This window comes from Xiphophorus couchianus, chromosome 21 (assembly GCF_001444195.1).
Source record: "Xiphophorus couchianus chromosome 21, X_couchianus-1.0, whole genome shotgun sequence".
Lineage (NCBI taxonomy): Eukaryota > Metazoa > Chordata > Actinopteri > Cyprinodontiformes > Poeciliidae > Xiphophorus > Xiphophorus couchianus.
Window position 1 is genome coordinate 3,259,171 of NC_040248.1, and position 72,089 is coordinate 3,331,259.

Below are 72,089 nucleotides of genomic sequence, written 5' to 3' on the forward strand. Positions count from 1 at the left end.
GTTTGGAGGCGTTAATAAAATGTCTGCTGCTCCCACCATTTCCTGTTACCATTCTGTCTCTCCCATTTCAGCCTCTCTGTCTCCATTGCACGATAACAAGGCTCGGTCTGCCGCAATTCCTCCTGAGAGTCCACCACTGCCATCCTATTCAAATGGACAAAGGTGCGTTGATGAGAAGAAGAAGAAGAAGAAGAAGAAGAAGAAGAAGAAGAAGGAAAAGAAGGAGAAGAGAGCTGCCTTTGTCTCCAGGGGAAACTGGGATGCCAACAGTTAGGCGCCCTGCAGACAGAGGAATTAGATCAGTAAGAAACCCAACCCAGCCCCCTGCACGCCGATTGTTCCCCTCCTCCTCTTCGCTTTGTGCCCTTATCGTCGGAGAGAGGCTCTGAGACAGGCTGACACCACCTCCGAACGTTTTAAAAGGTAATTGAGCCTCGCAGCCCACGCCGCTAATTTGTGTGAGACTGCCCGGTATAGCCGGCAGAGTGACAAAAACAGAGAGAAGGACTGTTGGGGAGAATGAGTTCCTCAGACACAATATGTTAATTGGCTCTCTACAAGTGACAGCCGTAGTATTAAAAAAACGAGAAAAGGGGGAAAAGCAGAGGGTGTTCGAAGGATCTCGCCGGAAAGGGCACTGTCAGAAAATATGAAAAGGGTTCGTCTCTGCCAGACAGAAAATAGCGCCGATTTCAAAGATCAGCACAAGTTGCTTCACAAAGAAGTAAAAAAAAAAATCAGGGATTTAATAGTGGAATGAAAGGCTAAGGGATAAGAGATAGTGTTTATGGTTTTGGAGGGAAACTTTAACCTGGAAGATGGCCGCCAGACTCAAGGAAGGACCTTTAAGAGGAAAGGATCTTGCTCTGACCCTGCTTTAAAGTCAAGAACTTTATTCCTTCAAATGCCAGCGCTGCTGGGACTGAACTGTTTGTCTAGAGCCTGAGTTATGAGGAAGACGCCCCCATGAATCAACCCCGGTACCTTTGTGGCCTTCGGCCCGGTAATATCCATATCTCCTCACTTCCCTGTGATCAATAATGAGATAACGCTCTTGGAATATTTGTTGAGGTCACGCCAAAGAGAAGCTGAACACATAACTACACGTAGATTTATTTATTTCTTGAAAACAGTAAAGAAACATCTGATTAAAAGGTTTTGATGATAGTAAATAGATGGTCAATTTTGTCACGTTTATCAATCAACTGGTTGATTTTTCTGTCTGTGGAACCATTTCTGATCTTATTGAAATATATTTTGGGTCATAAAGGGGAAATATAATGTAAAATCAAATTTTTTTAGCTTTACATCATGTTATAACATTACTCTGTGTTGCTTTGACTCTTTCATGCATGTTTTAGAAAGCCTTTAATCTCCATGGCAACCATTCAGTTGTGCAAAACGCCAGGGTGGGCCTAGCCCCGCCTTCGAGGATAAAGCTCCTCCTCACAGCTGCATTTTCCAACCTTCTACCTCGAAGAGCATCCCTGCCCCACGCAGCTCCTTCAGACTAGCCGTCAGCAATTAGCAAACTCCTGTTGAGCTCATAATAGGAGCTACTTTGAAATGCTGGCAGAAATGTTGTGAAAGGTTGTGATGACTTCCTGAAGGCGGAGCTTCAGAAAGGGCAGCAGAGACCCAATTTCACAACGTTAAATGAGGTCAATTTTCTTTTAAATCATATTTGATATTTATAGCATTTTTATAACAAATGAAGTCAATTTAATCGTTTCAGCCCTACATAACATGAGTTAGAACGCTCTTCTCTGGATATTCATTCTTAGCTTTTCCTTTCTGGACTTTGTGTTGATAAAAAGCTCAATCTTAGCTTCATCTGACCAAAACATTTAAGTGTCAGTAGAGATTAGCAAACGCCACATGTTTCAGACAGAAAATGTTTTCCAGGTAACGAACTGGTACATGGATAGTATCTTAGTGTGTTTTCACACCTGGTAGTCTGGTAGACTTGCACCATGTTGCAACATTTGTTACATTTTCAGCTGCTGTAGTTTGCTTTCACACTGGAGTCAATGATACAAAAACCACCAAAGACAATGAGTGCAACTTCCTCCTTCACAAAATGTAAACAAAAATGGAGTAGCGTTAGGCTTTAGCGGTTGGAGGATTCCTCTTTTCTTTTTTGTACAAAGCACAAGTCATTTCTCCAGCTAGCGCTAGCCTGGCGCTTTTATTTTGGTTGTATTTACCCAGAATGCCCTGTGCTGTAGTCCACTTCCTGCCTTTGGAGCAGTTTCCGGTCCACTTGGCGTTCACATATGCATTCAAACCGCACCAGAGTTCACTTCAACCTAACAGAAACCAAGATTTGTAGGTGGACCAGAGTTTGATTTGGCTCTCTTCCTTTCACAACTTTGCTATATTGAGTCAAATTTAATAAATTATATAAAAGTTGATTTGGATGCAGCAAAATAAAAGTCTGTGACAGACATAGTTCTACTTATTATAAAAGCTTGGATATAAAAAGATTAATATTTTGTGTCGGAAGTAGCATTTTCCATTGTAAGTAAATTATGTAGAAAAATAAGAAGCTCGAGAAATGAATTTGTGTCCATAGCATGACGTTGCCACCACCATGCTTCACTATGAGTAAATATAATAAGATGCTTTCACTCTATTTCAAGTCTTTCCCATAATCATGGCTTTTGTTTTGTGAAAAGAAATTATGTCACTACAGTTAATGGCAGCAGAACCATTTTAAAAAAAAAAAGCATATTTATGCTCCTTTGTGTCGTTTATCATCAGCTTCTGTCACGCAGCGAGACAAAAGACACAACACGCATCCGGGGCTGAGCTTCCTGCGTCTCTGCCTTGCTGCCATCGATGATTCACGCCCCACCAGGGGGAAAACAGAGGGTTACTAACTAGGTCCTCCAAAGGCACCAGATGTCAGTGATTAATCTTGATGAAGTTGGGACTTCGCGTCTCCCAAGCTGTCTCCAAACCTGCTGCTTAATGACCCCTTGCCTCTGTTTTATCAGCCCATTTTTTAAGCCTTTATATCATCCTCAGCACGGATGGTTTCGTATGCAGATGTGTGGCGGCTGGAGAGGAGGCAATTGGAAAGCAACTCATTGTCTGCAGCATCACACACACACACACACACACACACACACACACACACACACACACACACATGCACGCACGCACACACGCCGTGCAGAAAAGTTTGCCACTGGAAGAGAGATCTGAGGAACAAAAGAAAAGCTTTTTTTCTCTTTCTGGGATGCATTTATATTTAGTTAGTTTTTTTTTGCCCCTTGCAGGAGGTGCAGATTTTCATTTTTGTGAAAGCTTTATGTGGCGAAAGAAAGAAAGAATAGCAGTCATTTGTTATAAAAAAAATCCAGAAAAAAACCTACCAACAGTAAATACAAGTCATCATTCATTCCTGAAAGCCTGACTGATATAATAGAAGACAATGTAATTTAGAAATATGAAAGAAACATCAGCCTAATCATGAAATACTAACTCGGGAGTTGGGATGATTGATGTTTAGGTGAGTGGCGGAGTTCACTCTGAACAAAGGGTCAGAAGAACCCAAGATAAAACTGTTTCAAGTATTTTTTGGTGTCGGACGTAAAATAAATCTAATATCAACCAGTAAAACAATTGTGTTTCTGTAAGAAAGTCATTTATAACCATAGAAAAACTAAATAAAATAGTGTAGTTGTTATAGAAAATGTTGATATTTTCAGTATGCGTTAATGGATGTGATCAATCTAAAAAGTTTATTGAGTTAATATTACATAATGAAGACATAAACTGGAAACTATGTCAGGAGTATTGCCTTACTATGCAAAATAAGATGTTTATTCAATTTTTATGCATTATATGCTTTAAACAATGCACTTATTCTACATTACTTGTCATCCTGGGTAAACAACTGTAGAATCAACATTTAAGTAGAAAAAACAACTACACCGATACTTTAATTAGACAAAGGGGAGGATTAAAATTAGCTGAATTAGTTAATTTTGAGCAAAATTCAGAGCAAAAAAATAATATTCTCCAATAATATCCGGGAATTCTCTTAAAAAATGGGAAGTTAAGAAAAACTTTAGCTTAAAACAACCAAGTACAGACATTACATTAAACTGCCGTGGAATAAAACATAACACACTTTGAAAGGGAATTAAAACAAAGTGTGATTAAAATCTATAAAACGATTTGAATATTTTAAATCTGAAACCTTCATGACTGTTAAATTTACTCCTCCCGTTCCAGTAGGGGGCTTCACAGGTTACTTCACACGGAGTTAAAGTGACTTGCCGGCGGAACAGGAAGTGACTACACGACGAACCGGAAGTGGTTTTGTATCTACAGTCTGCTCTTTAGCAAGCTAAATTACCTTTAAAAATAATTCTTCTTTACGATTTTTGGAAACGGACCAACGCGGTGAGTTGATGTTTGAATGTTTAAACTTTTGAGAAATATATTTTTTGTTCTGCATGTGGATTTTGGCAAATTAGCTTTAAGCTAATGGTTATAGAAGCTAATTAGCTCAATGCTAGCTCTTGTTTATTGTGGTGTTTAATGCTGTAGTGTTTTCATGGAGTAAACTATATGCTAAATGACTCGGTTAAATCAGGCATAATTGGTGATGATATGCTAATATGGTTTACTATAAAGGTTTAAATATGTTTTAAATGTTGTGTTTATTTGAATATTATACAAAAGTAAACATTGAAATTTTGTTTTTACTTTATTTACGATAAGAACGACTAACTTATGTTCTTTGTCACAATTATGGAGATTTACTTGATTTTAGAAAACCTTTTATGCCATTTTGTTTGGATTTATTTGTTGATTCTCAGCATTCTGTTAATATTTGTTGTTTTAAAGAGTATAAATGGTTTAATTGTAATGAAGTTGTAAGAGTAGACACTTACACTTGATCTAAGTAACATTTATGAGTTTTATTTGAGTCTACTTGAATGCAAACAGATTGTTGTTTGTAACATTTTAGATCGAGTGGACTTTGGCACTCTGACAACAACTCTGATAGCTACACTGCTGGACAGGATACAGAAAAAGAAAGAAAGAATACAATACAATAGAAAAGAGCAGGAGTATTTGACAAGTAGTTTTGCTGAAAGTGCACTTTTTTCATCTGCAGTCAGAGGACAGGAAACATCTGGCTCTAGAGAAGTCAAATAACATAAAACCTTTCACTAAAATGGAAAAATAAAGTTACCAGTGCTAGAAATCTAAAATAGTTTGTTATTTTTTTGGTGTTATATCCTTACTTTTTTCAAAGTCTGATCTTAAAATATTTAAAAAGAGAACATTTTCACCTTCATCTTTTGCTCATTCCGGTTTGATTCCTCGCAGCCAAAACGTGACAGATCGAGTTCTGCAAAGATTACTGCAACAGGGCTATCAGAGAGCCCATTTTCTGCCGGGTTTCATGCACTGATGGATAAGTTGTTATGTGATCTCTGAATTACTCACTCAGAAGATCATGTAACAACCTCCTTGACAATATGAGATATTTTCCTGACTGCAGTGGAGGGTGAAAAACATCTTGTAGTTACACAGCCAACTAACCTGTAATGCTGTTAAGAAAACAGAGCTGCAGAACAAATCTTTGCATATGTAAACCTACCACCACTCCTGGCTGAATAAACTGACATTTATAATTCATGACGACAATGTGCTGAGAATCATGTTTCAGATTTTAAGGGTTTTTTTCATGCGTTCACTCATGACAACACCTTTTCTCTGTTGTTGTATTATGTATTGCTTATATTTGGGTTTATTTTCTAGCTTTACCATGTTTGCCCCAGTCTTTGTCTCCATAACAATCCCATGATTACATTTTAAAAAAAGAAAGAAAGCAAAAGTCAAAGCCTGGATCTTAATAACATCCTTCAAAAATCAATTTCAATTTCTCATTTTCGTCAGCATGACGGCCGAACATGAATCGATCATGTTGAACTGACATTTTTCCCTAAAATACCAGCCGATACCAAATGAGAACGACACAGAACCTTCTTAAATGAACTGCATCTTGATACTACTGGCAGTAAGGGAGGAAAATAATAAAACTGGAGGTTTTCTCTTCTTTGTTCCCCAGCTTTCCCAAATTAACTTTGACTTAAAGGTGACCTTGAACAGGTTAGGATAGGTCTATGAACTGTACAAAACATGTTTATTATAAGTTTTGCTCAATTTTATTATTAGATAATCAGATTTTAGTCTAATCAGTACAAATGGCTGACAAAAGATGCAAAATTATTCAACCGTACGTCTTTGAAAAGCGGAAGTAGAGCCTCCTGCACAACCAACAAGAATTCAGCATGTGGTATCTGGAGGGTAAGTCAACAACAAAATACTCACCTTTTCCAGCAACCATCGTAAAACCCAAACATACTGGAACTTTTCTTGGGTTGCTAGGTAACGGGCGGAAATGTGCTTGGGTTGCTAGGTAAATGTGCAGTGCGCTCTGAATGTGACTCAGCAACTGTGATCTTTTTGAAACGGCTCATTATCAAGCCACCAAAAAAATATCAATTTATTTCCAAAAAAACCAGCTGGCTGTTTTTAGAAGCAGTTGGGACCCAAATGGTAGTACACAAATGTGCAAAATGTGAATTTTACATAATAGTTCTCCTTTAAATTACATAAACTATCATGTCGGACAAAAAATAAACATACTTTAAGAGATTTGCCCCCTAAAATAAGTCTTGCAAGCAAGATGTGGTTGCCCTGCAGATCCTGTTACACCCCTGCTGACTATTCTGTACCTATATCAGTAAATTAGCTTCTAAATGCTAATTTGCTTGAGAATTGGATAATTGTTCTAAAACAGAGAGAAATTGGATGCATTTTTAACCTTACAACAGAAGCAACACCGTCTCTTTCCACGTAGCTTTTTAGAAACCTTGTTAATGAATACAACCACCAACCTGCTGACTGCATTTCATGTTTTTCCTCTGTGATAAAAATCAAGCCTGGGATAATCACAGCATGAAATTCAACATGTTTAAACAGTAACATTGCATGGTCTTGATGAGGTTGTGAATACTGGTTCCTGTTGTCAAAGCTTTGCTCTCTGTGGGATTAATTTAAAACTAAAAAGGGAGGAAAACTTATTTTTAGACAAGAGAATTTTTCATGTTCAGATGAAGCAATATAACCTAAAAAACACTTCTTAGTTTGCTGAAGCTTTGCTAAATAACCTTTCTTTTATAGTTTAAATTCTTTTTATTATTATCTTTAAAAACATGGTTAAAAAAATTAAGACAACAGATACAAACCAGCATCATTTAGATCAAAATATAACACATGGCTGCTGCAGATGTGACCTGCATACAATACAGAACATCTTACAAAAATAATTATAGTTTAAAATGCTACAGGGTAGAAAATTGCAAACCAAAGATGCTGCAGAAATTATAAGAAAGAATTTAGACAAACAAGATTTGGACAGGGTTGCACAGATTGTAGATACCTTACAGTGAGAAAGTTTGATTCCAGACATTTGGTGTTATAAATTGCCTAGGATTATTTATTGTTTTTGTTCATTGTTGAACTTTTACATCAGGCACCTTGTTGGGCAACTGAGGGGTCCTTAGGAATATACAGTATGTATTGATAAGTGTCTGTGTTAGTGACAAAAGGGATTTATAACGATGCGTTAACGCTAATTATCACTTCAATATGCAAATGAGAGGCTGTATTTTGGCGCTAATGTTAGCTAATGCTATGTTGTGTCTTGTTTAATGTTTCTAATTTGAGATCTAACGTGACCAAGTATTTGATGTTAATGGGCTAGCCTTCCAACTGTCGTTTTTAATTTGAAGCCAAGTTTAAATTAGCATTAGCTTATAAATGTAGTGCTATATTATTGGTTTATTTCTGCTACTAGTATGTTTACCTGAGAGCTACAAATGAGCTAACTTGTTTCTCGTTTTAACAAATGGCAAAAGTGTAATTTATTATCTTTTTCACTGTTAAAGGTAGAAAATGGAGATTAGTCCGTTTTAATCAAATTCTAGTTAGCTTGTCTAGAAAGTCCAGTTCATTTGGGGAGGTGTGAACGCGCAATCAAACTCTGATAAGAACCAAACAAAAACAAAAAAAACTGCACTTTTTTGTGACAGTGAAGACTGAATTGAAAGTTCTCCAAGTCTGCTATTGTGGGCCAGACTAATTTGAAATCTTCAAAAATTACATAATATATATATATCTTTATGTTTTGTATTATTTTTTTAATATTAATTAAACATGTTTCTTTATTTCAATGGAGACAAAACTATGAGGACTTATCAGGGATTGACTAAGAGAATCTTGTTCTTTGAAATTACGAGAGTAACGTTGAAAAATGACCAGAATAAAGTAGAAATTTTATGACAAGTCCTGCAGGAAAAAGCCTTAGTCTTACTACTGCATTAAAATGAGGAATGTTGAGCATCTTGTGAAGTTATACTTTGGTATCTGTTTTAAAAATAAGAAAATACTTAACCTTTTAATAGCATCAGATTATTATCAGTAGCAGGACTTTGTGCTATTTCGAAGACTCTATCAAAGCTTTTTTCTCTTTAAAATGACTTTTTTCTCATAATATTCCATGTTTTTTCTGCTAATATGATTATATTCTTATAATGTTAAGACTTTATTTTCACTATTAAAATATAATTCTCTTAATCTGGTTCTAGTACTCAGTTGCACAAACCAATGGTTTGAAAAGCTGCTTTCATATATATATATATATATATATGTATATATAAAAAAGCCTTACACTTATAAGATCTGTTCTCAATACTTTGGACACCCATTGATTTTATTCTTCACTTTTCTGCTTGAACACGTCAACTTCACACACAGCTGAGTGGTTTCTTTCAAATTCAGCTGTATGAAATTCAGGAATATAGTTATCTTACAGTCTTGGACCGATTCTGAAACGCTTTCTCAAAGATCTTTTTACCTCCGTCTATAATCAACTATTGATTACCGGGTTTAAAAAAAACCCACACCCCTCTGCCATACCACCCTTTCCATCACTGCTCTCCACTTCACCCTTGTTTCTCAGTGAAAACCATCACATTTTCACAATGGGAGACGTGTAATCTGCAGCATGAGACATGGTGGCACAGAAGTTTGTAGAGCCAAGACAGCTGCTCGCTTCTCACAGCTGTAATTGGTAGACCAATGCTGCACCGTTTGACAGATTGTGGAAGATAGTTTCCCCAGACATTCTGTAGAGATGTACAACTAGGGCCTGGCTGGATGTGACGTGAACACATTTTACATCACCAAATATAACATCTCAAGAAAGTCTACAGGTGGCAGCTCCTTCCAACTGAGAGCTTCAATTCTTTATAACGAATCAGTGCTGTGGGCCACTCGCAGCAAAGACAAAGCAAATTTTTAGACTTTATAGCTATCTTCCGGAGCCACTTGGGGGGCCACAAGCTAAGGTAAAGTATAGCTGACATGAAACACAAGTCTTGTCTATGTATTAGCAGAACAACTTTGTACGATTTTGAGAACATTTCTTTTGCACATTTTTGTTCTTAAATTCGGGTCTCAACTGCTTCTAAAAAAGCACAAGCTCTTAAAAAAGAAACTTCTACAGGTTTTTTGGCAATAAGTTGGTGTTTTTTGATTAAATTGCATTCCACAGGCACTGCACCGTTACCTAGCAACCCAAGCAAAGCCCAGCCCGGTTACCTAGTAACCCAAGCAGAGCTCCAACACTTTTGGTCAACTGGTTTTACCACTGTATGCACCGTACAAGTGTTTTGTTGTTGACTTACCATGCAAAAACCACTTTCGACATCCTATTTGGTTGTGCGGGAGGCTCCACTTCTGCTTTTCACAGATGTACAGTTGTATAATTGCGCATCTTTTTGCAGCCATTTTCAAGTACGAATGTAAACGTTGAGTTGGGGTTACGTGGCAAGTGACAAAAAGCCCTAAAACAGTTCAAAACTAATATCGTAATGCGCCTGTCTTGTATAGACCATAAATGTAACCTATTTAAGGAAGCATAATAGATCAACCTTTAAAGAAAGTATATTACAGAATGTACCCACAAGCTGACTTTATTTAACTAAACTTACACAGAGAAAAACAGCATTTTATAAAACTAATATCTGGAACTTTAGCACTATGTCACAATTTAAGTTGTTTACAGTGTTAGACTTTCCGCCATTTTGAAAAGACTGCAAATCAATACCTTGAGGTCCAAAACGTTTGATTGATTCTGACGGAAGAGCACAAGCAGCATCAACCTGCAAAGAACAAAAATACAGAGATATTTTGGAGAAATTAGTAATTGATTAGTAATTTCCATTTTGATTTTAAACCTAACCATGTTTTTTTGTTTCTAATTGAATATTATGTACAGCTTTCAGTTGGCCTGAAGCTCGTGGCTTTAATGTGAGCAAATGCGAAGTATATCAGGGTGCATGATTAATTTTGAAAGTAAAACAACCAGGATCCACTTAGTTTTCTCTAAGGATTACATTACTTTTAATGTGGCTGAGTAAAAGCCAAGTTGAAGGCTGACAAATGATATTAGCTCAGTGTATGAATACTTTATAGTACTCAGATTAGATCTCAACCAGACAGTTGCATGACTAAAAGAGCAGAAATGTCACATTTTTCATTTTAAAAAGAATAAAGGTAGTTGATCTTTCAGAATGTGGACATAATATTTCATTTTCTTCATTTTTACAGCTGATTCCAGGTTTAAAATTTAAGGCAGCAGGGTAAAGTCAAAAGGTTTTTAGGGAGAAATTTGACAGGGGGATAGACAGGCACTGAAGTATACACAAAAAGGAAACTAGCCTGCATCAGTTATCTTATACATTACACTAATTATATTTGTCTAACTGTAGCGCTAACATGTAGCACTAATCTGACGCCACTCCATTTTTGTTTCCATTTCAGAGATTTTTGTGTCATTTTCTCCAGTGGTTCTTGGTGCAGCGCCACTACAGGTGAGGAGGGGAACAGGTTTTAGTTTGAAACCGTACCAGCTGAACATTTGTTTGAAAATGTAACAAATGTTGCACTTCTAGTCCCTAATCTAACAGTCTGCCAGACTCTCAGTTTACACCGCTGTTTGAGTAGCTGTAAGCTTCTCTAGCTGTTAGCCTGAGCTGCTGTAAACTTTCTGTCAGCTGCTACCACAAGTAGCTATTAGCTATGTTAGTTGTAAGCTTTATTTATTTTTGCTTGTAGCTTTAATAGTTGTTAGCATAAGTAGCTATTGGGTTGCATAGCTGTTAGCTCAAGGAGCTGTCGGCTTCAGTAAGCAAACAGAAGCTCAATTGAATAGCTTTTACCTTGAAAATTTTAGCTTGAGTCATTGTTAGCATAACTAACTCTATTTTAGTAGTTAAGTTATTTATCCACTAATTTGAGTAACTGTTAACAGTATCCAGCAGCTACTTGTGCTAATAATTATTCAAGCTAACAGATTAAATGTTAGCTTTTTAAAAGCTCCTGGACTGATTAGGAGCTATTCAAAAGCTGACATTTCATCTGTTAGCCTGAACAGTTGTTAGCACAAGTAGCCGTTGACTTCAATACCTTTAAGTAAGCATAGATGCTCAATTGAGTGGCTGTTAGTAAACTTTAGTTTGATTAGCTGTTAGCACGAATATCTGTTTTTAGTGGTTAATTAATTTATCTTAGTTTGTTTAAAGTAGAATAACATTTAGTCCTATTAGATGAAACCTTTCATACTTGTTAGCTTGAGTAGTTGTTATCACAATTAGCTACTTGCTAGCATTAAGCAATTATAGCATTAATGTAGCATTAAGCATATATAGATGTTCAATTGAGTGGCTGTTAGCTTGAAAAAGTTTAGCTTGAGCAGCTAAAATTTTTCTAAATCGCTTTAGTGGGTAATTAAGTTGTCTGCTAGTTTGAGTAACTGCTAATAATAGTAGCTTTTAAATAGCTCTTAGTCTGATTATTTTTTTTTCTTTTTGTATTTTATTGTAATCTTAAAAATAGTGGGAGATTTAAACAGTATAACAAAAAAAATACAGATTAAAAATACAGTTAAACCGCATTCTGCTAGACTGCTATTTCCAGAAAAAGGCTTTTGAATAGTTTTTGGCTTGTGTAGCTTTCAGTATGAGTAACTTAACCTAACCTTGGTGTAGTGGTTTCAGTTTGGAGACGACAGTAAAGTGGACAGCATTGAGTGCTAAGCAAGTATAAACCCTAAACACTACGTTAGCAAGCCTACAATCACATAAGGTTCCTGACATGTTTATATTTTAAAACTTTTACCGTTGTACCTCAGAGGTTTTTCAGAAATCTCCAAAACGGAGTTCCTTTAAGTGCTTTTTAAAACTCTCAGAACTTCGACGGTAAAAACTGTAATTTAGCTTTGCAGAACTTATGCTACTCACTCAACGTTGACACCTTGGAAGAAAGACGTACTAAAGTCTGGAATATACATCATAACAGAAGAATTGCAGGCATACGGAGAGATGCATCTGCAGTGTTTTGGGAGGCAAAATAACTGGGTTTGTCAGTGCAGTCTGGTGGCTTGGAAGTGTGTCTACATGGATGTAAAAGCCTGAGCTAAAAGCAGGGAAAAAACCACTATGTAGTCAAAGTGTTAGATTTGGTCAGAAGTTTACATATGTGTTGGTTTTAGGCTTTAAATGTGTCATTTGAATATTGATTAATGGTGCTTAGAATCAAGAATTTGGTCAAGTATTTTCCATTTATTTAGGATTTCCATACATTTTCTTAGGAAACTGCATGATTGTGACTTTGTGTCACAGCAATTACAGCCCCCCAAACACAAATAATGCTGCTGGAAAACACTGCCATTTGTAATTTGCTTCTTTTAGACACCAGTCGAATAAATAAATATGATTTGTATCACTAAACTGTAGATGGTAACTGTATTTTTAAATTTATTGGTATTCATTGATGCTTTGATTGAACAAACAGTGCAGAAAATAGTAAAACTTTATTAATTGGAATTTATCGTGAACACTATAAATCAAAAGCACAAATATAAACATACAGAACTTAAGTGAAATTAGGTGAAAGGTCACTGAGCTTTAAACTTCACCACCAGTTACTTCCTGACAGATTATTTCACTTATTACAAGACATTTTTTCCCATAAGTCAAATAATCTGCCAGTGGAAATAGAACTTTTTATCAATATTTAGGAATTATTGGCTTAAAACAAACTCTTATTTCTTGCTGAAAAGTTACTTGTAAGTTAGTTTTGTCTTATTTCAGTCTACTAAGATATTTGTAGTAGAAACCAAACAAATCTCCTTCAGACTAGCAACAGCAGCAATTAGCAAACTGTGAGTCCATTGTGTTTATATTAATTACTTCTTATTCCAATGCTATAAAGAACGTTGTTGTGATGAAGTCATGAAGGCAGAGTTTCGGAAGGAACAGGAGCTTCTTAAAGGGACAGACTCCCAATTTCAAGGTGTTAAGTTGCAAAGTCAAATTTCCTTTGATATACTTTCAAAGTGTTAATATTGATGAAGAGTCAGAAATTACAATATTACAAAAATAAGATTTACACATTGACATTAAGTGAGTAGCAAAAGGTACAAACTCAGATAATTATGCAGTGAATTTATGGAAGTTTCAGCATCTCAGTTAAAAATCAGCTCAAACTTACATTTCTAAATTGTTTTTGATTCATCAGATTTAAATGAATTCAGCCATGCTATTTCCTACTATACAACTCAAAAAATATCCCGTTTTATCACTGTTTCCTGTTTCAGCAGGCTTCAAAATAAAAGATTCTTGCCTAAACATGTTTTTTGCAACTCCTAATTGTAAAAACTTCCTGTAAAGGTAACAACACTGGGTTTTTTAACGTATAAAACATACTCAGGGCAGAACGTACCTAATTTTTATAACAACTGAAGGGCACATAGTTATTTTATTGTGCTATAAAATGTCTGTATGTGCCTGGAAAATATATAATACTGCCCATTAAAGTTTGTTTCAAGAGTCTATTGAACTCCAACAAACTTCGTCTGAAGAAAATAAGGAGAGTGAAGAGACTTACCTGTACAGACAATGAGATTATCCAAACACAATTAAACTCCGGGGCCTCGTCTTGCAAGGTGTGAACCCATTTCCTTTTCATCCGTAACTTCCATCCTTTACCTCCGCGCCTCATTGTTTTGTGATTAACTCCTGAGCACCAACCGGGGAGTCTATAGTCTCATTACCCGGATCTCTGGTCGGGACAAAACATTTGCTAATCGCCAATCACAAGCAGGAGCATGCCTCTCGAATCTCTGCCAGCTCTATAATGTGAGAGTTGGCGCCGCCACCTCCTTGAGAGAGAGCCGCTGTCTTTCTGCAACACTTCATTCGCTCAAATGCATTTAGCTTCTGCCGCCACGGTGTTTCACCACGCAAAGCCTCCAACGTGGAAAGTTCACTTCATCCCCAGAATGGGATTTACTTTGGGAGCTAGACGGATGTCAGCGACACAAGCAGCATGCTGTAATTTAATTTCAGCAGCTGCATACTGGCAGCGGCGACAAAGGAGTTTTAGGGACCTTGTAGGTAGAAAAACGAAGAAAATTTGAGACATTTGCCTCCAGAAAGTTTTTTCTAGAAAACTTTGGAGTTTTGGAGCTCAGAGATTTTCAGGTATGTTTTTTTTTAGATAATTTTAGGGTAAATTTTAGACTTTTGAAGCTCCAGAAAAAAAAAAATTAAATTTTTTTCTAGAAATATTACTTTCTGACTTTCAAGGTTTCCAAGTCTGACAATATCATCTGAGTTCTTTTTCTACCAAATGTTCGACTTTTCAAACCTGAAAATTTCTAAGTTTTTTCTCAAAGATTTCTGAGATTTTTCTAACAAATTTTGGACTCTTGGAGTTTTGTAATTTCCAAGTTTTTTTTCTAGATCATTTTAGGGTTTTTTGTCTTGCACATTTTTCACTTTTGAAGCTCCATAAAAAACAGATTTCAGAAGTTTAAATTTTTTTTCTAGATTAATTATATTAATCTTAAAAGTTAAAAGTTTTTCCTAGCAAATTTTTAAGTTTTCAAACTCAGAAATTTCCAATTTTTTTTGTAGAAAATATCTAAGATAAATTTAACCATTTTTGAATTTTGGAGCTCAAGAATTTCCATGTTTACTTTTCTAGATAATTTGAGTTTTTTCATGCCCTGTTTTGACTTTTGGAGCTCCATGTTTTTCCTAGAAATATCAGTTTCTGAGTTTCAAAAGTCCACATTTTTGGAAATTCATGAGTTTTTTTTTAGTGAATGTTCAAATTTCAAACTTGGAAATTTCCAAGTTTTTTCTCAAAGATTTCTAGAAAGATTTCTAGAGTTTTTTGTAAAACATTTTTGACTTGTGGAGCTCATTTTCAAATTTTCAGATTTTTTCTACATAATTTTTATCTTGCAAATTTTTGACTTTTGAAACTCCTTAAAAAAATTCTAGAAATATCCATATCTGAGTTTCAAAATTCCCTTTTTTTAAATTTCCAACTTTTTCCAGACAGTTCTTTTTAGATTAGTCTAAAAATGTTTTTGTTTTTTGGCAGAAATGTACTCCTTTATTCTTCAGTGGCCCTAATACAGTGTCGTATCTGGCTGTATTTGAACAGATAGCTGTACTGTGTCGTTTTGGTTTTAGGACAGCTATCTTCCCTCACTATTTGGGTATTAAAATTTTACATGTGCAGAGACTGCGGTTGGCATGAAGGCATCAAAGCAAGAGAAAGTGCTTTAGGCTTTCAGGTGGGTTTTGAATGGTTTCTCCTAACTGTGAGTATGATATTAGCTGCAAAGTTCCTCTGAATTCCAACTGAAACCTGAGACCCAGGGATGTTCTTTTTTTTGTTTTGTGTCTAAACTGAACTAAACTCCAGCCACAGCAGTGTCGGTGTCTGCTCAGCTAGCTCCTGCTGATAATGAACTACTGTTACTGCAGGCGCAGAGCGGGAAGACAGCTGAACTGCGCCAGGCTCGGTGAGAGCTGAAAGGCCTGCTGAGAACAATGGCTGACATCAGGAGAAACATGCAGGATCACCACCTGAACTTCTGAAGGAAGGTAAACAAGTTCAGGTTTATTCACAGCTTTCTTTACCTGCTAGCTAAGGACCCTGGATAATCTTACCAAGTAATCTTGGTCTCAAGGGCGTAAATCCCATCTCATTATTGAAGGGGACCATAAGCAGGAAAATTTCTGAAGACCAATTTTGGGGGAGGGTCGGCAAAGTTACAGTGAAATGTAACGTAAAATGTGGTTTAAAACGTTTTTTAACCACATTCAAGCTGCAGGACCAAAAATATCTAGTAATGCACATCAAATGTGTTTTTCTAAGTAAGCAACCTGTTGAGAAGTAAAACTAAAATTCAAATGTTGCTTAGATATGAGTTTTGTTCAGTCTCACTGCTCTAATCTCTGCTGCACCTTTACAAAAATGTAAGGTTCTAAATAAAAAAGCTTTCATGAGTAACTGCTCTTAATAAAATTCCTCTTAAGCAATGATTTATTGAAATGGCTCCCAATACAACTTATGGGCTGTATAAATTATTACTTAAGTTGCTTTATTTTTAAGCCTTTTTTTAGTTTTTTCATGTCCTGTATGACTGAGAACCAACAAGTAAATGGAAATAAATATCTGGGAAGTATCATAACTTAAATGTAACAGTTAAAGCACCAGGGTTTAGATAGAAAAATATTCAGATTTTATTTTGTGGTTTTAGAGGCTCTATGTTGAAGACAGTGAGAAATAAAGGCATAACTTTTAGTTTTATCTATCTGTTCTCGGCTCCCACACACAGAGCTGGTCCACTTGCTCAGCCTCTCTCTCCTTTTTCAAACTCTTCTAATTTCACTAAAAGTTAAAGAGTTAAATATGTATGAGATGTTTGCTACCTTTGACAAAAAAGCTTATGTCTATGAAAGCAGTGTAGCAGTTTTGCTAATGAGTCAGCTTATCGGGATTCAGCCAAAGTAATAAAATAACAAACTGCAGTCAGATTTTTATTCTTCTTATTGAGCAATGAAAGTAAATAAAAGGTGTTACATGTCTTTTGTTTTAAGTATTTACTTACTGGAGGGTTTTATGTTTGTGCTTCAGAGCCACAGCTAACAGCTAACAGCTAGCTCTTCACTTCAGCGCTGCTGAATGGTAATTAAAGGGCAATTCTAGACTTTTCCAAGATTCGGGGAGGCTCGGACCCCCGGAGCCCCCCGGGATTTACGCCTATGCTTGGTCTAGTTACTGGTACAAATATCTTGGTATGCTTGAAATAAGACAAAACTAACTTAAAAGTAACTTTTCAGCAAGAAATAGGAGCTTGATTTAAGTCAACAATTCCTTAATATTGGTGGAAAAAGTAGCAGATTATTTTGTTTATAAGAAGACGGTTCCAAAGTGCCAGTGGAACTAGAACCTTTTCACCAATTTTAAGGAATTACTGACTCAAAAGAAGCCCCTATATTTTGCTGAGAAGTTCGTTTTTTCTTATTTTCATTCTACTCAGATATGTTTCTCGAGAAACTAGAAAAATACTTAGTAAGACTTTGTAATAAAGCACTATTTAAAGGGAAATAAACAAACTTTCCAACAATAAAAAAATTGTTCAGGACAAGAAAAATTAATTGATGATACACAAATAACTTTTAAGTTATTACTTAAAAATTTTATGCCAAAATAAAGTAAATTCAGTTTATTTTAGATGTACTTTTTAACTTTTTCATTACCAATATTCAGAATAACTTCATATCGTAGAAGATTGGACTGAAGTCATGAATGTCTTTGTACCTAAACAAGTGAATTAGTTATTTTGGTAACTTTCTCTACCATCACTGCATATTAAAGAAATGGATCGTCCCATTGAGTGATTAATAATTTTCAGTGTCTTAGATGATCCCGGTCTGCTCAGCGTGTGTTGCAACACATTCCCGAATGTATTTGTTAATCCAAAATAGCAGCATAACGAGTCTTTTAAACGACATCAATTCAGCCTGAGCATTTTTAATTATGATACGTAATAAAAATCATAATTGATGAATTGACTCGTGGCTGGGTAATGAATTGCTTTCCATGCACGTTTTATGCCAATTCTGCCCTGACTTTGAATAAACCCTAATTATCAACATTAGTGAATGTCAATGCCTTAATATTTAATAAATCCTGGATAATCCCATAGCAATCAATTTAGATCAAAATCACTCTCCACCAAAAGGTAGAAAGGCTCTGCAACTCATCCACTGTTCGCCATAATGATGCCTATTTATATGCAGGAGCTTTTTCAAACTGCACGATGGATAATTACTTTATTTACTTCTAATCATGTCAATGAACCATTGTGCAAGGGTTAGATTGCCAGAGCTCGTTATAATTAATATTTTTTTCTTTTCAGTATTATGTTAGGGGATTTGGAGGAGCAAAAGGCCTGGTTTGAATGGGATTTGGTCAGTATATGCCACAGCATGAGATGGAAATAATAATAGTTTCATATAGCTCAGTGTGACATAATCATGAAAACTGCTATTCATCTGTTTGTCCCCCATTTATGGCTGTAGGTGGCTTTAAATAGATTTGTTGAGCCCCTCTGCATTCTGCTGAAACGGGAAAAACCGAACAAATCTTGTTGTGTTCAACAGCCTGAATACTAATCTGGAACTAATGTATGAGAACAATGCAATATTTACATTAATTTCATGCAAAGTCAATATTTATGCAGCTAGTGTTTAGTTCAGTAATTACGGACCTTAATTTAATTTATTCCCAGTAATTCGGTCTGCTTTTATCATTTGTTTGTGCCGAGATTACACCCCGGACCATTCGACTTTTCACTGCTTCAAAGGGGAACAGAAGTAGGTTCATGGTTTTGAGCAAAACTAAAAGAAACTATAATACTAATAGTTTTTTTCAGTGAAACTATTAGGATTCCCTTTAATCTAATAGGTATAGAGGGTACCTATTATTCTAAATTCACATTTTGCACATTTTTGTACTTCCATTAAGGTTTCTACTGCTTCTAAAAACAGCCCAAGCACTTAGAAAAAATCACCAGCTGTTGTTTATCAATAAGTTAATGTGTTATGGTGTCTGGAAAATGTAACCTCACAAGCCAGCAGGCACTGTGCCGTTACCTAGCAACCACAGCAGAGTTCCACCCGTTACCTAGCAACCCAATATGAGTTCCAGCACGCCTGGTCAACTGGTTTTAATCTAAATGTAGAAAAAGTAACAGATGAATTGAGAAGATGCAAAGCTGGAAGAAAACCAAATCTAGAAAGTCTCTGTGAGGTTTTCAGGGTTCCTTATTCTTCCAGACTCACTTATATGACATTTGTTTTAGGTTTTATTACATTCTGGTCATTTTTGTTTAAATCAAAATTCATTTTTTACACATTTTCATACTTCTATTTGGGTCTCAACTGCTTCTATAAACAGCCAAAGTCCTTAAAGAAACACCTGCCCTTTTTTGGCAATAAGTTAATTTATTTTGGTGTCTTGGAAAACCTCTGGATTAAATCTTAATTAATAGACACTGTGATGTAACCTAGCAACCCAAGCTGAGCTCCCGCAAGTTTGGTCAGCTGGTTTTACCGCTGTATGCGCTGCACTGCTGGAAAACACAAGTGTTTTTTGTTGGATGACTTTAGACCAATCAGAAACCCTTGCTGCATTCTTGTTGGTTGTGCAGGAGGCTCCACTTCTGCTTCTCAAACATGTACAGGTGTATAATTGTGCATCTGTTTGCAGCCATTTTTACGTGCGAGTGTAAATGTTGAGTTGGGGGGGATACGGACAGAAGCAACTTATTTGAATTTAAAGAGACAACAGCTAATTCAGAAAGGGGGTTATAATACTCAAAATCTCATTATCTTAGACTGAATTTGTGCAGAAAATGTAAAGAACATTCATAATATGTACGGTCTCATTGAAATCAAATCATTCAATACATTTTTTTGGTATGTTCAGGGTGTTTTGCATGTTTGCTACATGGTTTGTAGAGCTTTTTATGTCTTTATCACATAAAATACATATAATTTTGAGGCTATAATGAGAAAAAAGTTAAAAAGCTCCATGGCACTGTACTTCTGTGGGCGGCCCACTGTCTTATTAGTGAAAAGAAAGCTCGTCTGCTTTTGAGGAAACTGTCTTCCACTCCCTGAGCTCCACAAAGCAACCAAAGGAGCAACGGAAAGAGGTGAAATATAAGCAATATATGCACGGTTCAGGAAAATATATGCATCCTCTAAAACCATAAGGCAGCAGATTTATTCCGGATTTTGCAAAAACAGAAACGCAAGCAGATTCACGTCTAACTTCTGCACTGGTACTCTAATAAATGGAATACTAACCCAAAACCAATTAAGCTTTTCACCATGACCGTCTCCTCTCTCTGGGGGATTTTGTGCAGCAATAAGTTTTTAATTGCTGTGGCCCCAGTCTTTTTTATCTCTCTTTTCATCTCTGTATTGCAACGTTAACGTTAATTTGCTAGACTCGCAGTCGAAGAATCAGCGACTTTAATGAGGGGTTAAAATAATCAGATGCTCACCTTGGTCACCACTGAGAATACGGAACATTTGAAAAGTATCCCATTAAATACAAGTTTTGTTTTTTTTTAGAAATAAAGACAAAGTTGTGTTTCTTTTGATGGGGGCTTAATGAAAATGTTTCCTTCTAAACGGACTGTGAAATCAGAGTTTAAAAGGCTCAGAATGATGTAAAGCAGCTGATATTAAAACCCAGCGGAGCCATTATTTGAGGGTACCTAGATAAGAAATGTCTCTGATTCCAGAGCAAGTGGGATCCTCGGCTATCAGATACAATAAAAGAAGACAGTAGGAAGAGCCGGTTAAGCTCCGTGTCACAATCCTTCCCATCTCCAAACCCAAAGTGAGGTTTCTCCGCACTCTCCCTGAATTTTTCCCTTCAGAAATTACCATTTACCAATTACACTGTGTCAGGAGTGATTCATATCTCTTTAATGAGAAATGACAGTAGATAGAAGAGAGCCACCTCTGGTTTGATTTCACTCCCAGTGGGACGGGATGAGCTGTTGACAGAAGCGGACGGTAGACGGAAAGGGTGGGAGAAGAAGCCGTCAGTTGGGTCGTCGATCCGATGGGGGAACCGCAGGAAGGAGGAGAAAACCTCTCAATCACAGACCCGCTGTCCCAAAATGAACTTGGGCTCAGTGGTTATTATATACTTGAAGGGATTCATTTTGAGATGTTGCTGGTTTCTTTTGCACATCTTAGATTCTCTGATTTCAGTTTTATAGGCTTTAGAAATGTCTGTTGTTCATTTAAGTGTTAAAGGTGACCAATTATGCTTCACTGAATAGGTTAGGATGTATCTGTATATTACTTTTTTTTTTGCGCAAAATTATTCTGAGCTGAGATTTTAGTCAGAATGAGCTGTTTTAGGACGTCTTGTCACTTTAAATCCAAATAAGCTGCTGGCCATACCCCCCAACTCAACGTTTACACTTGCACAGAAAAATGTCTGCAAACAGATGTGTAATTATATAACCGTAGGTGTTTGAAAAGCAAAAGAGGAGGCTCCTGCACAATCTACAAGAATGCAGCAAATGGTTTCTGGATGGTAAGTCAACAACAAAAGCAGTTGTAGGATTTCTCTTTTGTCTTTGGTGAAAGATCACGAGCCATTTCTCCTCCTAGCACTGGACTCTTGTATTAGTTTTGGTTGTATTTACCCAGGATGCCCTGCGCTGTAGTCCACTTCCTGCTTTTGGAGCGGTCCGCAGTCCGTTTGGTGTTCACATATACATTCAAACCGCACCAGAGTTCACTTCAACCAAACCAGAGTTAACTTTTTTGATTCACGCCTCCCCAAACGAACTGGATTAAAGTGGACTATACAGGGCCGGTGAGATTAAACCCTTATGATGCTTTAAGCTTTGTTTCTTTACCATTAGACTGGCAGTTTCTACAGAGAGATGTCAAACAGTTAAGAAACGTCTCTAAAGCCTGTCATTTACCTTCTTCTTGATGTTTCAGCGGCTCAGGATTGCCACATTCACCTTTAGAAACAGACCTGTGAGTAATGTTGCGATCAAATTAGGTAATAAGTAGTTGACCACCTGCCGTGACTGCTGGAGGAAAAAAGTCCTGTGGATGGAGAAAATAATTTTACACCTAATCAGCACGTTAGCAATCACACCTAAAGCCCCAGATCTTTAGGTCTGGTGCAAAGCACCGTTGAGTGTTGTGATGTGCTGGGTAGCAGAAAAGGTTTCTCTCTGATTTTTTACGTGGTTGATTTGTTCATAAACTGACCATCAACCTGTTCTGGTTTTCTGGCACAGTCAGAGGTGAGGGCACGAGAGAGGGTAGAGGTTTATAAACAGAGGCATTCATGTCATAAAAGGACTTTCTGCAGCAGCGTTGGCCTCTGCACACCTCTGCATGAACTCCTCAGCTACCCTATACTTGCATGCTTGTGTGAGTCCGTGTGTAAATTTAAACCAATTGTCCAAAGGCCGACTCCTGCCGCGTGGTCTTGCCTTGACTCTTGATTGCTACAATCAGTTTTTTCTTCTTCTTCTGAGGTTAGACGGACACACAGCTTGTGCTCTTACATGAAATACACTCTCCTTCAGTGCCGTTATGTGAAGAATGCGTTAGGAAACCAAGAGATATTTGAAGACCACAGTTGATTATCATCTTGGAACATAATCACAAACGTCTGAGCCAGAGGCAAAGATAAATAGCATCGACGTGAGTACTATCAGAGCTGTTTAGTTCTAGATTCTTTCAACTATTTTTTTTCCTTGAACAAGAAAAAGCTGTGAAAGAATCAAGCTTAGCCCAGACCCATCATCCTTTCACCCTGTTTCACAATATTTTCTGTGATGTTAGACAAACCAAAGCTGTGATTTCAAATACACAAATATCAAGATTTTCTAATGGAAAAATACTTTAGCTTTACATAAAATCATTCTTACGTTCTGCGTTGGTGTTGTTGACTGCGTTCAGGGTGAATTCACACCAGTCCGGTTTGTTCGGCAAGGTGAGAGTGTGGGGGACATACTAAAAAAAACTCTACAGTCATAAAATTATGAAAATAGTCAAAATATTATGAGAATAAAGTTGTAAGATTATGACTTTATTCTAGTCTTACACAATTTCACAATTGGTGTGTTTCCATTAAATCATAGACGCAATTAAAGTTACACATGGATTTCTTTGTTCATGCCATAAAGTCATTAAAAAACATGTTATCCCATCATCCTCTGACCACTTCCTGTCATCTGCTTTATAGTTTCCATCAGTAGTAGCATCCAGTTGTTGATCACGTGACTCGTGATGCGAGAAAGTGTCTCCGTCGCAGCTTATGAAATACACCAGTTTCAACTCGGTCCAAAAGCCACTAGCACTAAAACTCAAATTTATTCAAAATGTACTTGTTTCCATTAATCAAATTTATTTTTCTAATTTCAATTTGCTCAATTTTCTGGTCAATGGAAACACAGCTAATGAATTCCCCATAAACGAGTCCAGTGACCAAAACAGTTCAGTTTTGGGAGTTAAATACAATATGAATATAGTTTGGAAAAGGTCATACTGGTAATTGTTAGGGTTTCTGTTGGGTCTAGGCATAAATGCAGCTGCTAAGATGAATTTAAATAAATACAAAATTCAAACTTTTGGGTTTTTGTATAAAACACATGACAAATCTGAATTTAAACCATCATTGCTCCAAAATGTAGCTGCTTCTGGTCACCCTTAAAAGCAAACAGGAATTTAAAACTGATACTGTTATTGTTAATTCCTGATTTCCTTATTATTAACTGTGTCTAAAAGGCTTGAAATACCTTAAACTTTCCAACCCAGATTCATCGAGCAGAATCCGCTTTTAATTTTGGATGAAAAGGAGAGTTAAAACTTTGTTTTTGACAGAAATTTTCATGAGTTGTAAAACTATTCTTGTTATCTGCTGAGAGAAAAGGGGCTAAAACACTTTCACAGCATCCAGGATGTCATTTTCAGCTAATTATCAGAATAAATCAGTTTCTACTGGAAGACAAACTGATTTCTGCCTTTATACTGGCTGATTACTTACATTACGTTGCTCACCATGACAGCAGTGACACGCTTCTTTTTTCCCTCCTTTTATTTCCATGCAGCAAAATGAACACTGCGCATTAGGCAGAGGCTATCCTCCATGCATCACAATTTCACAAACCTCTCTAAAGTGACGCTGCTTTGCATTCTGCACTGTTTCTAGGAAATTATTCTCACTGGGAAATACATCAACACCATCTACGCTTCTGGAAAAGCTGACAAAAAGCACTTAAAATTGCTTAATTGTGTCGCCGCAATTAGTTTCCACAACAATAAGAGGTTTTTAAATATAAATACAAGTATTATGCAGATCAGAATGAAGGAAGGTAAAGAGTTGAACTTTGTGTGCGAGGCTGCAGACGTCCAATTTAACTGAAAGGTGTTGAATAAGAAATCAGCTGCTCTGCAGATCCCTGGAGTTTTGGGTGGAACATTGAAGCATATTCAGTGCGTTGTCAAAAATACTTTATTGAGCCCAAAGGGAAAGTAATTTAAATTCATTTTATAGATTCAAAATCATCTTGGAAATTTACAAGTTTTAATTATTTGCCAGGCTAAGGATCATGAATGGACACTTAAACTTATTTTTGCATAATGGACCTTCAGAGTAACATAAAGGCAGCTACAAAGTCAGCCTTCTGTCAATTGGAGAACATTTCTAGGATTAAAAGACCAATATCCCAGCGAGATCTAAAGAAACTCATCCCGGTTTTTATCTTTAGTTGCTGCTGCTGGCGTCCTGACTAAAACCAAGAAGATGAAATACTTTTGTTAGTTTATAAACAAAACAGAGGTCACTGAACAGAATCAAATACACTAAAGATCTGCTGTTGTTGTATCAACCTTCCAGATTCTTGTCTCCTCTGCATCAGAACCAGAACCAAACATTCAGCTTCTATGCACCACAAATCTGGAACAAACATCCAGAAAACTGCAAAACAGCCAAAACATTGAGTTCCTTTAAATCACAACTAAAACCCACCTGTTTAGAGTTGTTTTTACGCATAATAACTGGAACGTTGATTAACATATTTGATGCATATTGATTATTCTGATTACCACATTCATCAAACGCCAAACCAATTGGTTTCACAATTGGTAACTATACAATGTTTTTATGTTTTCACAAGATAAAGCACTTTGATCTGCCTTGTTGCTAAACTTTTTTACACAAATAAACTTAGATTGGTTGATAATGTTCATTGAATTTTATGTAGAGGTCCAAAACCAAATCAACGCCACATTTATAAGATTTTCATTTGTGCTTCAATTGTGTTGGTCGATCATGTACATTTAATAAAACACGTCGAGTTTTGTGGCTCTAGCTTGACAACATGGACAACCACATAGGGTGCAAATACTTTTGCCCAACCCAATCAAACATTGTTATGTGAAACGACTCATATCTGCAGTCAAGCATGGAGGTGGAGGGGTGATGTTGTGGGATGCTGGCTCATTTCAGCTGATAATTTCTCTGCGTTTTGTCATTATGTTTGGTTTTCCCTCCCATCCAGTCGGTAGCTTTACCGTCAAGTTGGCTAACATGATTAGGTAATGAAGCTAACAGCAGCTGGTCTCAGTGGTCTCATAAATAATACATGTGAAAATGCAGAACACCCTGTATCTCTGAGAAGGAGAGATCAGACAGCTATTCAATATTTTCTATTATTAAATTCACTTATATCACAGCAGACTGCAAACACAATTCAAATTCTGACCATTCATGAGTTTGCTCCAGGCAAAAAAGAAGAGAGCGATGAAGAGAAATTGAGAGCAGCCTTATGAGAGTTTTTGTTGTTTTTCTAATAGATCATTTTTAGCATTTAAATGAAACTGTGGGGAAGAAGCTGAAGTCTGGGAAGAAAATGTTGCAAACTGGGGAAAAGGTGGTCGTCACTTTGGATTTTACTTCATGTTGACGGCGATTTTCTGTGAAATGTAGAGAAAATGAACCAAGATGAGTGGAAAAAACAAAAAAAAACAAAAGAGGAATAGATAAAGTCTCTGATGGTATCACGGCTCCAACACATTCCTCATGTTGAGCTTCAACAGTTTTCACACTCAGTGTCTTCTGTCTAAATTAGCAAACTTCGCAACAGGAAGAAGCTTTAAAGCAGAATCAGGTTTTAAACATCAGAGAATCTTTCCAAGGAGCAAATTATTAACCTTCAATTCCAAAAATTTTAATGGCAAAATAGTTCGGGGGGAAAAAAAAACGTCAAATCATCTATTTTAATTTTTCTACAAGCTATGAAAGGGACACAGACGATGCTCGGATTAGATGAGAAAATAAATTAGTTTGAGATTCACTTTCCAGCTGGACAAAAACCCAAAACATACAGGACAAAATCAAATTAAATGGTTTAGATCAGTGGTATTCAAACGTTTTGGGACAAAATTGCCTGTAAAAAATACTCACAAGTCAAGAAATGAAGCTTAAATGTTTGCTTTTTACCTGCTTGACTATAAACTAAGCATGTAATATTTTAATTAAACAATAATTTGTCAGATTGTTATGTAGGAAAGATAAATAAATAAAGATAAAATAAATAATTTCAGGACAGGTTTGCCTTTGAAAAAGAAAGGCATTGGTTTTGGGCTTGATTTAAGCAATATAAACAATATTTGGGTCACTCTGTCCTTGAAAATACTTGCTGTATTTAGCCAAATATTCTTCGTAGTAGAAATAACCAAACAGATGTAGTCCTATTCTCTCCATTCTGGTGTATTTTTGATTAATCCCAATTCAGTATTTGTGAATTTTTCTGTGAAACGTAGATCCAAATTATTAATAGTGGAAAATATGCCTGGTCACGGATTTCTTTCATAAAGCATTTAAAAATACTGGAAAGAAAATAAGGCTGAAATACCAAAGCTACTTGATAAAAGCGGCCAATCCAGGAGCGACATTTATATTCCTTGGCGTTGGTTGGTTGATCCCTCATGAGTGAAAATGAGGAAGACTGCAAAAGTTAGCTTCTGCTTGTAAATATTAAAAGGGACATATTATTCAAAATTCACATTTAGCATTTTTTTCACTTATATTTGGGCCTGAAGTGTTTCAAAAAGAGGCCCAAGCACTTAACAAACCCCTACTGTTTGGGGAATAAGTTGATGCCATCACCCAGCAACCCCAGCCTAGCCCAGCCCCGTTACCTAGCAACCCAATCTCAGCTCCAAGCACATTTGGTCAGCTGGTTTCACCTCTTGAGAAGATAAGTGTTTTTGTTGTTGGTTTACCATCCAGAAACCATTTGCTTCATTCTCGTTGGTTGCGCAGGAGGCTCCACTTCTGCTTTTCAAAAGTGTACGTTTGTATATTTGTACATCTGTTTGCTGCCATTTTCACGCACGAGTGTAACCATTGAGTTTGGGGGGCGTGGCCAGCAAAACTGAGCAGACTAAAATCTCATTATGTAAGGATGATTTGTGCAAAATCTGTGATGGACATGTTTTGTGTAGGACATACATTTATCCTAATCTGTTGAAGGAAGCATATTAAGTCACCTTTCAGGTAAATTTGGTGTTTGAACTGTTAAAATAGTCAATTTTAAACATTTGTAGTTGAATTTTGGGTAACAGATGGCAGCTGTCGAATAGAAGAGGTTCACTACATGAAATTTTTAAATTTTTTGATTAAAAAACAAAGCACCATTTAGTACGTTTAAGTTTCTAACGAAAGAAGAAAGGGAAGAAAAGACTATTAGTTTTAATGTTTCGATACATGAAGTTTTAGATGTTTTTTTTACTCTGACTGTTTCTGCAGGTTTACAGTCGTCATTCATCTGCTGTCACAGAAATCCTGTTTTTCTGTTATTTTCAGAGCCATTGTTCCAGTGTTGGCTTTTGTCAGGGCCACTCCGGATAAAAGAGAGAAACAACATGGTGTTCCAGTTCATAGCAATGACAGCGCACACGTTTTGTTCCCTTCAAAATATTATTCATCCACAGCGTTTTGTATTTCCACGTCCCCCTGTCACACAGACGCAGCTTTTGCTCCAAATACATTCTTATTTACTTTTTGTGCAGCTGGAGTCTGAATTATTTTTCATTAAAGTAAAAAATAAAGGGAATACCAGTGTTTTTCTCCTGATAAAGCTGGTTTAAATTTGAAAGATTTATTTATTTTTCAATAAAAAAAGGAATAAATTCCCACCTTTTATCCCGCAGTGGGTTATTTCTCTCTGCTCTAAGCCCTTTGCCTCGACCCGCCTCGTCTTGTTAGACTTCAATTAGCGGTTTTCTTCATTTCCCAGGAGGACTTTTGACAGATCCCAGAGAAAGGCGCTGAACTTGTTGCTTTCAATGAAACAAGACTGAATGGGACCATGAATGGCCGGGAAAACTAATCACTCCAGCATTTAGGTGTTTACTCTATGCAGGGATGGAAATACAAGCAGCAATGAGTCAAAGTAAGGGCAAGGCTGCAGAGGACTAGAGCGAATGGTAAAAGGAATATAATTTACCTATAACCTTTGTTAATGAAACTTTGCAACACAGATCCATCCATTCAGCTGATCCTTTCAATTGAAAAAGAAATATAAATAAATGTACAGATGCTTAGAAAATGTGAATATGAACAGAACTAGCACACAATATCCTAAACGCACAAAAAATGCATCTAATTGTTTCTGTACATCAGATAAAAAGGTACAATGTGCTTAAAATGCCATTAAAGCACCAGTATGTATGTAAGTTTTTAAAATATTTGTTGAGACAGATAATCTGTGGTAACTAGAAGCAGCCAATCAGAGGCAGGAGGCGAGGCTTAGTGCTGTCACTCATCCTACCAGTTAGCGTAGCCACCAATGATGGCAAATAAACCATTTTCCTGTAACGGTGAATGGTTCACAAGTTTGATTGACAGGGTTAAGCCCCGCCTCCTTACCCTGATTAGTTGTTTTTGAGCAGGAACACTGGGTTTCTTTAAATTGAGGCTAAAAACCGACCTGTTTAGAGTTGTTTGTAATTCCTATTGACCATCAAAACATTGAACTCCTTTGACATCTCCAAGTACTAATTAGAAACAACCAATCAGAGCCAGGAGGCGGGTCTTAGTTCTGTCACTCACCCTCGCCTTGCTCCCTGCTGTGCTGTAACTAGCATAGCTTGTTGTTAACGCTCAGGCTAGTTGGTCTAATGGCAGATAAACAGTTTTCCTGTTATTTTTCCGCTATTAGCACATTTAGTAGCACATTCATAAGGTTGATTGACAGCGCTAAGACACTCCTCCTTTCTCTGAGTGGTTGTTTTTGGTGCATTTCTTTAAATGGCAATAGTAGCTCAGGGAGGAGGTGGAGTAGATACCTTTTTACAGAGATTATCCGTCTCATAATATTCTTTATAAAACTTACAACAGTAAGAAAAATGACAAATTTTTCCAAAATGTTTCCAATTTGTTTCAGAATTACTTTAATAATCATAGAGGGAAATTACATGTTGTTGAAACTCATATGTAAAGATCTTGAAAGCGTTATGATGGAAGAATTAAAAGCATCCAAAATATTACTTTTTGTAATTTGATGTTATGCTGTAAATATTCAGCTACTGCACTGAAAAGATCATTAGTAAGTACTGAATAATATCATGTTTAAGGATTATTTGAACGTTTAAAACAGCAACTTACCTTTTCTACTAAACACGGTGGCTTTTAAATGGTGTACACTACAGATCACACCATTTAAAATACTAAAATACTGCATATTTTGGTATTGATCTGATACAAAATAAATTAAAGGCTTGTATCGCCGAGGCCAATACCGATACCGATACTTTTTACTTCAGTTAGGTATATCATTAAACATTGGGTTGTTTTTATTTGAATTATTTTGTTAAAATGAATGGGAAAATTTGAACAGAGTTTAAAGTTGCTTTAACTACAAAATACTTTAATAACATCTTAACATGATTGAGAGAAAAAAAACTAATTGGGATTTTTTCCTAAATAAGTAAAGTTTTAAAAAGAAATATTTGAGGACAAATAGGTTAGTTTTGTTTGTGTTCAGTTAGAGTTTCAGTTGACCTAAGTTAAATTGGGCCCAAATTTGTTATTTGTCCTTTTTGACTTATTCTTGCATTAAATCTTTATGTTTTGTTCACTATTTTTGGAAGTATTAAATTGAACTTTTTCTATTTTTGAACATTTTTTTGTTCTCGTTTGAGTCTGGTCCTCCACACAAGTCAAGTTGAAATTTCAAGAAGGAATCAGATTTTATTTATTTATTTAATTCATTTGTAGTTTAAAATAAACAAAAGTTTTGAATAAAAAGAAGAAGCTTGAAGAAATAAAATCTTAGTCTACCCCTTCTGTCAAAGTCAATACCAACTTGGTATTGATAATTATTCATATTTTGGATTGATTCTAAAACGTTTTCTCACTCCACATCCATGTCTTTCTTCCAAATATTCAGATTTCAGCTTCAGGATGCCAATTATAAACAATAATTCCATTTTTTTCATTTCTTTCCTTTGCAAAATCAATATTGGTTTGACTGTAAAGTCGGAGATGAGCGATCCTGTTGGGATCTGAAGTTTCTCATGCTGTTCATTTTGCATCTGTTCCCCCAAACCCTTGGAAGGAAAACCCTGACATTTGTCTTTTCTTTATTACAACCAGTCTGTTGTTGTTTTAGTTTTTGTAAGAAGAGGAAAGCCAGGGATTGTTGGATCTACCATGGTTTCATGTACTTTCCCTTTAATTAATCAATCTGCGTCGGGAAACTAAATGAATCTCGAACACAAAGTACTGACCTGCGAACCAAACAGACCGTTCGTTTCCCAGCCGGTTTGATAATCGACACGTTGGAGAAAACGCCAGAAATGTGACTTTGAAAAGACAGAAAGCAAAGCCAAAAGGGAGATGTTAAAAAAACAAAAAACAACCTCAACAGTACAACACATAACAAGCAAAACGCCCTGGAAGTCCTTTGCTGTCAGGCAGCGCCAACAACTAGCATCCAAAACACAGAATGAACATTTCAGGTACTGTAATACAAAAAAAATAATAAAAAAACAAGCAGGATGTATTGAAACTGACAAGCTGTCTGGCAGCTACTTTCAAATTTGTTTCCATGACAGGCATTTATTTCAAATACATCATACGCTGTTGCCTCCGTCAGCTTCACATCTCCCACCGAGGAAAGGAAAGAAAAGGAAAGGAAACATTAATGTTGCGTCTAAAAGAAAAGGTAAATTACAGAAAATTACCTGATTTAACACAGACTCAATACGACTCGTTTCCTGTTGCGAATTTCCTTTAATAAAAAAAAAGATACTAATAATATCTTCCACTGTTATGCAGCTGCAAAGATCAAAGCAATAAAGTATTGTTTGAAGCATCCTAACAGAAAATCATTTGCATTTTAAAGCTGTCTTACACAATAAAGTGTGATGTAAAATATTGGGATAAATCACTTTCATATTTCAGTGAAGGTCATTTCAATTCCTTTGAAAGTGGAACAATACAGAAAAAACCTTTTTATAATTCAGATCCTGAAGGAGTTTTTTTGGGGGGGATAAGATGTTTTTTAAAGAGAGTTTTAGGAATGTAAAACCAGAAGTCAATAGAGTTGACATATAATTGTACTGAAGAAAGAATTGAAATACGTCAATGTAGTTTTACTCTGGTAAACGTAAAAAAGTATTTGATTAAAAAGCTGCTTAAGCAAAACACCTGAAAATATTAAATAATGTTAAAGTTATGGTATTTTAAACACTGAATATTAGAAATGTCCAGAGAAGCACTTTTTCTAAACAATGTTTTTCAATAAAAAAACCTATAAAACTCGTTGCGCCTGGCTGAAAAACGCATCATATTGGTAGATATTGATAATTATTGATCAGTGTTGAATACCTGAAATATTGGCAATCTGGTGGTGACATTTGGTGTTTTATTCAGTTTTCACCCGACAACGTTGTTTATTTCTAAGTAGTTATGAGGTAAAGTGGCAAAACTCCAAACTGTGGAAGTCAATCTATAGGTTGTTGCTAGGTAACCACAGAGTGAGTGAGTTGCTAGGTAACCATAGAGTGAGTGAGTTAGTTGATTCTACCAACTTAGCTTAGCTGAACATGAAAAGTGGAGCAGCTAAAGTCTTTCCTCAGCCTGTATTAAATCAGATATATTGTCTTTTGATATATCTTCACTTTTTTTTTATAGCATCAATAAATAATGAAATCTTGTTACTGTGAGCAGATTAGTGACACTAATCACACTTCTTGTGACCTAAATAAGTAAATTATAATTTGCCATTTGGATACAGTTATATAGTTACTTAAAAAAGAAGTAATAAATAGTACTTATTGTCATTTTTATCAAATAATGGCATGATGAATCAAAATGAACTCAATAAGGATTTCTCGTTTTTCTCTTTTTACAAAAACTGGATGATGAAAGTCTTCAGTTTGGTGTTTTGGTCTCGACTAGCCCTTTTTTGAAGCACAATTTTACTTACAGAGACTTAATAATTAATTTTATTTGATGTTTTTGTTGTTGTGTTTATTTATTTTGGACATTTGAAATGTCCTCCGGCTCCAGTGTTGAATGTTCACCAGAATTTAAAGTTTATAGATCTTTGAGAATGTTTTCTTGCATTATTATGCCAATGTTACCATTATATTAACTTAAAAATACTCTCAAAACAACAATATTATTATTTATCGTGATAAATTCTACTACAAAACATTGTAATAAAACTTTATGTCCATACTGTGTTAATATTAGTAGTTATTCTTGAAATCTCCCATCGTATTCATCCTTTTTTTCTAATTGCAGAACATTGTTTACATAAAAGACAGATGCATGAACCCAAATTTAACACTTAATTAGTTCACGCCGCTGAGGCAAAAAGTCAGCTGCTGTGCTCCCAGGAGAACCGACCGGCTGACATTATGGGCACAACAAATTACTATCACATCTTGCACCTGGCAAGACATCTTCACACCTGGACATAGGTGGCCTTCTTGACACTAATAGGAGACCTGGAGGGAAGGAGAAGGTAAAATCCAGCTGAAAACTGGCCAGTGACAGACAGCTGAGCCCTGTTTGGCAGCGATCCCCTCTCTGAGATGCTGAAAAAACTCCACAGATGGTTCTACAAGGCCCGTGGTGCGAGGTAAACAAAGTGCGGTGGATGTTGCTAACCTGACCCCGGCGGTGCGCGAAGGCAGCCTGTCAACAAAATGACATCATATCAGGTCGAGACGTTCGACTTGGTGTTTTTTCCCTTTTAATCATCTCTTCTGATTGGTTGTTAGCTCTGAAAACAAAATTTTATCTTATTAAAATGCAACATTTCCAATTTAGCATCCAAAGTGGTTCTTTCTAATTTGTATTTGTGAGTAGTTTTGCACTAAATAGCCACAGCTTGATGGACCGATACATAAAATGATGTCAATCAAAGATTCAGGACACTAACAGGTACCGACTGCGTCAGCCATGTTTTATTCATGCCGTTTTGAATTTTTCATTTTCCACGGAATATGGCACCAAAAACCAGTTGGTATGTCGTTAGATTGTACCAGTTTGTATAATTGAATTCATAAGAATAATTAAAGCATCTGTTTACAAAAGCTTACATAATGATAAACCTTGTTTATGCTCAAAGGATCACCTGAAAGTACATGTAAAAAGGCTCAGAAACAACAGCTGCTGGTCTTCAAGCACAACAAGTAAAATAAACAGATCACTCTCAATAACGAATATCATAATTTAGATAGAAATTACTTCAATTCTCGTTTAATATTGGATGTGAATCCAAAATACTGCTCTTGGTTTACATAAAATCATAACACCCACTGTTGCCGCTCTGGTTTGGAATAATTTTCCATTTTTTTAAACGACAACAAAACATCTGGGGTCAGACTTCTTGGTAGATGATGAGATCCCAGGAGGGACAGTTCCAGTGGCTGGAGCCCCGATGTCGAAGAGGCCGGTTGAACATGCAGCCTGTATGGAAACCTTAGGCAAAAAATGTAAAAGAAAATCCCCAATAACATCCAACTGTTTCACCACACCAAAATAAAAATGTAAAAAACGTATAACATGAATGTAGGATTTTATGTTTTCCCATTGTTTTTAATAATAATAACCATAATTTTAGTCATTTAAATGATTTTTCCAATATGTATATTCATTTTGACACAAAGTTGAGTGTTAAAATCATGGTAATCAGCCGTTAATCTTAATTTATGATGAATTATTTTAAAGTAAATTTCATCACAGGACTTGGCAACACTGGCAGGAAAAAAAACAATAACATACTCTTACCATGTGAGACCTTTGAAAGTTCAACAAACCTTTAAAATCAAAGGTTGATTGTGCAATTATTAATATCGGGTAATATTTCCCTTCTACCATCAAATCTGAAATTCTCTGCAAGACTTTGAGATTGAGAAAGCATCATTCTGCCCAATTTAAGTCACGACCAGTTTCATTTAATTTAATCTCAACAGTGGAAAAGTTAATGCTTTTTGCTATTCTTTAGTCATTAAACTTTCTTTTGAGCTCAAATGCAATGCAAAAACAGACAACTCCAACAAATCAAGAGCTAGACACACTTTGAAATACAGAATATAGTAGATGCTTAAAGACAATAACTTTAAAGGAGAACCACTGACACATTGGCTGGATCTGCCAAAGTTAACAGAGCCATAAAGCAAGTAAACAATTTATTATTCATGATTTGGGAGAAAAAATGTAAGCATTTCATTCTTATTTAATTTCCCCGAAGTAAATATTTCATAGCGACAGCAGCACCTTATCGGTAAACATAGTACTGAGGTGATAATTTGTGAGTCAAAGAATATTTTTTTTTATTTTTGAAAAATTCACATCTGGAAACAAAGGTGATTTTTAATTTTTATAAGTTCTTTGAAAACTTGTAATGATAGAATCGCTCGCAATGCAGGTTGCTTTGTGTTTTGCAAAGATGTATGAGCTTGGTGCTATGAGCTGTGAAGTCATGCATTTACAACAACAACATGAAAACTGTCAGTTACACAGCTTTTACATCAGATACGCAGCCGTGATCTCTGAGGAACATTTCTTAGAGCTGCAGCATCTTCAGAGAGAAAACCAAAAGGTCAGAATTTAACCTTGCAGTTAAAATGCAGTACACCCTACATGTCTGTGTGTTGATTTTATCATGTCACTGTGAACCGTTTTCCGTCATCAACTCAGCGTAATTATGTGAGCCAATGAAACGTGATTAAAGGAGTCATTTATCAAATTGGTTGCTATCATGGATAATTGTGTGCTTTGAGTAAATGTGATTAATTGCTAATGTGACATTCGTAAAAAACATTTTATTTTTAACCAATTTCTCATGATGAGAAAATTTTCAAATTTTAAACAAAGATAATACTTCAGTGTTTGCAATTCGTAAGCTACAAAACGTTCACACAGACCTTGTAGATAATTGTGTTAAATTCTGGTCCAATTCCTTGAATCTGAGTTTAATATTGGGAAGCAATAATCAATATGTCCAACAGTTCCTGGATGGTAAATGAAACCACCCAGTTGTTTTTTTTTTTTTTCGCAATAAGTTAATGATTTTTGCTGTCTGGAAAACGATCCCTCTCAAAAACCTACTGAATATTGCGTCACACTACGCCGTTACCTAGCAACCCCGGTTGAGTCCAGCCCATTAGCTAGCAACCCAAGATTAGCTCCGGCACGTTTGGTCAGCTGGTTTTATGCGTTGTACAATGGATGCTGGAAGAGACAAATGTTTTGTTGTTGACTTACCATCCAGAAATCATTTGCTGCATTCTTGCTGGTTGTGCAGGAGACTCCACTTCTGCTTTTCGAAGATGTACAGCAAACATTGAGTTGAGGGGTACGGCCAGCAGCGGCTTATTTGGATTTAAAGTGACAGGGCGCCCTAAAACAGCTCAGTCTCATTATCTAAGAGTGAGTTTGTGCAAAAATATTTAATGAATATGTTTTGCATAGCCCATAGATTTTGGGATGGGTCCTACCTTGATATGGAGTAAATTCATTTCAACAAGTTGTATCCGGGACCAAATCTTGGAAGACTTGGGATTAATCAGTTTATCAAACCAACTAGGTGAAAGCATCAAACTCTCACGAGGGCAACAATTTGCAGTATAGACAAAGATGTGGCCTGATGGCCATAAGGCAGAAAATATGATTTGCCAGCTACCAATTAGACGAAGTACAAAGTGTGGAAGAAGAAGAGAGCAAGCACTGACTTTTACCTTCTCTTTTTCTTTGGCTGTTGGAAACATGTTTGAGGATTTACCTAAAAAAATCACAGAGTATCCCTATGATCTTTGATTTAATGATGAATAGACTTGATAGAGAGGTCACCACTGCAAATTTGTTGGTTGAGTCTTGGCGATAAGGTCGGACTCAACCCAGAAGGCATCAGGAAACCCTTTCCAATGGGAAGCAGTAGCTACATGGAGGTTCACGATGGTGTTGATTGCTTTTCAACCTTGTTGCCAAGCAAATTCCCTCCAGCTTGTCCTCCAGATTTTCTTCATCTTAGACCTTTTAAAAATGATTCATTGAACGTTCTCCAAAATTCACGAGGCACTTTTTTACTAAACTTGATTGAACAGCCAAAACCAACGAGATTTTCTAGTTTGGTGGTTTACCCAGGTCACTGATAATCAGCTAAAGAATTCCAGAAACTTGACAATAAGGAACTTTTTAACGGCTGTATTATTTTAGATGTTTCTTTGGCAATGTCTAAAAGTAAAAAAGTCAAATTCCAGCAAAAAATAGACGTAAAGAGTAAAACATCCTAACAGAAAAAAGTTTCATTTTAAGATGTCTCACACAATAAAGTGTGATGTAAAATATTGGGCTAAATCACTTTCATATTCCAGTGAAGGTCATTTCAATTTCTTTGAAAGTGGAACAATGCAGAAAACACATTGGATATTTCAGAACCTGAAAGCTTTTTGTGGGGGAATAAGATGTTTTTAAAAGAAAGTTTTAGAAAATTAAAACCAGAAGTGGGTAGAGTTGACAAATAATTGTAATCAACTACTTCAACATATTTTTACTCTTGTAAACATAAAAAAGTACTTGATTAAAAGGCTACTTAAGCAGTTAAGGAGTTTTGAGGCAAGCTGGTGGTGAAACTTGAAACTGCGCAAATTACTCAGCAGGTTGTTGCTAGGTTACCAAAGAGTAAGTGAGTTGCTAGGTAACCAAAGAATTCCAGAAACTTGGCATTCAGAAACTTTCTAAAGCCAGTGTTATTTCAGATGTTTCCTCCTCAATGTCTAAAGATAAAAAAGTCAAATGGCAGCGAAGAATAGGCATAAAAATGAGTAGAAAATACTGAAATGTTAATGCTAGCGGACCTAAAACACATATGTGATGGTATTCAGTGAAATGACCAGAAAGGTATTTTCCAGGTTTACTGTCTTGAATTCAAGTGGAACAGAACATCTTGAATTTGCTTTCTGTTCTACCACTGTGGTTGGGGTCAGGACCTCGTAGTTGCCCTCCAGCAGCCAACATACTGCATTCAGGGCCTTATTTAACTGCTTCTGCGGTGAATTTTTCCTGCACAGCTAAAGCCAAGCCCTCACAAATCCAGTCCATTGTGGTACACTGTACCATGTTCACTGTGCTTCAAGCTACTGCAAACCCATTCTCAGTATGAAATACATGTCCCACTTATGGGAGTCTCTGTGCCAGATCCACTGCCTTCTGCCTCATGCATTTTGTCTCTTGTAAGAAGCGCTCTATCTCTGAGATTCAGTTAATCCCGTGATCCATCCGCATCACGACTGCCTCCATGTGTTGACTCGTCCACATGTCCTGTGAGGTCCGGAGCCAAGTGTGAATGGACCCTCTTCATCAGTGCATTTAAGAGATAGTAAAGCGCATATTTCCATCCTCTTGTGTAAAGCAAAGGTTTGAGTTTCCAATATTTCCTAGAGGCAATCCTCTGAAAACTTTCTGTCTGCTCTTTTTACTTTGCTACAACCGTATAGACCACTCAAAATATTACTCACCTTTTCTGAGAAGTTGATTGATGTGGAAATCCGCATAAAAATTTAACTGAGTTGAGAAAACATTTTATTCAAGTTGTGCTTGGCATTTTTAGTAATTCCTCAGTCCAATGGTGACTTATATACGTAGGTTGAAATAATCTATAACGTACTCTTCCATTTTTGTTTGAAACATTTATCTTAGACACATCTAATATGGAACCTTAAAAACTTTCCATGACTCTCTTATTTTTTTCTATTCAGACTTTCTTATCTTTAAAGTACCCTTGAACAATAATACTTCAAGTTTTCTAATGGTCTTTCAAGGTTATTTGGTCAAGTATTTTACCATTTTCATAGTTTTTATAATCTGTTTATGAAGACGATTACACCATCCCTTGAATAGGACCAGGATTAAGTTGAACCAGAAGCTAGTCACATAGAAAATTTGTTTAATATTTTGGATTTAATCTATAAAAACAACATCTAGCTAAAGAGAGTGTCAAACATTAAACAGTTTTGGATTCAGAAACATAATTTCTAAAGAGCTAAGTAAGAATTTGGGGTCTATAGTAATACATTAAAGGATAACAATCTCTTAGGTCTTGTGTTGGGTCTTTGCTGGATTTAAAAAAAAAAAAGGATAACTGCCAGGCTAACAGCATGCACACTCCATGATTAGCTAAAAATAGCTAATCTAGAAGCTACCTAGGCGGTTTACAATGCTAATAGTCACTCATGCTAAAAGCTACTTTGTCTAGCTACTACATAAGCTGAAGTGCATTTAGGATAATTGCTTTCTCAAGCTAAAAAGTCATTCAGCTAACTGAAACTTCAGCTATTTACTACTTTAGGTAACAGCTACTTTTAGCCCCAAAGCTTATTGAAGCTAACGGGTAACTGAGCTTCAGTTTAATTCAAATACTTTATTTATCAAAAAAAAAAAAAAAAAAAGGAAATCAAAGCTACTTAGGCAAACTTCTACTCAGACTAACGGACCCTGACCCTAAAAGTTACTTAGGCTAATTTCTACTCAAGATAACGACAATGTAAAGTAGTAGCAACTTAAGCTAACATGTGTATAGGTTAACTAACTGCTACCCACTGCAACAACTATTTAATCTAAAAACAACTTAAACTAACAGATAATCAAGCTTAAAGTTAGTTAGGCTAATTGCTACTGCAAGCTAACAGTCCCTCAAACTAAAAGCTTTGCAGGATTTGTTTGCACAGAAGACAAATGCAACCAAAATCCTAATTCTTTGCTCATATGAGACCCACATGTGACTTTTTTTATAGCAGTATGAACAACCCATTGTGTTCTTTTCAACCAAGGATCTATGTGTGGTACTAGAGTGGATACTTATTCGATCATTTTCAAAGCGTCTACAATAAAAACAATCATGTTACATTTTAGCTGACTTTTACGTCATTGATGTGAGACAATAGTTCTGCACTAGAACATAAACAGATGCTGTAAATCTGAACATAAACAGTAGCTGAAGCAAGCAGTACTTTCTTTTTTCTTAGCTTTGCCTTGTTATGACCTTGTGACAATGTTATCGACTCCTATTGCTCAACAATCGTAAATTGTTTTGCTGCAGAGTGACGTGTATGGATTGGGTCATAAACCATTCACACAGAAGTCTGATTGTGTCACATTTAGTAAGTAGCATGAACGACCATGCCAAAAAATTTTCAGCAAAAAATCGGATATGTTTATAAGGCTTCTCTGGTGTAAAGGGCAAACGCTGTTTATGACATGGAGACATAAATCATGTGGTGTGAATTCAGGTAAAGTCGGTAATCTGATCAACACGTCAGGAGGAAGGAGGTACGGGTCGGTTTCTAAGCTAGCTGTTTCCAACTTTTGTAAATACCGCCGTCAATGAGCCCTGACCAGGTGTGTTACGTTCACAGACAAACTAGCTCGACTCGAACAAGAGGAAGCCACGAATAAACTGGAAATAACAAATTTGGAAAACAATTTCCGTCGCTGAGTTTAACACTCCCATCCCTCACTTCCAACATCCAACATAGCAACTCGAATGATTTAGTGATGTAGTTGCAAACGGTCAATACTAGTTAGTTTCTGTAGCAGTTTTATTGAATTTCATATAATCTCTGTTAGTATTCAGGTAATTGCCCAAATAGCAATTTGTACGCTTTTTGGAATTGGATGGGCAGAAGGTCGCTTTTTCAAAAGTGACCTATCTTAACTAAATATATTTTGTAAACTCACTGTTTGTCCTTTCTTTTTCAACAGCAAACATTCACTCAGTAATGGGCAGTTCACTGGACTGAAGGCATGTTACTGTGAATGACAAGTAGAGAAAATTCCCCTGATACCTTTTCTTAAAATCAAGTGTCTCACATACTTAAAAGACTATTAAAGCCTTAATGAAGTGTTCAGTGTTGGGTGATTGAGCGTGGATAGTCAAATGGAGTGATTATCATTCAGTTTGCATGGCTACATTTACACAATAACCTTAATAAACACCTGATGCTGCTGTTATTTATTTATTTGTTTAAATTAAATGTCTCCCGAAAGGAATTAAACGGGGATAGATGCAGACCTCTCATTTCCATAATCTAATGCTATGTTTATGAGCTGGCGGGGCGCAATTTGAATAAGAATGAATCCTGATATAGATTCGGCGTCTGACAGTGAGGGAGAGCGCTTCCTCAAGGTTCCTCAGTGGCAGTTTCAGCACACAAGCAAGGCTTCACCTGAATCTGTAAGCAACCAAACCTAAAACCGTCACATCGACGAAACAAAAAACCAAAAAACTCACAATGATTAAAATATTGAGTGACATAAAATAGGATCAATCCAATGCAAGACTGAATATTATTACTGCTGCATCTTTTGGTTCCATCGTCACCGACATGGATTTACTCTTGTATTTCTATTTCTATTCACCTTATTAAGTTTAATGTTGGACAGAGTAACTAGTTACATTTACTTGAGTAACATTTTCAAAAAATAAATTTACTTTTAGGAGTATTTTTACTGCGCTGTACTTTTTACTTTTACTTGAGTAATTTTTTCATGAAGTATTTCTACTCTTACTTGAGTAAAATTTCTGGATTTTCTACCCACTGATTGAAAAACAAACATGTTTTAACCAAAAATCCACCAGACTCAGACAAACACCTGCAGTTTTTGATAAGTTTTAATTGAAAGAAACTGATCTCAATTTCAGCAACTTTCAAGTGGTCAAAACTCTGTAAAATATGAAAACATAGATCCATTCTGCCTTGAGCTAACTATCTGTACTAGCTAGTGCTAACACTGTAGAACAGCTAGCAATGAAAGAAAACTAGGATAACAGCTTGCAAAAAAAGAGAAAAAAGACTCATGGGAATATTTGTGACCCACATATTGCTTATTAGACCAGCCACTAAAAAGAGAAGATAAGATTTGACAAGAATATTAGCTAAAACTGATTCTCTATATGTTGTTTTTGTGCTCGCTAGCGTTAGCACAACAGAACAGTTAGCTGCTACATGAAGTTAAAAAAGTATCAGGTGCAGTTGGTGATTCATAAGTTGTTTTAATTGGTTTTTAATATTGGTGGTGTTGAGGATGTTACTTTTATTTTGATGATAAATGGCCACCATAGTAATGGTTCAGCAAACAAATAATAAAAACATGTTTTCAGTGTGTTTTTGTTGGTTTGTTTGCTTTTTTGCTGATGTTTTGTATAATTCTGCTAACGTATTTCACAGAGTTGGTAAACCTACACTGCATATCATATTCCAAAATAAAATCAAAACAGAAATTGACAAAATAACTCTACATCACGTGTCAAACTCGAGGCCCGTGGGCCAACTCCGGCCCGCTGTGGGTTTTTATGTGGCCCTCTAGATTCTAGATTAAACACTAAGTGTCCTTAAATATTATGTTATAAATCAAATTAATGCCGTTTTATCTGTTTACTGCCAAATTATATCAATCAGTCCCTCCAGTTTCTTTAGAATTATTGTGGAAATTTACGCGAAATCAACAAATCTCCACACTTTTTTCCGCTAATAATTGGGAGTTTATTGCAGATTTTTCTCAAAAATTGTCAAACTTTCTTACTTGTACTAAACAGCTGCCTCAACCCTAATTGATGTCAGATTATAGTCCATGATCTGTACAGCGAGTAATAAAAAGTCAAATTTACCGTCATAAATAAGTGCAAATGTTCCAAGTTACTACCACAAACACTTTTTATTGCAAACAAAATGCTAACAAAAATCACAAAGTACTTGAGGGACTGAAAATTTGTTCAATTATATTATTTAATTTTTTAGAATTGATTGATATTTTAACAGTTTGTGAATGGGTTTTATCAATACATTCTGGCACAACCGGCACTTTAAGAGCATTCATGTTCTTGATTTGGCCCAAAACGAAAATGAGTTTGACATCCCTGCTCTACAGAAGGTGAGGAAGAATGGAATGCAAGGATTTTAAAGAAATGTATTTTCATTTACAAACTGAAACATTTTCTATAAGAAAGGAAAAATGCTTGAAGATTGAACTTTCCTGTGATTCACTTAAAGAGTATTTATTTGTATGATCACCATTCCTGAGAACTGCGTTACGGCTGTTGTATGGAGTTGGTATTTTTTGGTTTTAGAACAGATTTCTTTATTTTTTCAAGAATTGATTTTGTGTGCGCCGCTTCTTGGACTGGAAAAAGAAAGCATAAAAACAGCTAGGAATCAACATAAAAACGATCAACAATGTCTTTTGATAGCTTGCCTTTTCATAGATGTCTTCTAATTGTTACAGTTCTGACCAGTAGATCTGCAGACCTTCATCTTCAGCCTGGGACTGGCCATTGGCTTAGCTTTTGTTTTCTATTTTTTACACCTTTGTAGCTTTAATTTGAACCACTTCAGTCAATTTCCCTTGAGCTGGCTACCATTTTCTGCACTTTTGTGTACATCCCTATTCTCTCTAGAATTTACTTTTTACTGCTGTTCATCTGAACAATGTCTGAATAATCCATTTTATTCAGACAGTAAGAGGAAATCAACAGCATGGATTTCTCTTACTCTATTATGCCTTACAGTAAATTATCTGCCATTTACAAATATAATTTTTACCAACACTATTGATTGATCTGGCTGTTGGTGTAATATTTTTCACAGGATCTGTTTATATATCCAAAATTAAGATAAATGAAATGTGTGAGGTTACAGTAGAACATGCATTCTAATTAAAAACTTCTAAAAATTGTATTAATTTGAGATAGTGATGACTAAATTGGTACATAGATAAACATTTATTCTGTTACCAGTGTTGATCATTGGTATCAATACAAGAAAATTAAAGCTGTAGCAATTTTCTTAAATCTTTAACTAGCCATATGCTTTTCTTTTAAAACCAAATTAGCTTCTCCAAGTCAAACAACTTCACGTGAAAATAGCTGCAAACAGATGCACAATAACACAAATCTACATCTTTGAAAAGCAGGAGTGGAGCCTCCTGCACAACCAACAAGAGTGCAGGAAGTGATTTCTGGTTGATAAGTCAACAACAAAACTTTTTTTTCCAGCTGCCATTGTACAGTGCATAAAACCAGCTGACCACATGGGGCGGAACTCCACTGGGGTTGCTAGGTAACGACACAGTGACTGTTCCAGAGATTTTTGAAACGGCTCATTTTCCAGACACCAAAAGTCATGAACTTATTACCACAATATGGCTGGGGTGGGTATTTTTTAGCACTTGGACTGCTTTTAGAAGCAGTAAAGTCTCAAATTTAAATACAAAAACATTGAAAATGTGAATTTAATTGTTAAAATTGTTAAATAGTCTTATGTAAGTTGTAAACCAAGTTACATTGTAGACCACATAGTTGCATTTTTAGTTCTAATGGAACTAAGAAGTAGCCACAAATAGATCTTTGCTAATAATAATCTTTGGACAGTTCAGTGAAAACACGTCTCAGCTTTCAAAGCGTTTTTCCTCGTCTCTTTTTATTGGGACTCCAAGTCTCTGTGTCCCACTTATGGCTCTTTATATGGTGCCATGCGTGTCTCTGGGGCCGCACCAAACAGGAAACCGAGATCCTTACGAGACGGTGGAGACATGCTCAGCATAAGAGATAAAACGGCAGAAGAATAGACGCCAGGGCCCAACAGGACTCCCACACCAAGCCTTCCTGTAAACTATTTTTGTCCTGTCTTCCCTCTCTGCGGTTTATGTATGCGTATACTTGTCTCGGTGTGGACCCCTGAAATGCTCAGCCTCATAATTGCTGCTGTTATCTGTGACTGAACTCAATTTGCGACAAATAATTTTGAGGAAATTCGTGAAAATGACGGAACATCAAAGTGCGGCACGTCAGGAAATACCAAAGAATTTAATTCAGGGTTCATTAATGAACAAGCAAATTATTTCTTACTGTGCACCACGCTGGACGTCGATTTCATGTAATCACTTCACTCCCTCCATTTAAAATGTGTTTGTTCAACCTTTCTATGGTGGTATAAGAAGACATTTTATTTCAGAGGGTCAGATCAGAGCATGAACTAGTGAGAAACTTAAAAAGTTGTTTTCATTTTATTAATTATTTTGCCATTATTGCTGATTCTGGACTTAGAAATTTGAAAAGATTGCAAAATGACACATTTTTTATGGGCAACTTTACATGAGAGTTGGCTGTCAGAAGTCTTTAAACATTTGTTTTTCAAATAATTAGTGAATATTCTTTATTTTCATGCTAATATTTATTTAATAATCCACATGGGTTTGGAAGAAATACATTTTATAGACTTTTCCCCACATTTTCCTCATAATTTAGACTTTTTTCTCATTAAGTTTTTTATTTTTACCATTTTAAATGTCTAACATTAAGGTAAACCATAGTATCGAACTATTCGATGAATATTTTCCCTTCATTATTTAAACGTTTTTCCCCACTATTTTAAGTTTTTAATGTTAAAGTAGCATTTTTCAATGAATATTTTTGAGACAAAAGTATTTATCTTTATTGTTTAAATAACTGTAGGGAATATTTTTTATATTCAGACTAATACTGATTAATATTAGAATTTTTGTTAATTTATTCAGTAATCTAGATGTGGAAAATGAGTAAATCCAAAAAGCAGTGTTTAAATGATGATTGCATTCATTAAGAGGGATAAAAAAGCTTTTCGAACCAACCTGGCCCGATGTGGAAACTAATTACTCTCCAAACCTAAAAATTGACTGTTACCTTTGGCGTCACCAGCTGCCATTAAGCATTTGGCTGGAAAGAGAGTTTAACATCACGGAGGAGGAGGAAATTTGGTGAATGGTTTCAACTTATTTTATGCATTTGTGGCCACACGAAGAGCTTTTACAAAGCTTTTTCACACAGCTACTCAGTATTTGGTGAAGTACTTTCTCTAATGTTCTCTACTGGAAGACCGGAATACTTTGACAAGGCCACTCCAAAAATGTTTTTGTTTTTTGCAGTTTTAAGAGGAATACTGGCTGATGTGCAATGGATTATTGCATAAGGTTGAGCTGATGGCCAGATATTAACCTTCAGTTAGGCAAACTCTGGTAACTATATATATATATATAAAGTCATGAAATTACGAGAAGGTCATAATATTACAAGTATAAAGCTGTACGAGAATGAAGACAAAATAATATGAGAAGAATAAAGTCATAATATTCAGATTTTTATTTCTATATTATTTCAACTTTATTCTCAGAATTTTAGGACCTTATATTTATTTTAATTTCTTAGCGTAACTCTAATACTCCATCGTAGCCTACAAACTTTGATCTAGGTTCAGTTGAAGTGAACTCTGGTGCGGTACGGATGCATATGTGAACGCCAAGCGGACCGGAGACCGCTCCAAAACCAGGAAGTGGACTACAGTTCAGGGCATTCTGGGTAAATACAATGAAAACAAAGGCGCTAGCCTGCCCCTAGCAGGAAAAATGGCTGTTCGTCTTATACCAAAGACAAAAGGGAAATCCTACAAATGGTATCCTACTAACTTTCCCATTTTATCCATTTTTGCCCAGCCTTTTTCTTGTATTTAATCCATCAAGTTTATTTGTATCACATATTTCTGCAAAAAGGGAGTGGAAGGTACTTTACGTCATAAAAACACAAAAATAGAAACATTATTAAGCCATGAATTGAGAAAGCAGTGACAAACATTACATTTTGTCAAGTGCCATGATCAAAATCATCAATACACATCAAATAAGTTGATCAATGTTTTATTCATAATGATTCAAAATCCAATCTAACCAAGTTGGTTTTTAGCCTTGACTTGAAGGACGTCATTGTTTCAGCTTTTTTGCAGTTTTTGGGACGTTTATTCCAGATTGTTGCATAATTCTCCACCTGATTATTTCATTATCTTGCTAATAAAGCAACAAACAGCTTCTGCTGCTCAACAAGTTTAAAATCATTCCATAAACGGCAGCATCCACTACATCTTCCACAACTAAAAATGATCATTGGTTTCTAATTCAATTTGCAGTTGTTCTATTGTATTTTTTTTCATATTCAGAAGTAATTATTATATTTTGAGTTGGAATTTGCATTAAAAAAGTGAACACATGTCTAAATAAGTACATTTTGTTTAAAACCCCCGAGAAATCTGTGATCGTTTGCATGCAGGAAAACATTTTGGACCGTGTTGCGTTTCTATTTTGCCGTACAACTTCTGCTGATTTAGAAAACGACCACATACAGTATTATATTAGTTACAGATGAGCGAGGAAGCTCCCCTAATGCTGTTATGATCACTCCGAAGCGAGTACCACAACATTCAAGCGGGCCAAAAAACTGACGCTCTGCCAATTGGCAAACGGTTAGAGGTCAAGTGAGAAATTACAAGCGTTTGCATTGCAGGTGCTGGAAAAGCAGACAGCAGCAGGTGGTCTCATCACGTTGTTGTGCTCTACTGTTGCTTGTAGCAAGTCATGTGGAAAAGTGGAGAGGAGCACTTAGGGTTGTCTCTGCCTGATTAATAAGGACACAGAGAGGCAAATATGTGCACACAGTCACCGGGTAATGAGCCGCAAATGTGATTAGGTCTTTACGCCACACCTGCTTCCAATTGAGCTTAGAGCTCAGCAACCCTATGGAAAAACCACAGCACACACACACACACACACACACACACTCCCAGTGATAAACAACAAAATATACTCATAAGGAAATACTCAAAAATACTGAAAAATACTCATAAGGATGGCGATACATTGAGATTTTCTGCTTCTGTTTTTGTTTCTGCCAGGGAGGAAGGAGGATGTCAATAATATGTTTGTTATTGAAAGGCAGGAAGTGAGGAAAGGGGAAAAGGATGAAAAGGTAAGAATGTATCAATGGGAAAAGAAAGGTACACCTTTCTACATTCAATGCTGCACCTGGTTTCATGAAACAAACCCACTGAGCTCCTGGCAGGGCCCTGCCTGCCTGCTGGTGATGAATATTACAAAAAAGCATAAAAAAAGATTTCTGATAACCTCTTCTGATGAAGGCTTGCAATTCCAATGCAACAGCCCATCGCTATTAATGTAGTTATTCTAGGAATATGATATCTAGACTTTTAAATGTGGAAAAGAGAATAGATGAATTGAAAAGACACAAGGCTATTAGAAAGCCAAAGCTCTGTGAAAGTTTCAGGGTTCCATATTTTTTTCAAACTCACTTTTATTTTATTTTTTCTAAGCTTTTGTTACATTCTGAGAATCAGTGATGTCAGTAACGCGTTACCGACGTCAGACCACTTTTTTCAGTAACGAGTAATCTAACGCGTTGCTATTTCATATCCAGTAGTCAGACTACAGTTACTTATCAAAATCATTTTGCGTTACTATTTTCTTTTGGAATTTAATTTTATTTCCTCTACGCGTCTTGTCGAGTGACCGACGTCTCTATGCGACAGAAATGTAAGCAATGGAGGGAAGAAGGACAAGGCCAAGTCCGATTATTATAAGTGACTGTGGGCTTTTTTTTTTTTTTTTTAAAGTCGCTAGCAAATGTAATGAGTCGCGTGTTGCACTTTTTGGGCTCGTTTTTGAACGTGAAGTTGCTCATTTGGGCTTGGAAATAAGCAGAAATAAACCCCAGAATGTGTCTGATCTCCAGTTAGTTTTAGTCAGGCTCTCCCTGTCCATCATTTCCCGGATGATCCGTCCCGCTGTGTCTTTGTTAATGTCAAGTTAATATATTACCTGTCAATTACGTCGAGCTATCCAGAACATTGGAAACATCGAGACTAATATAATAACGAACAGCGCAATAAACGTGAAAACAACCACGAATGAACGAGTCCGTAAAGTTGTGCAACTAAATGCCATTATAATTAATAATATCCTACAAAATCACAAATCTGTGCAGCAGCCATCTGAATTGTGGAGCCGCAGGAGGAACGCTGTGCGCTGCGCTCTGACACCAAACGCAGGGCCGTAACGCACAACCTGGAGGCTGACTGGGGGAGGGGGGCAAAAATCCTTCTTAGAGTTTTCCAGACAATAGTGGAGCACACAAAAACATGCACAAATTACTAACGTTTTTTTTTTTGTACTGTAACCATTAAAAAAATCTCCCCTTCAGTTCAACCTTATAAGTGGAGACACATTGTTGATGTTACCATTATAAAATAGCTTACAATTAAGTATTGGCAAAGATCAATGTAATTTTCACAGCGTTGTTGTTAGCAGCTGCTGAAAGTAACTAAAAAAGTTACTTTTAATGTAACTTAGTAACTTTCCAAAACAGTAATCTAACTCAGTTACTTTTTCAAAGTAACTATGCCATCACTGCTGAAGATTTTAAAAGGGGAGCTATTATACTAAACTTTTTATATTTTCATTTGGGTCTCAACTGCTTCTAAAAACAGCCCAAGCTTTTAGGCAATACGTTTATGTTTTTAGGTGTCACGAAAACCTACCAATTGTTAAGTCATAATCAGCGGTCACTGTGCTGTTACCTAACAGCCCCAGCTGAGCTCCAGCATTTTGGTCAGCTAGTTTTTGTTTTGTTGTTGACTTACCATCCAGAAACCACTTGCTGCATTCTTGTTGATTGTGCAGGAGGCTCCACTTCTGCTTTTCAAAGATGTACAGTTGTACAATTGCGGATTTGTTTGCAGCCATTTTCACGTGCGAGTGTAAATGTTGAGTTGGGCAGCTTAGATTTGTACCTCTTGATTTTTATAGTTTGTCATGTGTACAGCTGTTTGTAAACCATATTTTTATTTTAATAAGCTTTATAGATTGTTATGTTGTTACCTAACAACGGCAGCGGAACCCAGCCCCGTTACCCAGCAACCCAAGTGGAGCTCCAGCAGGTTTGGTCAGCTGGGTGTACAATGGCTGCTGGAAAAGAAAGGTGTTTTGTTGCTGATTTACCATCCAGAAACCACTTGCTGCATTCCTGCTGGTTGTACAGGAGGCTCCACTATTGCTTTTCAATGGTGTAAATTATATAATTGCGCATGATGATGATCTGTTTGCAATCATTTTTACGTGTGCCTGAGCTCTAATTAGGCAGAACGACAACTGCTAGCAGAAACATTGAGTGCCAACAATAGTTGACTTCCTTAAAACCTTGCTAGCAGTAGCATTAGTTAAAATGCTAACAACCATTAGCAACAGAACTTGTTATTAGTGGCAATAGCTGCTGGCAACAAAAAGCTCAAACAACTACTAAATGCTACCAAAACAAACCTCCGCAAATAGAATGCTAGTATTTTAAGCTAGCATCCATAAGATTTAAAACATATTCATCTAAAAATATTAACAATATTTTGTCCAACAAAACAACTTGGAAGTGGTTTGTAATAGCAAACCCATGGAAACCTGTATATGACATAAACTTTATCAATCAAAAATAATGGGGCAGAAATTGGAACTCAGCATGTACAGGATGCGAAGTAACTAACAAAAGTAACTGGTTATATCCATAACCACAAAAGCCTAATGCATCAATTATGAAGAAAAGGTGAGGTTTAGAAAGCTTATTTAAAGGAATTTAACATGAGGTTGGCTGGATTCATTCATAATACTTGATATAAGTAATACAAAATACTGGTTTTTAATTTCAGGATGGTACAAAACAGAAAATGTTATATTTTTGGGGTCTGAATCTACATTAAAATGCTGTATAGACAATAAAAACATGACAAAAAGTTTGGTAGTAACCATTTACTGTTACTTAAGTGTTAAGATGGACCATCAGGATAGTGGAAAAAACATGTAATATGTCATGAAGCTAATAACTGCTTTGCTTTCTTATCATTTTTCTAAATGTTACATTATAACCTTTCTCTCTGACGTTGGAACGTTTTCTTTGACTTCACCTGTCTCTAGCGTCTATTCAGACGGGACGAGGACACACTTCGAGGACAACATATTCAGTCGCTCTCCAGCAGAGACCCACATTTTGAGGAGGCGAATTGCAAATAAAAAGAGACTGGACATGATTATAAATGCTCTCTCCATTTTTCTAGCACAGTTTTTTTTTTGTGATTGGACAATTTTGCACCTTTTTTCCCCCCTTTTTGTTAGTTTGTTTTGGTTGATATTAAGTATTCACCTAAGGTTCTATGCTTGTTCCAAGTTTCAATAATAAGTTTTGGAGGGTTTTGTTTTTAGAACAACACGCGCTTCGACTTCTCCCTTCGCGCAATCAAATCTGAATTCCGCTTGGCCACAAAAAACAGGTCATTAAAGACAATTATATCAGCAGGATCGCAAAGTTTACAGCATTTCTTCAGCCAGCTATAATGGCCGTCTCAGCTGCGGCCGGCCAACAATCCCGTCTACTTTCTCTCCTGTTGCTTAGCTTTAACCTCGTTCCAGCGCTGCAAATGCAAATTAAAAGGTAATGTCCTCTCTGCTGGGCAATCAAGGCTTTTCATGACTAAACAACTTCTGCTCCATGCAACCAAAAGGAACTTATTTTTCAGTCCCAGTTGGACACAAAGACAGCGATTCAGTACAACTGCTATGTGCGGAGCTGAATCTTTAAGTAACTGGAGTTCAACCTCATCTATATTTCATGTCATCTACCACTTGCCAATGTCAGGACTCAATAATAGATGAGAGGTTTCAGAGTTATTATACACTTCATATCTGCTAACATGTCTCTTTCTACTTTACCTAAACAGCTACCCTTCAGTGTTCGCTTTGTTTTTTAATTCTGCTGGTTTAAGTTTTGGGGGGAAACACGGAAACAGTGCGTTAATGAAGCAGCTTTAATGTTTTTGATGTTGAGCCAACAAACACGCCTGTATTGAGTTGTAGTTGTGCTCACACCTAGGGCACGTTCATCGAACCAGCTGAACCTGGAGCTCCAGGAGTCTAGCAAAGATTTTTCAGTTGTTGTTTGAGAGAAAAAGGAGAAAATTACAGATGTTCTCTGCTCTGGTTTAATTATATGATAATTTGATGATAGTTTTGCTGCTTTATATAACACGACTGAACAGGAAATTAACAGCCAGATGGAGAACAGGCAGACTTATGTTCAAATCATAAAAGAAACCAAGGACTAAACATAACCATGTCGATCCATATGGAGGTATATGTGTTGTGTAGTTATGTTATTTGTCAGGATTTCCATATGGACAGCGACTCTGTGCTGATGAAATTAGGCATCTTGACAGTTTATTGGTGATACGTTTGTGTAAGTGTAGTCAAGCGACAGCAAAATATAAAACGTTAGCTGTGTGGTAGAGAAAATAAAGAAGAAAAGGAAAGGAGGGTTGGTAGCCAGTTACTATAAAGACAGAACAAAACCCAAAAGTACCCTGGCAGCAAAGAGACACTGTAAGACATAGAAGTGCAGAACTAGAGGTAATTTCTGTTGAAGGAAAAGTAGACAATCAAATCACAAGAACTGGGCCAAAGGTAGTTATTTTTAGAAATGAAAACAAAGCGTGAAGCTTTATCAAAAACTACATTCATTAAGAGACACAGCTAAGCCATGACATACCAGCTTTATCTACAAAACTTGTCAAAATAAAACTAAAGTTCACAAACAGCTGTACATAAACACATGACATAAAGTATTAAAATCAAGTGTGTTAAAAATTCAAACTGCTGCTGGCCACGCCCACAAATCAGCGTTTATAGTCAAAAATTAATGGTGCAAACAGATGCACAATTACACATCCGTGTATATTTGAAAAGCAGAAGTGGAACCTTCTGCACAACCAGCAATAATGCATTGAGTGGCTTTTGGATGGCAAGTCAACAACAAAACACTTGTCTTTGCCAGCAGCTATTGTACAGCGCATAAAACCAGCTGACCCAACGTGCTGGATCTCTGTTGGGTTGCTGGGTAACGGGCTGCTCTCACTTGGGGTTGCTAGGTAACGGCGAAGTGCCCAAATGTGACTTAAAAATTGGGAGGTCTTCGAAACGGCTAATTTTCCAGACACCAAATTTATTGTGTACTGGGTGTTTTTAGAAGCGGTAGAAACCCAAATGTAAGTACAAAAGCATTCAAAATATGAGTTTTGAATGCTTTAACGGCAGAAATGTTCAGATAAAAGTTCCATCTAATTCAACAAGAGCAGTATACTTTCTATAAAAGTTAACAACAATGTACAATTATAATAAGATATTCCTGATATTCCTCTGGGCAGAACCATTATGGTCAGACAGGAAAAACAAACGAACGATGTGAATGTACAGTTAAACACACAAGCTCTTAGTCAGTGGTCCTTTCTGTTTAAAGGTGTAAAGTTGTCAGGTTCACATCACTGAACAAGTGAAGATGCCAAATAATGAGACAGTGTGGATAAAAAGTTGTTAGAGATTAATTTTGACCTTACAAAAATGGAAAATTAAGCTAAAATGTAGCTTATTATAAACAGCTAAACAAAATTTTTGTCCATTTTTAACACTAACTTTATCTGATAAATGTTACAGTAATATAAAATATGATCTCTTCTTGCTCTAAAAACAACAGAAAACTGCCTCAGTACAGTAATCCTTTAAAGAAAAGCAAATGAAATAGCTTGATTAATTATGCTTGGAGGATTTAAACGGGCTTGTAGAAACCGTGAAGCTGCTGGGACAAAGAAAGAAACGACTTACAGTGACATCACCTCCGTCGCGCCTGCAGCCTTCTAGAGAAACAGCGGTTTGTGTCCATGCACGACTGGCAGCTGCTGTGCAGAAATTGGCCACCACTGGAGCCAAAAGCAACCCAAATAAAGGAAACCCGGGCGCTCCAGCGCAGAACATCTGATACTTCCTGCTTTTAATTCCAGCAATGATTTCTGGAAGAGATGCAGCTAATCCGTGGAATAGCAATAAGGAGAGTATTTGTTGGACGTTTCTGTTTAATGCAGCTTTGTTTCACACAAACCAAACTGCAAGCTAATCAGCGGTTAGCCCAGCAGGACGGTTGAAGTCAGCGGGTTTTCTCACATGGCATGCAGAATAATAGAGACTGCAGAGTTTCCAGCTTACCTGCAAACCACTGGTGTCTGCCAGGGTGACAGATGGTTTACTCAAGGTTATTCAAAACTCCACTCCTGACTTCTCCACTTCACAAAACATGATTTTCTGTAACTATTCAAGGTTGACAGGTGTAGATATGATATGATGAGAAGCTGTATATAAAAAAAATCTGTTTAAATTAGAAGATGAACACACTGAAATGATATAAGAAGTATCTTTTATGCTTATAGTCCTAAATAAAGGCTGCCATTAGACGTCTCTTAGGAGGCAAATGCGACCCAAATCCGCTTATTTTGGCCATATGCAAGACACAACTTTCTGTTTTTACTACCAGCCTGTAAACCAACCCCTCATTTTAGGAAATAAAATGTTTTTTTTTAAAAAAAGAATTGAATTTTATGTTTCTTTCTTGCAAGGTATAGAGTGGTTAAACTGAAAATCAGCAAAATTAGACATTTTTAATCCAATTAATTGATTAATCATCAGAATAAATGTTAGAATATTTGATTGCTAAAATAATTGTTATTTCATGCCTTCGTTTAAATTAGTTTCTACTGATTCTGTAATGCTCAACCTACTGTATATTTGGGGTCTCTAATTTCTTCTATTTTAATCAGTAATATATATTCCTCTAAGCAGATTTGGACAATAGATTCACCATTTATGTTATTTCATAAAATACCATTAAAATCCCTTAGAAGTTTTGTTTCTAATCTGATTTAACTTAAAAATACACAGACAGAAAACATGAATGTTTCAAAATTACTAACGCGGATCGATTCATCCGTCTGAAATCTGAAGCTGTGACATTTTAAACAACTCAATTAAAAATCACCAGCTATGATTGATGCTGACTGACTTCTCCTTAAAAATCCAGACAAATCAGCAATAAGAAACCAGATGCTTATTCACAGAATCTCAATAAATGATTAAGCCAGATATGCCGGTCATCGACGCCTCACCCTGTAATGTCGGTTTTTATGGGCGTCAGTGAAAGAGGCTCTAATATCCCACACATGAGTAGTGTAACCATTACATGAACATAAAGGCCAACAAATCAGGATGTAAATCAGAAAGTATAGCAGAGTGTTGGCAGTGCAACGTGGATTAAATCAGACCTTCCTCTGGCTTAAAGAGGGAGCTGGGACTCCATATTTAAACAGAACGTGTTAGGAATATGCTTAAAGATGAAAAATTATTACTTTACAAGCTCGGATTGTACATTTGGACAATCTGGAACACATTGAAAATCATTTTTAAAAAAGCACAAAAAGGCCATCTTGTAGAGCAGCAGCCAACTGAAGTCTTCATTTTAATTCTGACATTATGTTTAGCCGTTTTTGAGTAATTATTGTCCTTAAATGTAACAGATTGTCAAACAAGTTTTTATATTAATTAACACTGACGAGTACAAAAGGCAGTTTTTCAAACAATGTTTTCATTCATGTTGGAAAACAGCTATCCAAACCATGAATGAACTGTTTAAAGGTGACCTATTATGCTTCCTTGAACAGGTTAGGATAGGTCTGTGGTCTATACAAAACATGTTCATTAAATTTTTTGCACAAAATCATTCTTAAATATTGAGATTTCAGGCAGAATGAGATGTTTTAGGGCATCTTGTCACTTTAAATCTAAATAAGCTGCTGCTGGCCATGCCCCGTAAACTCAACGTTTACACTCACACATGAAAATGGCTGCAAACAGATTTAAACAACCAAACGTGTGAAAAGCAGAAGTGGAGCTTTCTGCACAATGAGCAAGAAAACAGCAAGTGGTTTCCGAATTGTAAGTGAAAATCAAACCAGTTGTCTTTTTCAAGCAGCCATTTTACAGCACATACAGTGGTAAAACATTTATTTATTTACTTATTTATTTTAGCGTTATTGTTAGCCTTGGAATTAAATTTAGCTCAATGCACATTTTAAATGTTCAGTTCAATCACAGTAAATGTCTAAATGTTTAAAATCAGCTGACAGAATGTAATGGAACTCGGCTTTGGGTTGCTAGGTAACTGGGCCGGGCTTGGCTGGGGTTGCTAGGTAACGGGGCTGGGCTTGGCTGGGGTTGCTAGGTGACTGCGCAGTGCCTGTGGAATGTAACTATTGAATTGTATCATTTCCCAGACACGTAAACATTAACTTATTGGGTGTTTTTTAAGCACTTCGATTATTTCTAGAAGCATTTAAGATCCAAATGGAAGTATAAAAACATCGCCTATAAGTTGAACTTCTAGTTCACCAAATAAAAAGTGTCTCTAAAATGTCCTAAAAACACATCGTACTAATGTGCATTTCTAACAGTTTTAAGTTAAAAGAAGAAAAATTATGTCTAGATAAATGCGTTTTATGTGATAGTTTTATCTCCTCAGCTACATTTCTGTGTCATGTAGATGATAATTTAATTAGGATGGGATGTTACTTTAGGTATTTTTAGGGAAACTCAACAATATATGACATTCTTACAGAACAATTCCAGTTTAGACGAAAGACAGATCCATGGGCGGAGGGAACAGACAGTGACCTCTTTCTGCATCGGTTTACCCTTCGTCTTCAGCCTGCAGTTACTCCCTGGAGGTAAAGCAGTTTCTCAGGGAAAGAGCCAAAGTCCTGAGTTATCGTGCCTTTGGATCATGGATGAAGGCGCCGATTGATTCGTTATCCTTGTGCATGAGTCCCCTGAGGTTGAGATGGATACTTGTCTGAGCATCGGCAGTTTAATAGGCAAACATTCAAGGTCACAAGCAGCAATAAGAGAGCGAAAAGTGCTGCAGTTTAGCTTGATTAGCAGCTGAAATTAAGCAGAATATAAATTTATTGTATATATATAAAGTGCAAATGTTTTTAGTTGATTTTACTGACCAAGTTTCTGCACAAAAACAAGGAATTTGATTTTCACTCACTGTAAAAACACAAAATCTTGCAAAGTATTATTATTAGCTTTTAGTGTATATATCTCAGTACACTTGATAAAAGACTAAATTAATTTATAAGTAAGTTTCCAGTGAGATGTAGGAGCTTGTTTTAAGTCACTAATTCCTTAATTTTGATTTTAAAAAGTACGAGTCCCACTAGTATTTTGGTCTAGTTTCTAGTGTAAATATTTTAGTACATTTAAATACGACAAACCTAATTTACAAGTAACTTTTCAGTGAGTTTTAGGAACCATTATGGATATAAAAAATGGAGGAGCAAATGTTTGCAACAAAACGTGGAAATTTCCAACAGTCCAAAATTTGTGAGGAAAACTTAGAAACATTCTAGAGTTTTCTAGAGTTTGAAAAGTCAAAATTTTCCAGTAAAAAACTCAGAAATTTTAAATTTAATCTCAGGAATTAAAAAAAAAATCTGCATGTTCTCCACATTTGTTATGAAAGAAATCATCTGCCAGTTGAAGTAGAACTTTTTCATCAATATTGAGGAATTATCTACTTAAAACAAGATCCTACATGTTGCTGAAAAGTCACTTTAAAGTTAGTTTTGTCTTATTTTAAATGTACAAAGATATTTCACTAGAAACTAGACCAGATAATTAGTAAGATTTAGTGTTTCTGCAGTGCACAAACACAAATATTTTGGAAAGATTTAGAAGAAATTTGACGTCAGTGGTTCCAATCTTTCAAAATGTGAAACAAATCGAAGCGGTATGATCACTTCTGAGGAGCGTCTGTCCCCCACAGCTTAACCTGGTAATTTTCACGTCGAGCTGAATGTCCTTTTATGCTCTTGATCAAAATTCGTTTCCAAAAGCTCTCCGCGGTTTGAGTTTCAGCTCCCGTGCCAAACGAACGGCGGGCTGGATGGATGGGGGTAGATCCATTTTCTAGTTCAAGGAGGTTCAAATACGGAGAGGAAACGAGAGGCTTATCTGATCAGAAGTGAGGCCTTTGAAGAGAACTGCTGACAGGATCATTAAATTGTAGCACACTGAGGCAGTAATGTAGTACAGTTCTGCTGCTTTTGTTCACCTATTGGTAGCATAACAGATGAGGAGAGCCCTGCCGGTTAACATGCTCCGCTTGCAGTTTTTGGTTATTTAAAGCCTTGTGATCAGTGTGTTCTCTGGATGGATTTGATGGAAAATTCATGCCATGAATACTTAACGTCCTCCAAAGCCCTGCTGCGGCAAAATATCTTAGTCCGAGTTAACGCGGCTTCCTGTCAAAATGACCACTTTCTGTTCCCCCGTCTGGAGACCGCTGCTGCTGCTTACTGGAGGATCAGGACGTTTAAGGGGAAAAGAGACGCTACAGGAATCAATGCGTTATCGACTGCCATCTCACGCCGATTTACAGAAATTTGTTTAGATGCTTGTATTTAATCAGGGTGTTTGGTTATTTCTCTCACTAACAACTTCCTGGGAAACTTGGCAACATTAAGCCGTACACAGCGTCGTCTCTCCTGTGACTTCCAGTTTAAGGAGCAACACTCTGAAAACTGCTGATTCAGTTGAATCTAACGTTAGAGGGATGTGAGAATGAGATGCTGTACTTCCATTACACCTTTTTTTCACAAAATCATTCTTAGATATTGAAATTTTACTTAGAATGGGCTGTTTTAGGGCTTTAAATCAAAATAATCTGCTGCTCGCCACGCCCCCCAACTCAACTTTTACACTCACACGTGAAAATAGCAGCAAACATGCACAATTATACAACCATATAAAAGCATTAGTAGAGCCTCTTGCACAACTAACTAACAAGAATGCAACAGGTGGTTTCTGGATGGTAAGTCAACAACAAAACACTTGTCTTTTTCAGCAGCCATTGTAAATCAATCAACCAATCAAGCTTATTTGTATACTAAATTTTAGCAACAAGGCAGTTCAAAGTGGTTTATATCATAAAAACCTAAAAATAAAAAGTCGGTAATTGAGAAATCAGTAACAAACATCACATTATGTTGAGTGTATCATCAAAATCATCGACACACATCAAATTTGTTGGACAATGTTCCATTTATTATGGTTCAGAGGCAGCTCTAAACAGGTGTGTTTGTTGTCTTCATTTAAAGGAACTCAGTGTTTCGGCTGTTTTGCAGTTTTCTGGATGTTTATTCCAGATTTGTGACGCATAGAAGCTGAATTCTGCTGTAAAAACCAACTTGAGCTCAGCTGGGGTTGCTAGGTAACGAAATGTGACTGAACATCCGGGAAGTTTTTGAAAACCACAAATGGAACTTTGGTAATTTTTCTTCTACTGAACAATAAACCAAACAAAACCAGAGAATCTGGACTGAATAATTATTGGACAGTTCAATCAAAGCACATCTCAGCTTTCAAAAAGTGCTGGAACTCTGCTACAGTTGCTAGGTAACGGGCAGAGCTCGGCTGGGGTTGCTAGGTAAAGGATGTGACTTAACATTTGGGAGGTTTTGAAATGGCTCATTTTCCATTAAACCTGTTGGATAGATTGTATTTTAGTAAATTATTAAATATTCGTTGTATCATGCAGCCTTGTAGTTACATTTAGATAATGTTAAATTATATGCTTTTACTCTTTTCCTTCTATTTTAAGTGATGTTTCTGTGTGTTAAATAAGTTTGATTCTTTCCTAAAGGCCTCCTTTGTGAGAGAGAGGTGTCAGCTATTCTTAGCATTTGTTACCCTGCAGGAATCTCTGGGAGATAGAGGTGTTAGTTGTTCCCAGCTGAGTTTTACAGTCCTGCAAAGAACTCTGCTTTGTTCTTCGTTGCTTTGAAGCTATACAACGTGTCCCATTCGACGCCGTGCCTGGAGCAAGAAGGATTTAGATTGTAGATAACATGTGTTTAGTTAGTGATTATCATTTAGCGCTGCAACGATGTGTTTAATTATCCCCTCCACCCTTTTAGAGTTGCAGCGCCCCGTGTGGCAGGGTTCCTAAAATCAATAAAACAGAGGAGCGGGAGATGTGTTTTTCAGAGCGGTTGGAGATTTGTAACTGAAAGCATATCTCTGTCTGCTCTCCTCGCGAGAACAAAGAATTTAACTCTCTTGTCTTTTGACAAAACCCCTCCTCCCCCAACTTTAACTTACTTAAAAAAACAGCAGGGTGTTTTTTTTTAGACTGTTTCAGAAGCAGTTGAGACCCAAACGGAAGTAGAAAATGTGCAAAAAGTGAATTTTAATTTAAGTTTTTAGGTTTCTATTACTCAGACTTTAGTTTAATTACATAAAATTTCAATAAAATGAAACAGGTCATGAATATTTTCCACTGCAGAGATGCCAAATAATACGTTTTTTGTTCAAACATTAAAAAATATTTATTTTAAGGTTTTTCCTGGTGTGGAGCTTAAATTCTGTTTGACATTAATTTCATATCAAAGCCAGGCTTTAACAGTTCAGATATATCTTACAGATACAAAGTAAAACAGGCCCTCAAACAGCTCTAGAAACCATCAGTTTCATTCACATTTTAGTGTTGCAGGAGAGCCGAATTGGTTTTCATTAAATCTCCCTGTCAGCAGAAAATGTGTTTGATGTCTACAAGTGCAGCCTGAATAATTCACCGAGCTAGAACAGAAAAATAAATCATGGTCACTGGAATGCTACCAGAGGTAGTCGGTGCTGTTTTTATGAGATCTTATTCCTGGTGGCAGGAGAACACGCTTTCTTTTTTTTCTGTTTGTTATTCAGGAGTCGGTCCAGATGAAAGTCGGAGCTTAAAAAGCCAAAACCAACTTCTTCTCAAACATGCAGCTGAATACGTGTGTGAGCGCTCACACGATATAAATAAATAAATAAATTCAAAAAACTCTCCCTCAATACTTCAAAAGACCCATCTGATACAATAAAGAAGAAGACGGAGGAGAAAAATGTAATCGGCAGCACCAGATTGGGTCCAAAAGAATTCCTGATCTGTTTTTTGTCCTGGACTGCATTACATTTTGTCATCTGGACAAAGTTGTCAATCAAGCCGGCAAACCTATTTTACGTCGTCAATAGGACAGAGGAGAGAGTGTTCATTGCTTCAATAGAGGGCCACAGATTAAAGTAGGCCAAGCAGAGAGGAGGTAATTTTCTGGGCTGATGTATTGACACTAAGACTCGATCATCTCCTGCATTGTGTCTCAGATCTGCTCCGAGACGGACAGACCGTGGAGAGAATTACTGCCGCCGCGCGCCATATGGCCTCAGCGCCTCGTTTTGGAGAAGAAAATTTGATTTTACTTCCACGTGTTTTTGCAGAATGCTGCAAAAACATTGAATATTACCAAGTATTTTTGGTTTGGTTTCTATCACAAATATCTTAGGACACTTAAAATACTAACTTACGAGTAACTTTTCAGCAAAACATTAGAGTTTGTTTTCATTCTAATTCCTTAATATTGATAATAAAGTGCAGTTTATTCCACTTTCATTTATAAGTGAAATACACTGCCAGTGGAACTTGCAATTTTTTTGATCGAAATAAAGGAATTATTGACTTAAAACATCGTCATAAATCATGTAAATTTCTGAGTTTGAAAACTCAAGAAAGGGGGGGAAGTAAGGGGTAAATTTACACCTGAAATCCCATAAATTTTCTAGAAAAAAATTTAAATTTTGTCACTCCAAAAGTTAAAATAAAAAAAAATAAAGTCATAAATTTTAAGATTAATCTCATAAATTTTTTACAAGCGAGGAAATGTCTGAGCTCATAAAGTCAAACATTTTTAACATTAGGAAATTTTCAGAGTTTCAAAACTTAACTATTTAAACTTTTTGAGGTCATAAATTTTCCTAGAAATGTTTTAGATTAATCTCAAAATACTGTAGTTTTTCTGGGCAGAAATATACTCCTCTTTATTTTCTATCTAAAATGCCCGTAACTACGCCGTCGTACGTTCCACTTGCAGATTATTCTAATTATAACAAGGTATTTTTATAAGTGGAATTATTCACTTAAAACAAGCTTAATCTCAGATTTTTTTTAAAAGAAAAAGCATGTACATTTCTGAGTTTGCAAACTCAAAAAATATTAGAAAAAAAAGAAAATGGATAGATTTTCAGTAGAAATAACATAACTTTTCTAGAAAAAACAAAAATATTGCCACTCCAAAAGTGAATTTTTTTGGAAAAACAGTCAGAGATTTTGCGATTAATCTCAGAAATTTTCTAGAAGAAGCAAGGAAATGTCTGATTTCATAAAGTTGAACATTTTTGAGTTTTGAGATTAACCTAAAAATTGTTTTTGGGCAGAAATGTACTCCGATTATTTTACTTATAACAAGATATATTTCCCATATTATATGTGAAATAATTATTCAGAGGAATTAGTACTTATTTATAAATATTAAGGAATAATCCATTTTTAAAAAGTTCCTTTATCTTTTTGAAGTTACTTTTAAGTTAATTTTGTCATATTTTAAGTGAAGATATTTGCACTAGAAACTAAACCACAAATGCTTGCTACGATTTTGCGTTTTTGCAGTTTGTTACGACTGATATTAAAGATTTATATATGTTGCAAAAATGCTGCCTTGTGTAAAAATGCTTGAAATTATTCAGGACTTTTCATCTGACTGAAGTGTTGAAGCCAATCATCCCCACGTCAAACACGACGCCAAAAGCTCGGCCATAAATAGTCAAAAAATGATGCGGCAAATGTCAAAACATTAACACCAGTCTGAAATCTGCAGAAACACTTAGCCGATTGCAGAGAAAAGAGTCGCGATTAACCAGCTGCGATCAAAGAAACGTTCTGCCTAAACCTGGGTTTCATTCTTCCAGCCTGAACAAGTCTGCGCCGAGTGTCGGTGGTCTCGAACAAAGATCTATCACTCGGCGAGCGCGAGTGCACTGACAGCATCGTGTTTCTGTGAGATGAGAGCAAATGAGTTTACAGTACACTCTGACAGACTTCAGCCTGCACACTGTCTGCAGGAGATGCCTTTATTCCTTTGTTTCAGAGCAGCAAGTCGAGAAACATGTCAACTTGTCTGCTAAAAATAAAACAACCCATGATTAGCGCTGAGGGGATTTAAATGGTATATGCATCTCCTAAATAGTCTGCACATTAAAAGAGAGATTTATCCTCACGAGTGAATAAATATCAAATATCTCATCTCTTTTCTGCGTGACCTTTTATTATATAACGAGTCGCAGCAATTACAGCATCAATCTGGCATTCAGTCTCATCCAATAGCGCCATCCAAATGTGTCGATAATAATTAATTTGCAGAGGTTAATGGAAGACGGGCTTTGACAGTGCCAATAAGACGTAAAGCTAAGGCAGACCAGCTCGCAAAATAATGTTCTGCATGGAGGTTCAGTCAGGAGTGTGAGGATAATATCAGTATAATGAGTTTTCTGCCGGTTTATTCAAATGGTTGTACTGCAAAAACACAAAACCAAGTATTTTCTACTGAAAATATCTTAGCACACATAAAATAAGACAAAACAAACCTGCAAGTAAGTTTTCAGCAAGATATGAGCTTGTTCTAAGTCAATAATTCTGTTTGAAAAGTCAAACGTTTTCAGTTTTTGAAATTCAAGTTTCCTAGTTTTCTAGATTAATGTGCTGGGATTTTTACTAGAAATGTTTTCACACTGGAAAATTCTAGAAAATTTCATATTTTTCTCCCACAATTTTCTGACTTTTGGGTTCAGAAATTTTCTACTTTTTTCTAGAAAATTTCTCAGATTAGTCTTTTTTTGGCAAAAATTTTCTCCGCCTTTATTTTATATCTGGAATGGCCTTAAAACAAATTCCTATAATACATTGAAAAGTTACTTTAAGTTAGTTTGATCTTGTTGAAGTGTACCAAAATATTTACACTAGATACTAGACCAAAAATACTTAAGGGCTTCAGTTATATTTGAACTTTGACTTAAACGATTAATCAAATTAATTGTGATTAATCGATTATTGAAATAACATCCAACTAATATAGTAAATGATTAATCGTTAACAGGAGTCCATTTGCTTGAAAAACACCATATTCAGAGAAGTAATTAAGACAAAACTGTACCGAAAAATTATTATTTTTTTCATTATAATGAGAAACATTTTCTAAAAAATTATGTATTATTACATTTTACGATATAAAATGTCATTTTCTTTAAAAAAGTAAGATTATTTACTTATTTGCATCTTGAATTTCTAATATTGTGTATAAAAGACTTAAGTGAAAGAAAGAAAAATATGCAGAATGAGACAATTTGTTATTCGATTAATCATCAGAATAATCAATCAAATAATCGATTGTTAACAAAATTGTTAGTCGCAACCCAACTTTCTTTATGATTTTCATCTCTCCAACTGATGCTACTGAAAGTATAAGTAACTAAAATGGATGAATATTATCATGGTGACAGGTTGTTTTTTAGTCGTTAGTTTAAATATTCTTCACGTGTTTGTTTTCAGGAAAAGTTGTGAGTATTTGAGGGATAACTGTGTTTCCTGAAGGAGAATCTGATTTAGTTTCTCCTCTCCGTTCAGAAATTTGGCGATCCAATCCTCAGAGATCCGGCTCAGAGAACAGAAGCTGTTTGCTATTCCAGCAGGGGATTAAGGTGAGGGGATACTCATCTTAAAGGATTGAATTAGGTCAGGGTAGTGAGTTCTCCGAAGAAAAACCTACTCTGGGCTTTAGTCAGCGACTGTCCTCTAACATAACAAAAAGTTGAAGAAGGAAAGATCTGCAGTGACCATGTGACGTGTTGCACCACTTAAGTAAACACAGTTTTTCTCATGAATATCTCTTGACTCTCACAGATTGTCCCTTCATGCCTGTAAAACCCTGGATCTGTGCTTTTAAACAAGCAGTTTAATGGAGCTTTAAATGCTGCTGGTGCATTTCCCCCCCCTCCTGTACCCATTTCCAGCAGAACATATTGGCTGGGAACAGAAACACCGTGATTCAGCTGCTGACATTTTAACCATAATTGGAAAGAAACTGCAGTAACATATGGAAAGAGACGACAACTTGTTCCTGCAACATGTTGCACAAACCTTACATGGATTCCTTCGTTTCACACCTGCAATAAATCACACAGAAAGCAGGACTGGAGACACTTTAGGGGAGAAAACTAAGGATGTACGATATTATCAACATTGGAGTCATATTTTAACATATTGATGCGATTTTAACAGACGTTTATGTCCATTTCTGTTTGCGTAGCAGGAAAGTGTGCTGGTATAGTTATCAATGTAATGTTTGAAATAGAAGTTTGTGGTAAGTGGTTCTCATGTGCTCTCTTGTGGTTAAAGTTGTCTGTGCAAGAGGACGAAATTAAAGTCAAAATTCTGAGAAAAAAAGTTAAAATCTTGAGATTAAAGTCAGACGTCTGACAATAGTCACAATTTTCAGAAGAAGGTAAAAAATTCAGAGATTAAATTAAAAATTCTAAGAAAAAGTAAAAATTCGGAGAAAAAATAGTCAAAATCTTGTGGTTAAAGTCAAAAATCTGAGAAATAATGGTCACAATTTTCAGATTAAAGCCAAATCTAAGAATTTTCACAATTTTGAGAAAAAAGTAAAAAATTCTGAGAAAAAACTGAAAATCTTGAGGAAAAATGTGTCAAAATATTTAGAAAAAAGTTAGACTGAGGAAAAAGTAGTTTTTTTTTTCTTTCAGTGACCATGATCCTCTTCAGTAAATCAATTGTTGCTACTGGTGGAAAAGACAAGAAGACGACAGGAAGTGTTAGGAGTAGGATGACGCTGCATGTTTTTAAAACTTATTGACCTGTGATTTTTGTTGTGTTTCTTATTTAATGGAAACAAATTGTTTTTTTTTTTTTATTTAACAGAATTTTGAAAAAATATTTCCGTACATTTGTATTGAAAATGCAGCTAGTGTGAGTGTAGGAAAATGACATCTTTAAGCTAAACAAACAAATTAAGCCTAATTTAAATTGACACTAAATGTAATTTATTTTCATTGTTCTTATAGACGTCAACATTATTAAGTGATAATCAAGACATTCCTTTTTAACTGAGCACTTTTTATCTATGTGGAGCGTTTCCTCACATGCCGGCACATTAATCCACGCGCCCTGAATCCTTCACCGCGCACGCCTGACGCTTCGCCACTCCAGCGCCGATCCATTACAACTCCAGTCCAACACCACCGAAAACCACTTTCTCCTGGTTTTATCGAGGTTATACGTGTCCAGATACAGCAGCCATTAAATTAATTAAAAATAAAAAACAAAAAGAGTGCCGACATAACATAGATGGATGAGACTGTGGCTGATATATTTACAGGTAACTTAATTACATTCACAAAATAACACATCTAGGTCACAAAGAGGGGAATTTTAAATAGGCAATTAAGCCGGTGGTAAGAGCCTTAATAAGGCAAGCAAAGTACATAAAATGAGGGGAAGTAAGTGAGTGTCAGAGCAAACGACTTTGCCTAGCATTATTCATCATGGGACTAAGTGGTAAGATGGCTTCTAAATTCAAGCAGCATTAATCCCTGATAGCGGGGCTCAAACCAGCCAGTATCAATAACGGCAATAATAACTCATCCATCTGGACGCCATCCAGACCCCGACTGCTTAATTAGGCCTCCCTCATGAATATGCCTTCTGGACTTTAGCAGGCAGAGAAGAAGAACACGGCGGAGAACAATGGAGGCGACGCGCTGTCCAACCGTACGGCATGCCAGTTTAGCATTTAATCTGTTTCACTGCGCTTATATTCCAGATGTCTGAAATTGGTTTATAACTAGATGCATTAGTAAACTAAGATATCTCTAATTAGTATAAATGATGTCACACTTATACGACAGCACATTGGGGCCGTTCAATATTAAGGACGTATTGATTTAAAACAAGTTCCTATGTCTTGCTGAAGAGATACTTGAGATTTTGTCTTATTTTAAGTGCACTAAGATATTTACACTAGAAACTAGACCAAACTACTTGGTAAGATTTTATGGTTTTGCAGTGTAGGCCTCTGAAAGACCTTGATCTGCAACAAACGTCTAGAAAACAACAAAACACCCGAAAAGCTTTAGTTCCTCTACACTTAGGCTAAAATCCAACCTGTTTAGATTTGCTTTTGAAAGACAATAAATTAAACATTGACCAACATATTTGATGTGTATTGATGATTTTGATGATCACAGTCATCAAAATGTGACATTTGTTGCTGGTTTTCTCAATCATTGACATTACGGTGTATTTTATAACTTTGTATTTTTCTCTTTTAAAGTTTAAAGCACTTTAAACTGCCCTGTTTCTGAAAAAAAATTGACTTCACTTGACTTTACTGATGTTCTATAAATGAGATGCTTTTTTAGGGCGTCTTGTCATTTTAAATCTAAATAATCTGCTGCTGGCCATGCCCTCCAACTCAATGTTTACACTCACACGTAAAAATGGCTGCACACAGATGCGCGATTATACAACAGTACATCTTTGAAAAGCATCGGTGGAGCCTCCTGCACAACAAACAAGAATGCAGCAAGTGGTTTCTGGATTGTAAGTCAACAACAGAACACTTGTCTCTTCCAGCAGCCATTGTACATCACATACAGTAGCAATGATCCATTTCTAAACAGTAAAAGTTGCATATAAAGAAATGAAAAAAATTGAGTGTGGAGAATGTAGGTGCTTTAAAACAGGAGATAAAATAACCAGAGGCTGACTCCAACTGCAACCAAGGTGCCATTTTTCTCACAACAAGTTTAACGCTGAAAGGAAATTTCCCATGGATTCATGTTCCACACCAAAACGGCACCTGACTTGGGCAAATCATGAGTGAAATGGATTACACCTCGTAAATGAGCCCGGCTTTGGGGGGTTGCTCTGCGAAATGTAAATGAGAGGAGGATGTGTGGTGACCTTTCTGATGGAAGGATGTGGAGGGTAAAGCGACTTAATCAAACGTGGAACCCTTCGTGCCACGCCGCGATTCGCCCGGCGCTCGGAGTGAGCGCTGAACCAGACTGGAAAACTTGATCAATTATTAGAATGGGCTGTAATTTTATGTGTGATGAGACGAAGAGGGACGCCTCTTAGCGGTTTTGCTCTCTCTCTTACACACACTCGGAGGTAACGACCTTTGGCTTTTTCCAGCGTTTGGAGATCGGTTCAAGATGCCGGCGGCCGAGTCAAACTGAACCCAACCTTGACGACGCCGCCAAGCAGAGCGCATCAGCTCCACCTGTCCCTCAGCATCATGTGCAATTAGGGATCAGAGATCTCGGATAGCAGAAAATACAGAGCCTTGCAGGAATCTTCTCACTTTTTCACATTTTATCAACCAGAAGTTGTGTCTGACTGCAGGGAGGAAGTAATGTGGTTCACGGCTTTCAAAAGATATTTCAGAAATACAGTATAGATATGAGAAGTGTCGCATCCAAACAGAAGCGCCTTTTAGTTTTAAATACAAATGTGTAACAATTTATTCTGAGTAGGAATCCAGGTGTTGCAGTTAGTGAACAACCTGCAAAAACACAAAATCTTACCAAATGTTTTTGGTTTAGTTTCTAGAGTAAATATATTAGTTTCACTGAAATAAGACATAAATAATTAATTTGTCAGCAAACCTCAGGAACTTGTTTTAAGTAAATAATTCCTTAAAACTGAGAAAGATGTCCTAGATTAAATGGCAGATTATTTCACTTATAACAAGGCAAAAATGTCTTGTTATAGATGGATTAAGGTCATCTTTTCCCAATGTTAAGAAATTATTTACTTAAAACAAGCTGCTATATCTTGCTGAAAAGTTGTTTGTAATTTAGGTTTGTCTTATTTCAAGTGTGCTAAGATATTTGCACTTGAAACTGGAATATTTTGTATTTTTGCTGTGTTGTTCTTGGTGCAGCGCCCCCACAGGCGAGGAGAGGAACAGATTTTTCAAATGGTTTCTAACATTTGACACAAAATGTAACAAATGTTGTGGTTTTGGTCTCCAATCGAACCGAATCTATCGCGCTACCAGGTGTGAAAACTCCTTTAATGTGATGAAATGTAAAGTGGTGTGAACACTTTTGCGAGGCTCTATGTGCATGAGTGAATATGGATCGGCAGCGGCGCCGTGTCCCATGCTTTCTCAGCCAGGCAATGAAACATGAGCGCCACAGTAGGGAAAACAATCAATCGTCTTGTCATGCCCGAACACATCCCTGCATCCGTCATGTTTTATGAAGCACACAAGGTCGTACAGTTGTGAAGAAATCTTTTAACTGGCAAAACCTTTTGCAGACTGCGAGCTCATAAAAAGCTCCTGTGCATGCATGTATGTGTGAGCGATTCTTTGAGGATAAATGGGCCTTTGCGTGGCGGGTCGTACCTTTTATGGCGCCGTAGAAGGAGCCTTTTCATTTTGCTCTGAGAGCAAAAAGCCTGGGGGAAATCAAAGTAAGCATTTCCCCCTTATTCTAAAGCGCCACCTTTAATAGGTACAAAGCCAGCCAAGCGTTCAGCCCTGTCCTCTGGACTGTGAACACATCATGACTGGAACTGCCAATCGATTCCACGCCGTGACACAAGAATTAACCAAGAATTTTTACTTAAAAAGTGAAGACTTTATTTGCAACCAGACGTTTGAGCTGTAGCTTCTGTCGGAGACGGATGGCTCATGAGTCATTACATGCATCAGCCGGAGAGTGAGTAAAACCTAGCGGAGCAGCTAAGCAGCATCTTGATTTACTGCGCTACCTTTAAGGCCAGGTTTAAAAAATGAACAGACCCGTTCGCCACACTCATTGCACCGCCTTGTCCTGGGGGAACAGAGCATGGTGTGTTGCTTTGTAAAGCAGCACATTAATAAGGGAAGAGCTTGTTCTGCCACGTCGTTTAAGTGTTTCCAGAGGTCACGCACCGTGTCCCGCGCGCTCTTTGGGGTTGGAGGTACGGAGACGTCCCATTTCTTAATGGATACTCCACATATCAGGATTCCCTGGAGGAGGCTGCACACGTTTCTCCTCCCAGTAAAAAAGAACTTGTCTTAAGATGTTTTACATTTGTTCATAACTGGTTCCTCTAGATTCCAAGTACATAATAATAACTCAAAGCAACTTCTTGCAGCAGATTTTATATTAACTGGTTATTATAAACCCCTGAGAAAGAGTTCAGGACTATTTTGTTCTCTGTCTTGTCCTCATTTTGTTAAAAATTCACCTTTTGCACATTTCTTTTACTTCCATTTGAGTTTCTACTGCTTCTAAAATAGCCAACACATTTTTTTGGTAATAAGTTAATGCTTTTTTGAGTTTAGAAAACAGGCCGTTTCAAAAACCTCCCAATTGTTAGGTGGGAGGTTTGCTGTTGCCTAGTAACCACAGCAGAGTTCTGTCTGTTACCTAGCAACCCAAACTGAGCTCCAGCACATTTGGTCAGCTGGTTTTACCACTGTATGCGCTGTACAATGGCTGCTGGAACAGACAAGAGTTTTGTTGGTTGTGCAGAAGGCTCCATTGCTGCTTTTCAAAGAGGTACCCTTGTATAATTGCACATCTGTTTGCAGCCATTTTCACTTGCGAGTTTGCAAGTTTGGGGACTGTGGCCAGCAACAGCTTATTTGGATTTAAAGTGGCAGAGGCCTTAAAACATCTTATTCTGACTAAAATCTCATGATCTAAGATTGATTTTGTGCAAAAAATTTATTGAAAATGTTTTGTATAGACCAAAGATCAATCCTACTCTATTAAAGGAAGCATAACAGGTCACTTTTAAAGTATTTTGTAGATACAACTATGCTTCCTAATTCTGTCCCAGGTTTTAAAGGAGATAACAAAGTCAGAGGTGTGATGTTATATCAAACCTAATTGATAAAAAATTTCAGTATTGTGTAACCAGGATCATTTTCTATATTAGGTTTAATTTATTTATTTTATTTTCCATTTTGTTAGATTTATTTAAAAAGAAAAAAAGGTTTAATTAAATGTTTTCCTCTTCCCATTTAATTTATTTAACACCAACCAGGCGAGAACAATAGTGTTCTCGCGTGACTCTGACGTCATGTGACAGCTGCACATCAGCGTCCTAAATTGATAGCACAGTTTATATGGTTGCAAATCGCAGCTTAGGCAGAACCGCTGTGGGACTCTGATGTGCAGGTAGGCTTCTGGTCTGTTTCCAAAGAGGTTTCAGATCTTTATTGTCTATTTTTCAATCGTGTAATTATGTTAACTTGCAGCCGGGTGATTACTCAACCAAGCGTTGCAAGAATCACGGTTAGTCAAGAAGGAACTGGTGAGTGTGGTCGGGAGCTAGTATGCTAGCACTAGTCTTCCAGCCTGTTGTGATTGTATATTGATTTGTTGCGTAACAATATTGGTTGCATAAGTTATATTTACTTATGAAACTTCTGTACATGTAACTGATTAATTAGGTCTGTTTGTACAGGCCAGGTGCGTTGCAGATCCCTCGCGCAAGGAGTGGCTGGAGGGATCTTGACAATAGCAAGGATTGTCTGGTTTCACTGACCAGACTGGCGAGCTAAAATAAGCAGGATCCAGAAACACAAGACTTATCTGGGAACATTCTTCCGAACTAATTGGAGGATCAGCTCAAGTCCCCATTGAAGGAAGTTGATTATTTTGGGTTTTTTCATCATCAACAAAGATTGGTGGACGTCCTTGGTATAAGGAACTTTAACTTGTTTTTTCCTTTAAACTATGGACTAATGTGTATATATATTGTAAATACTAAATACAACTCACCAATTTGCACCATCTTACTGTCTCTGTGCTTTACAAATTGCCATCTCCTCCAGTAGCCGAACCTAGCTAGACTTTAAGAACTGTTTGGATAAATTTTAATTCTGATTATTTAAAATCTTGTTAATCCTTGAACGCAATGTGGGTTACAATTGGTATTGGATCGATATCAAAATATGTAGACTCAACCTCCTCTACCGTACTGGAGTGCAGGGTGGATCAATACTGAAGAAAAAATCATTGTCACTCAGTGGACGTCCACCAGAAAGTCCGCTCAAAGGTAAATGTTTACAACCGCGTGGCATTCTGGGTAAATACAACCTAAACAAACGCACTAGTTTAGTGCTAGCAGAAGAAATCTGACACTACTCCATTTTTGTTTCTGTTTCTTGAAGAAGGAAGTTGCACCTCAAGAGGTTTTCATGTCGTTTCCTTCAGTGGTTCTTACTGCAGCGCCCCCACAGGCGAGGAGGGGAACAGGTGCAGTGCGAAAGAAAACCACAGCAGCTGAAAATGTAACAAATGTTGCAACTTTGGTCTACTGGACTATCAGGTGTTTTATCACCCTAAAACTCTTCATGCTGCTTGGACATGAACTCAACTGAAAACTGACTTCCTTCAATCTAAAAATCATCTGTATTGATGGAGAACAGCTGTATGTCTGATGATGCACCTGTGTTTTAGCAGACTTGAATCCCCATGCAGCAAAAAAAAGGGGGACAAAGTCTTTGTATTCCCTCTGAAGTGGGATCAGAGAAACTACTACATAAATTAATGAATAAACACCACATGCAGAGAGATCTAGAGCAACCCCTTCATCATACTGATGCAACAGCGAGGCAACCCCCAGAGTTGTGTGGCTTCTAGTTGTTGTGACGTTTGAAACATTTATTGAACTAATTCAGGTGTAGAGAAGTGACGGCCGAAGCAATTTGAGCCCCGACTTCCCCCTCCCCTCATCCAGGTGATGATTGATTGTTTATTTTTGGGACGGGAGGTGGGGTTGAGCTCACACTGACAAA

The 72,089-nt window shown here is 36.5% G+C and overlaps 2 long non-coding RNA genes across 2 annotated transcripts; both read left to right on the forward strand.

Annotated features, from left to right (window-relative positions):
* Positions 1-4,279: 4,279 nt before the first annotated feature.
* On the forward strand, positions 4,280-50,495 carry LOC114137123 (uncharacterized). The gene is made up of 5 exons (XR_003593949.1): positions 4,280-4,416; positions 10,921-10,970; positions 15,942-16,061; positions 47,304-47,377; positions 50,383-50,495. It is a non-coding gene; the product is annotated as an uncharacterized LOC114137123 (long non-coding RNA).
* Positions 50,496-70,307: 19,812 nt separating this feature from the next.
* Positions 70,308-71,084, forward strand: LOC114137122 (uncharacterized). The gene is made up of 3 exons (XR_003593948.1): positions 70,308-70,464; positions 70,545-70,600; positions 70,754-71,084. It is a non-coding gene; the product is annotated as an uncharacterized LOC114137122 (long non-coding RNA).
* Positions 71,085-72,089: the final 1,005 nt, after the last annotated feature.